Below are 72,089 nucleotides of genomic sequence, written 5' to 3' on the forward strand. Positions count from 1 at the left end.
GTATTCGTTTGTTTGGAACTCATACTTGCATTTTTTTCGTTTTATAGTTTTATGAAAAAATTGAATGACTAGAATCGATATTTAATTAAAAAGGTTTTAATATAAAGACATTACTAGTTTGGCCTGTAACAGCCTTCTTCAGGTGACATTATAAAAGAAAAAAAGAAAAAAACACTAAACATTGAGGGTTAAAAGACTATGAACAACATAGACAATCTTTATACATAATTAGCATGCAAACGTTGTAGTTGTATTTGAAGCTGTTCTTTCATTTGTTGCATTGTTGGGAGGGTGCGTGTTTGCTGCATCACGTGAACGCCAGTACATGATTACAGCTGAATGACTATCTGGGAGGTTGTAGCTTAAGTTGTTATTTAGATGAACAGGATTGAAGATGATTTCTCTCGATTCCACAATTTTTCTCTCTATTTCGTCGCTGCAAGTCCCATCCTTTCCCTCCTCATAAGCTTGGATTAATTTCCACCTTGGGACATAGAGCCCGTTCTCTTCTTGATGATCCAAATGAACTGCTTACAGAAATAAACCATCTGAAAACTTCTTTCGAAGTTAATGGATATTCCAAGAAATCATTAACAAATTCCTTCTTAATCCTCCTAGACATCACTCAGAAGAAACAAATAGATTCAAAAGCAATATATCTATTCCTTACATAAGTACTGTTTCACATAAATTAGCAAAAGTTCTAAAAAAATACAATATCAGAACCTTGTTCACTCCACTTCCAAAGATCCGTTCCTTAATTAGCCACCCAAAACCTTGTCATCATCAACTCAAATACCCTGGCGTATATAAAATATTATGTGACTGCGATATTCCTTATTTCGGGCAAACAGACAAATCTGTCGAAATGAGTATGGAAGAACACATGAGTAACATTACTTACAAGAGACAGCGAGCGAGTGCATTATCAAGTCATATCCTTTTCTCGGCTAATCCTAATGATGATAACCAAAGTCACAAAGTCTGCTGGGAAAAATCTACAAACATCTTCCGTTGCAGTGACGAAATAGAGAGAAAAATTGTGGAATCGAGAGAAATCATCTTCAATCCTGATCATCTAAATAACAACTTAAGCTACAACCTCCCAGATAGTCATTCAGCTGTAATCATGTACTGGCGTTCACGTGATGCAGCAAGCACGCACTCTCCCAACAATGCAACAAATGAAAGAACAGCTTCAAATACAACTACAACGTTTTCATGCTAATTATGTATAAAGATTGTCTATGTTGTTCATAGTCTTTTAACCGTCAATGTTTAGTGTTTTTTTTTCTTTTTTTCTTTTATAATGTCACCTGAAGAAGGCTGTTACAGGCCGAAACTAGTAGTGTGTTTATATTAAAACGTTTTTAATTAAATCTCGGTTCTAGTCATTCAATTTTTTCATAAAACTATGTATGTTAACCGAGTCAATGATCATTCTGTCATATATATATAGATATATGTATATTACAAAGAAAATTAGTTATTGATGTTATTTTTATGTCATATTTTATGTTTAATAAAATATATTTGTTGACTAATATTTATTGATTGTCTTCTAATGCAAGTTTTTTTTTTTTGTAAATTATAAGAAATTACTGAAAAACGGTATTTACGAGAAACTTTTCCGAATTTGCAGCAATCGTTAAGTCGGAAAATTTGTAATCCCTTGAAGAGCCATTATTTTCTGGCGAGTTCCTTCTTGAGCGAAACACGCGCAGTATGAATGGCATTGACCCATTTCCCATAACCAGGGAAACACACACACACACACACACACACACACACACACACACACACACACACACACACACACACACACACACACACACACACACACACACACACACACACACACACACACACACACACACTGTTATGAATGTAAATCGCCACCAAACAGACACGAACTGATCCTTTGCCACATATCTGTTCTCACGCGCACATTAATATTATTCAAAAACAGTATTTAACACTAAGCTGAAAAAAAAAAGCAAGATACATACTTTGACGAGCGGCACCTTGCCTGAAAAAAAATAAATAAAATAAAATATAAATAAATAAATAAATTTTTAAAATCTTTAATGTTGGTTTTTAATAATTCATTTCAAGCTGAAAGTATTATACAAAAGTGGTTATTGCAACTATAAAATATCATCATAAATAATTCATCATCTCAAGCAAAAATCAATTGGAATTAATTATATTTGATTAATCCTTCATTTTAATTACTACATTCATTACTGCATTTCAAGGGAGCCTATTTACACGCAAAACATCCTGCGATTCTCTCACTATTTGAAAGATAAGATATAGTTATTTTTTTCTCCTTCTTGTTCTTCTTATTATGTGTTTTTGTTGTGTATTCTGCCATGTATGTAAGGTGGAATTCGCAATAAATTTTCTTGCCCAAAGCGTACTTTTAGAAATTTAACAACTGAGTTTGTTAGTTGGAAGCATGGCTGCTTTCAGTAAAAAGATGAATATGCGAGAACTGTCACACTATAACAGCTAGTCTTCATTGACTTCTGCAATGATGACTATGGCAGGTTTGCCAAATCACATCAAAATACCATTCCTCAAAATTTCACAATCGCTCCAGAAAAAATAAAAAAAGTTCATATTTTTTATTTAAATCAAGATTTCAATGTTTTCCTGTTAGTTTTGTAATATGCAGTATATCCTGAATAAAGCCAGTGTCTCCCATTAGCAAATATGCGTACCACTGTTTAACATATAATTTTAATGTTTAACATATTAAAATATAATAATTTTAATCTCTAAAAAAATCATGATTGTAGTGCGCGATATGATTTCTCCGCATCATAATTCCACCACTGGCTTATGTGGTGTAATGTTTGTAGAAACCATGGAAGTTTCGTAAGCTGACCTGAGAGCTTTGCAGAATACAATCGTCGGCATCCCTGATTTGCTAAGCTTAGCTTGCACTACTTAACAGCTACCCAATCGTCCATATATTTTCCTTTAATTAGTGCACTTTTTAATCGTTTCACTGCCCTGACATCTGATTCGAATTGCTTGGTTCGCTCTTATTTTGTATTTTGGTAAGCTCTTAGGTCTAAGAAACGTTAAGTTTCGTAAGTTGACCTACGAACATTCGGCTTTGAATAATGATAGATCTATTACTCATTGTGCCTATATAATTTTACCTCGCCGAACTGAAGCCTTTTGGCTCTTTGCTTTATTAATTACTTTTACGCATCGACCGAGGGTTCACTTACGAAACATATACCTCTGATTTCGATCTTCTTAGTACTGAAAAAGAGTTTTTGCTCTCTTAATCAGTACTAATAACTTTTGGTTTCTCCCTTGAAAGAACGTTTGAGCATCCACAGATTGGTCCTTTCCGGGGTGGCCTCTATCGGGACGGTTTCTGTGAATGCCTTTTGCCTGGAATATGAGCGGTTCTCCTCGGTGGTAATGAGTCTGTTAATGAGCGAACCACTCCTGAGTTAAAAGATCATTCGTGGTACTTGTTGAGGTTAGAGTGACCTGGGGAATCACCTAGTTTATGGAGGAGCAGACCCTTTACTTATATAGTAGTCTCTAAAGAAAACCAATCAGTTCGAAACAGCTGTCAGTCCAGTGAAACCTTATCAAAAATGGCGAATATATAGACCCTTGTGCAGCGTCCTTGTCCTTTAAGTATTCCAAGCTAAGGCAACTCGGGGATGCCGAAGTTGTATTCTCGTAAGCTCTCAGGTCAACTTAATAAACTTTTCATAGTTTCTACAAACATTCGGATTTGAAATAATGTTGGATATAATATCTTGGATATAATTTACTCCAGTAATAAATTCCCACGTCACCAGATGAAAATTAACAATGAAAATTGATGAAAACAGCCAAGACATGCCAATTTAGCTATGGGGCACCTTTACAACTCTAGGACCGACTTCAGTTGTTTTCTTTAGCCATGTTTGTTTAGTATTAGTGCCTGCGTGCACATATCATTATTTGTGTGCACTGAAGATGATAATGTAACATTACCGAAATACAGAAATTATTAATTGAAGATTTTAATTAATATTCTATTATACATTGTCTTTCGCTAAAAATCTGACACTTTTGTAAGGTATATTTTGTATTTTTTTTAACCAAACTGGTTACAAAAATACAAAATAATAAACAAACTAGAGAAAAAAAAATCTAATTATAAAGTAAGGCTACTAAATGGTTCAAGTATAACAAATTTACATCAACAGAGGATTAATAACTACTTCGAAAAAATACAAGAAAACGAAGAAATTGAGAAAGGATGGAATAATATAAAAGAAATTACTGCATCAGCAGCATATGAAAGACTAGGAACACACAAAAAATATCATAAAAGTAAAAAAATTACAGATATGGAACAATGAAATAAAAACAATAATTGAAAATAAAAAGCTGGCTTTTAAAAGATGGTTAAGTAGCAAAAAACAAGAACATGAAATTGAATATAAAAAAGACAAGCAATAGCCAAAAGAGAAACGAGAAAGAGATACAGAGAAAGCTAGGAAAAATTTATAACATATCTTGAAAATGACATATACAAAATAAGACCCAGTGCGTCCAAAATAATAAAACACAGATATAATGCAGATATAAAAGAAAATGCCAATATAAATTGTGAAATAGATGTTAAAGAATTCTTGGATTACCTCACAGATCAAAAAATTACACCAATAACTTACAACAAAGGACTTTAAATGATATAATAACAAAGAAAGAATTAAAGGACAACCTAGGTAAAATAAAAAATGGCAAATCAGCAGGAGAAGATGGGATAAACGCCGAACCATATAAATTTGCTGAAAGAAATTTCAAGAGAGTATTAATTTTTTTTAAATAAAACTTACACAAATGGACAGTTACGAATATAATGGAATACAAGTATAGTAATACCTATATTTAAAAAAGGGAATAAAACTAAATCTGCTAATTACAGAGATATTAGTTTATTGAATACATGCTACAAAAATATACTATAATATTTTTAAGGAAAATTGAAAATATAAAGTGAAAACATGTTATTAGAATGTCAAAATGGATTTAGAAAAAGACGCTCTACAATGGATGCAGCTTTGTGTATAAAACTACTTATAGAAAAAAAAAGAAGAGAGTTTAATTTGGAAACTCATCTTTTGTTTATAGATTACAAAAAAGCATATCACAAATTAAAAAGATATATACCGTTGATATATTACAAAGAATAAATATACCTATTATTTTACTGCATGCAGTATTGAATATATACAAAAATAATGATATAAAATTAAATATAAATGAAACATTGTCTGAAACACAATCTATAAACCAAGGGGTAAGACAGGGATAGCTCTGTCTTCAACACTTTTCAATATTTTTATTAATGAAATATTAATACAGTGGAACACCTTAAACCATCCATGCATAGACATTTTCCGAAATAACAAAATAAATACTCTATTATTTGCAGATGAGTAGGTAATAATATCATAAGGAAAACACTTTTCAAGCAGAAATTATAATTTACACGTTATAGTAGAACAGTTTGGAATGAAAACAATCATAGATAAAACTGAAACAATTGTATTTTTTTTGGACAAACTCCAGTTATAAGTAAAATAGTTATTAATAATAAAATAATAATAAAGATAAATACTTTCAGTTATATTGGATGTGAAATATCATATGAAGGAGAAAAAGGCACGAAATTAAAAACTTCAAAATATTTACAGTTATAGGCCTGATAAGTAGAACACTCAACGCAAATATAGTACAAAAAGAAACACGCATGAAAATAGCCAATACTTTAGCAATGCCCACATTATTATATGGCAGTGAAATTTGGGCAATAAACAAACAAGATAAACAAAGAATAAAACAAGTGAAATGAGATTTTTGAGAACTCCAAAATACACACTATTGGACCAAAATATGAACTAAGATGTTTTAAAAGAACTAAAACAAAATCAATAGAAGAAAAAATAAACACTTCTAAACAAAAATGGATAAAACATGTAAACCGAATGGCCAACTCCTGATATCCTAAACAAATAATAGAATACAAACCAAATGGAAAGAGAAGGCCGGGTAGATCTCAAAAATACGTATATTAGATACCAGAACAGACTAAATGGTTTATATTCGTAAATGGCGTTATGCCAATGACGATGAAGAATGATTATTATTATTATTATTATAACTAGAGACCTCCGCGAATCGGTGACTGATCGCAGTCGTCACATATCACCTACACCAGCTATCACACTATTTCTGAGCTGCACTCACAACATTTCTATGAGAGAAAAATCAGCTCTCATTAGTTGCTTGACCACATTGCTTCTCATCTTTTATGCAGCTCCCACCCATGAAAGGTTTTTTTTTATATAAACCTATAGTACATTAGTACCATGGATAGCAAGAGCTTACGAGGCCTTCTGATCCCGTTCTTTATCCTCGAAAGAATGACAAATTCTATCTTTTTTTTTTCTTTCTTGTATGATCTTTAAGAAGTATGTAGGAGGTATCTGTGTTTTTTCTGTTTATCAGTGTTTTCAGTCCACAATTCTCAATCGGTCTTCATAATACGTATTTTACAATCCCCATATCATATGGGCATCATTGTATGTGCATCACACGACGGTGACCAGTATACCACATCTGAAAAATTCTGAAAAACATCTGATTGTCTTTCAAAAGTCAAAATAAACATAATCTAAACACATAAATCAAAGACATTTTCTAAAAATCTGTTTTGTCTTCTATTGAATTTATTACACATTATTATAACAAAAAGTAGAGACGATATCATCCCCCCCCCCAAAAAAAAACCAAACACTATTAAAACCACGAGAGTAGTCATTTAGGAACCTTACATACGCAAAATGGATTCAGCATTATTTCGAAGCCAAATGTTTTTAGAAACTATGAAAGTTTCGTACGTTGTCTTGAGAGCTTGGGCTGCCCTAGAGTCCATATATTCGCCTTTTATTAGTGCATTCTTATAAGGTTTTATGTCCTGGCATCTGCTTCGAAATGGTTGGTTTTCTTATTGAAAGTTTTCTTTGAAATAATGTTGGATCTACAATCCACTTTGCCAATGTAATTTTACATCACCAAAATGAAGCCTTGTGACTCTTTCTTTTAGTAATTTAGGAACACGTTCCATTATGTTTTGTATTCTTTGTTGCAACAACTCAATAATAATTTTATTATTGCGTTTTTGCAGCAAAGGGGATTAAACCGTTTGGTTTTATCCCCTTTTGTTTTGAGTACATCAAGTACTCAAAACAAAAAAAAATGTACTTTGTTTCCTTCTGAATTTGTATAGTCTGAACAACTAGAGAGGACAGAAAGACGGGGTGATTAATTGATTGAAAAGTTATTCACATTTGACTTTATTGGAGATTGAATGATTACTTGGGAACCTAAAAAAGTTTTGGGAGTGAAATCGCTGCTAGAAAAAGAAGTCGTAGGGTTGCCGATACTCTTTACTCACAAAATTAGTATATATGCTTAATAAGTGTATATTAATTTTGTTAATATTAATTATTGTTAATAAGCAAGGAGATTCTTTATGTAACTTACCAGGTCTGTGGACGTGGTTGTTAATGAGTACGCAGCTGAACTACAAGAAAGAAATTAGAAAAAAAATGAAAAAGGAAATTTTGAATATGTTAAATTTTGCATTTTATATATCAAACATTATCGTTAATATTACGTAAAACAATCATCTTGAAACACTATGAGAACCTATTCATGAAAATAATCATCGAAACATTTTTCCCACAGCTAGTTTTGGTATGGAAACATTTTTTAGAAAATGACTCATTGATGGAAAGTTAACTGAAAAAAATATAAAGGAATTTAATGAAAGGGAAACACTTAAAACAAACAAGGATAAAAAAAAAATCAGTGAACGCCTTTTTATTCCTGTATAAGGGGAGTAGGCGAGGCCATTTATCCCTATCTAACTTTGGGGACTGAGTGGGCAGTTCAATCTCCACTGGTGCCAATCAGAAATAGATGGCCCAAGGCTATCACTAATTAAGCAGTACACAGTGAAGAGAGACGGCACAAATGTGCCGCCATCTCATGGTCCCTAACCCTAACACAATATATTTAATGTCTGAAATAATGTGGGTTCTACGGTCGATTTTCTTGAGTTTACATGACGAAATACCCGAGTTTCCGGGAGGAAAAACCTGCTTGCCCGTGCCAGAGATCGACTAACTCGGGAACCGGTCGAAAAAAGGCTTAAAAAATTTCCTGTAGTCGCCGACTAGACTCGAAACCAAGTCTTCCTTCGTGCAGCCAAGCACCGTGGTATGCAAACGCCACATTCACTGAGCTACACAGACTTACAAACAAGGATTAATAGTGAAAAATAAATTCTTTGAAAAAACAATTCATGGAAGGAAATGTGCAGAAAATCTAAAAATCTACCTAAATCTAACTGAAAGAGCCATAGAAATATCGCTTTAATTCAATAGAAACAGCAAATCCTCAGATTATTTGACACCTCCAGGGAGTCCTAAGGCTCATCGAGGGAGGGCACCTACTCTACAACTCTCCGTCTCCACCACTCAACCACATCCACAAACTGCTTCATCTACTACCAACGCCACATTCTGTCCACCATCACCACTATTATTTTCACAGGTAATCACAAACATCCATGCCCATGGCAGGATATTCGAACATGCAACCTTTTGGCTGGAGAGCGGATACGCTAACCACTACCAACGAGACCGGCGAATTACTTCATGAAAAGGAGAAACTTTTTTGAAGCATCAACTGGCAACGAAAATACTATTCTACATCATTTTGATTAAATTGCTCAAATGCCATGTCAACTTTGAAATTCACATTCCTTTCTTAAATAGGATTTTTACAAAGGTTTTCTAGTTGTGCGCCTTGCATTCCTATTCATAATGAAAAACATAATAACCAACTAGTGTCATCCTCAGATAAGATTACATGTAAGCTTCAAGGATGAAAGCAAAAAAATTAGTTCTCATCCAAGATGTATCATATGTAACCAAATGCATGTAATGTACGTATCACATGAAAACCAATGTATGTATTATATGTAAACCAATGTACGTAAGGAAAATATCACATGCAAACAAATGTAAGTAATGTATGTATCATATGTAAACAAATGTATGTAATGTATATAATAATTGTAACAAATGTATGCAATGTAAAAAAAAAAATTCTATTAAAAGTAAATCATGAGATTACACCGTATGTTTGTGAAAATAAGGAAACATAATATTTAGATTGCATATATGTAAATACTACACCTTTTCAATTATATATATATATATATATATATATATAATTGAATGTATTTTTAACTTGGGTATAATTATGTTAAAGATACCAAGCAATTTTAAACCTGGTTTTACTCCATTTTTCCCAAGTAAGCAAACAGACGCAATGTCAAGTTTGCGCCTGCAATTGATGCAAGACTAGCTGATCCCACACTTAGTGCAAGACCAAGGCAACTCGTGGTAAAGGTGGAGCAAGCTCTGATCACTAATCTTAATATTTATCCTTAATGCCAATCACATCTCCAAGAAGGGATTAATGCCAAGAAGGCATTAAGGGTAAATATTAAGATTAGTGATCAGAGCTTGCTCCACCTTTACCACGAGTTGCCTTGGTCTTGCACTTTCATAAATGAAACCTTATCCCATTGTAAACTATAAATTACAATCCATAGTAACTATTATTAGCGCATTTTAGAATACAAAATAAGGAAAAAATTGTATGAAATTCACTTAAAAAAAAAAAATATATATATATATATATATATATATATATATATTAGGATAACCAAGCAATTTTATATGCTTGGTTATTTTAGCTCCCATATATATATATATATATATATATATATATATATATATATATATATATATATATATATATATATATAAAATATGTAAATATATGTAAATATGTGTGTATATGCAAATGCTTTGTAAGATGATAAATAAAAATGTTTTTAGAGAAAAAAAAATTATTATTACTATTCTACGAGTATCTCCATGGAATTAGAAGACCCATTGCAGAAGAGTCATTATTTCCACCTACGATCTAATCTATAATGGAATTAATACAAATTCATTTAAAGATCAAGATATTCGGTGGAGAGAGAGAGAGGGGTATGATTGTAACCAAACGTCTCCAGTATTTTAGAAAGCAAGAGCAACCACACTGAGAGCAAAGAAATAACTGTAGGGTAAATATTTAGCTTCCTTCTAGAAAGAAGTGGAATATTTCTGGTTTCAGAGTGAGGCTTTGTGAAGACTTTGATTCATTACAAAAGTCCTTTAAAATAGCTCTTATATGCAGAAAACAGGTCGAAATGTTTTCGGATACGAATGCAGTTGTATCCAATGGGTAAAACCATGCGCCTGTATTTTTGCTTAAATATTATCCTTATAGAAATGTAAACTGTTTCACTTATTGTGCAAAATTATTCTATTACGCAGAAAGAACGAAATAAATTAAAAACCACTACAGCAAGTTTAATTATTTGCAAAGTGAAATATTCAAACTTTACATGAAGAGTGGTGGATATACCACCAGAAGTTTCATAAACGTTTCAAAACAACAGAAATTTTTATTGTTTCGAAATTTTTGTATCTTGAAGAAAGAATTCTTATATTTTTCGTCCGTAGAAGAGAACAATGATTTCGTCAGTGGTCATGCACTTTCTGAAGGTTCAGTGTGATGAGTGCATTCTTAAAACTATTTTCAGTTCAATGAAGGCATGATGTCTCTCCCTTGTAAGGAGACCAACTATTATGACCCGAAATCCCCGACTGTGAAATGCCTTTCTGTCACATTCATATGCTCTCTCTATCGCTCACCCAATGTCATCAACCACGTTGAACATTTTGGGCCACATCTCCTATAAAGTTAATGCCCTTTGCTAGAACTTTCTTAACCGTGAGGTCATCGCACTCAGACATTTTAACATTCACAATGCCAACTGGCTTTATTTCTTTAACTGCGGAGATTCGGCAGGTCGAGTCATCTGTCATCAGAAATGACCACACGCAAATTGTTTACATGCCAACCAGAATACCAGATAATTACAATTACCGCTACTCACTGAAAACTATGGACCTCATCTTCACTTGAAGTTTTAATCGCTAACGAGCAATACTGCTTGTTCGGTAGAAGAACTCAACATAGCCATTCCAAAACAAGATTCGCTTGACATCAAAAGAACTCCAAGTGGGACGACCATCATAAGAAATCCAACGGGACTTCACTGCCGCATTTCGATGGTTGAATTATTGCTAGTGTAATGAGCTGATAATTGCTCATTACACGATAAATTTCCATCTCAATTACCCTTGTTCTTCAAGTTCATAGCTGGACTGTTAACATACCTTCGCAGTCCAACTCCTAAAACACAGAACAAGTTTTGCTCCTTCTCTTTCATTTGCAGTTGCAGTACTCTGGACTATCCCTCCCCTCCCATTCCCTTCACTGTGTTTTCCAAGGAATACATCGCACAAAACTTCAAATGTATGTGGAAACCTTTTCGCGTTTTTCAAATATCTTCCTATTAACTGTACTAATGTGCCATAGGGTGACTAACCAATATCTACTCGATGGGTATAATATAAAAAAGCAATAAAAAGAAAAACATTAGCATGGTGGGTGGGAAGGGGATACACATAAAAAATTGGACATAAATTTCCTTTCTATGTTACTATTACTTGCTACTAATTAAAGTACTTACTGGCATTCAGGACTGCATTTGCTGGGACAATTCCTCAAGCCGTTTTCTTGAGAATTCGTATCTGAAAGTTAGAGGGTGTTATTTCATTAGGTTTAATTACATCCCCGTATATAACAGATGCACTGTTAATATTTGTTTCTGTCTTGTATTAACTAGAAGCTCCTCTCCCACTAGTGAAGGCTTTGCCATCATTTCACTTATAGTTGCACGTATTAAAGGACAGTGGATAACACTGGGCAACACTTAATTAGATTGCTTTCGTAAAGGTTGAATGATACATACATGATATGAAATTCACAAAGCAGATTAAATAAAAAAAAATAGTCAGGTAAATTTGAAACTCATAATTATGCAGTATAAGAAAAATTGACTTAATAATAAAATGTACGCGGCATTTTAACAAAGAGATTCTTCTTATTATTATTCGGCCTTATCCTATGTGAACCATCATGGTGCTATAAAGGTGACAGTCCCAACGTGCTCTCTCTCTCACTCTGTCCAGGTATTTCTGTTTTGGGATCTCCTTAACAAGGGGAGAATAAAGAACTAGTCGATTTTCTAATGTGTCCAGGTGATTCAAGTAGCTTCAGTTAATTTTATTACCACATATAACCCTCTAATGCTATTTTAATATCTGATTTAGCCATGTGACCTAGCCACAGGTGATGTTTCCGACGTATTTTAGCAATGATATTTTGTTCTGTTCTAGCAATACAACGGATTTTCCTTCTAAGCTCATCATTTTTGTCGTATGTCTTGTATAATGTTTTCAACATTTTTTAGCGTTTCACTTCGAAAGCCAATATTCTGTTTTTCATCACCCTTTAGCAATGTCAAACTTTCACATCCGTATAGGACGATAAAGTTTAGAAAGGTATCGATGAGGTAGAGTCTTGTAGTTCGCTGTATTTTATTATCCTTCCAAAGTTAGTGTAACAACCTATGAAGGGCCCACAGTTGCTTTCGCAATGCCTACTTTAATATCATATTTAGGTGGCCATCTCTGCGTTGCACGCTTCCAAGTAGGTGAATTTTTGTACTTCTTTCAATTTTTGCCATTAGCTGAAATTTCATAGAGTTATTGCCTGGAGACATCGTTTCTTATTTATAAATGTTGATCTTTAATCCACAATCACTCAATGTCGTAGAAACTGTTATTTGTTGTGACTGATGTTCATGTTCTGGTATTAGGTCAATGTCATCGTGAATCTGAGATTATCGACTTTTATTCCACCAATTGTATTCCCAATTGTTCCATGGATAAGTTTATTATATATTCCAAATAAAGGTTAAAAAGGTATGCATCCTTGACGAACACCTCAAATCATTTATAAGGCTTCCTGTAGTTGGCATTGATTTCTATTAATATTTCTGAAGAACATTACAATTTTAATTAGGCATATAATTTTATATGTTCATTATATTTTCCTCTGGAAGTTTCTACATCCGTTGATTGTTTGAAATGATCATTATAAATACTAATATATTCACATAGGTATTACAACTTAGCTCTTTCGATATCATTGACCTTTAATTGTAAGTTTTTCTAATCCTCTTTAGAACGCTTGGAGCTATTGCAAGGGCTTAGCAACTGGAATTCAGATAGTCTGTCTATTGTGGAGGTGAAACGTACTTCCTTTCTGATAGCGTCTCCCTTCCCGCTATCCTTAGAGCGCTATCTGTTGCCGTATGTCCAGAAAGTTTCTTACCTATGTTAGAGAGCTCTATAGAGGTGGCCCCATCTCCATCACGACAAGGGCCTGTGTGACCACAATACCCACAGTGCTGGGTGTTCGTCAGAGCGACACTCTATCTCCTTTATTCTTCGGTTGCATAATAGATGTGTTTCTTCGCTCTCTTCCTAACCCTATTGGTTCCTCTTTAGGTCCCACTTTCTTCAATGCTATGACTCCTTGACCGGGCAGTTGACTTCTTTCATATTACAGGCCTAATATTGATGTTGAGAAATTCTGTTCATTTTGTCCCGTCAGGTCAAAACGAAAAGCTAAAGGTCGAGATTGTAGAGTTTTCCCTGTACGCAGGACCACTTCATGCTTTGACCATCCTGGAGGAATGGAGATACCTTGGTATTATGTTCACTCCAAAGGGGAGTGAACATAATACTTCCTTTAGAGGCGAGCTCCTCGTAAGCCTAGCAAAGGCTCTTCATTCTCTCCTATTATCTTCTACCTCTATTTTTACCATAAGCTGGTTCTTGGTAGGACGTGTCTCTCGGTACTGTCCCGAATGGATTGGACTGTTCGCATTGCCAGAAGATAATGATTACGATTACCCCCAGACATACCAGTATATTATATCCATGCTCGGGTGAAGGACGGCGGGCTCTGGGTCCCATCGCTAAAGGGGTAGATTCCACGGCCCCGCTTATCTAGAATAGGAAAACTTGCAGTTTCATCTTCTCCTATCTGTAGAGAGGCTTTTCATAGTATCCAAGAGGACGTTAGACGTGTGAAGGAGTGGATCGCGTATCAGGGCGCCCAGATTAATACAGCAAGAGTATAAGAGATGGGCTTATTTGCTTTACAGTTCTGTAGAGGGCGCCTCCGTAGTAGAGTCGCACTTGGTATCCCCACAACATCAGTGGATACGTGACAGGACTAGATAACTTCCAGGGTTTGAGTTTATTGTTTTAATAAGGACTGGAATAAATGCCTTGCCCACTAGGATCCGCACAGTGAAGACATTAGCTGTACGGCTGGCGCTGCCGTTACCGCGAGACTTTGTCTCACATTTTCAAATGCTGTTTGCGGACATGGTATCCGTGTGCAAAGACATGTGGCCTCCTTATTGGCTAACCGTTTTAAGAAAAAAGGTTGGGAGACTACAGTTGATCCACACTATAGAACAACTTCTGGTGTTAGAAAGCGAGATGTAGTAATGAGGAGACATGGAGGTGTTAGAGTGATTCAGGTAGTGGGTACTGGGCGCTCACTTACCTATTGCTATAAAAGAAAAGTTTAGTACTACGAGCGAAATGCTGACCTTGCCAGGCAAACAGAAGGGGAGTTTGGGGCATCTCCTCGTTTTACCAGCACCACCGTCTCTATGAACAGCGTGTGGAATGCTGCTAACTGTACAGACTTGTCTTTACTTGGTTTATCCAAGAGTAATGTTAAAGTTATTTCTTTGCGAACCCTGCAGGGTACACTGGTGGCCTGGCGTTGCCATCAGCGCATGACAAATAAGATACCAAGGACTGGCGTCGGGTGATATTCTTGTAATCTTTCTTTTATGTAAAGGCTTCGGCGTTCTTATGTCCTTTTGGACGTTATATAAGAGTTGTACTGCTCTATCAGTACGAAGTATAATTAAAATAGTCGGACCATTGTGGAGGTAAAACGTACTCCATTTCTGGAAACGAATTCTTTCCTTAGGCAAAATAAGCCACCTGGCTAGAAAAGTGTGCCTCAGACATTCCATATCGCGAACCCCTTTTACAATTTTAGGAAAAGCGTACCCCTTTCTACCTTTGGGAGAAGATATAATATTTCACTCAAAAACGCATACAGTTATGAAAGTATTTTTTAACATATGCGTAATAGCATTATAATAAATTACAAACATATGAAACAGTTTTTAAAATTATTAAGTTTTTTTAATAATAATAATAATAATAATAATAATAATAATAATAATAATAATAATAATAATAATAATAATAATTTTTTTTTGAATAATAATAATAATAATAATAATTTTTTATTATTATTATTTTTTTTTTTACATTTTATTATGTCTCAGTATAAGTTACATACAGTAATAATATTTACAGAATTACAATAAGGATTGTACAGAATTTTTTTTTTTTTTTTTTTTTTTTTATGTCTCAGATGAATTGCATACAGAGTTGCTGTAGTAATTATACGTATATAATATTTATAACGCATTACAAGTGTGTATAACAGATACTTACAAGTTAGTAATTTTCTTCCTCGAAGCTTAGCAGAGCTTATCTGAGGAAGATAGATGACAGAGGGTGGTGGTTTCATGGTTGTGTTCCTATAGTGGTCACGAGCCAGGTGTTGATTTTACTGTTTGTTGGTACGTGCTTGAAAGACTTCGACTGCTATTACAGTTTAACTTTTTTTTTTTTTTGTGCAAATAGGGTTGGATTTAGACATGGTATGTTTGTTTCTTTGTGTTCTTGTAGTGGTAGTTTTTTGAGAGGAGGGGTTGTCGTAGGTTTGTGTGTGTGTGTATGTGTGGTGGGGGAGTGAGAAACAGGAATTGCTCTAATTTTCATTCTCGCTATAATATTTATATAGTGCCTGTTTCAGCTCTCTGTATGTTCCTAGGTTTCTGTTGTCAAACGGCAGTTTGTTTATCATGTCAGGTACGTAGAAGTTTTGGGTGGCTTTGCCGTGATGATTGTTGTACTTATATGTTATGTAGTTTGTTTACTGTGGCATTGTTATTTGATATGTTGTTCTGGTTACTCTATATGTTGGGCTGTAGTAGTGTTTTAACATGACTGTGTAGTGGCGTAAGTGTTTCACCTTAAATATTTTGTGTTTTGTCCATGCTTCCTGATTAAGAGTGGGTTGTTCCCAGAATATCAGTTTTATCACTTTATCTTGCAACCATTGTAGCCTGTTAAGTCTGTAGTCTGCGCAGAATGCGTATGATGTGATTGCATATCTTAAAATGTTTTCACATAATGCTTTATAGATTAGTATTTTTATGTGGGTTAGGGCAATGTCTTTTAATCTGTATAGTTTGCTTGCTATTATCCTAAGCTTGGTATGTAGGTAGTTTGTATAGCTATTCCAAATTTGATCTGCATCGAAGTGAAGTCCAAGATAGCGTGTTGTTTTCACCTGTGTGATGGTTGTGATTTTAGGTTCTGCACTTTGTGTATAGGAAGATGGATGTTTGATAGTGAGATATTTAGTTTCTATGTGCACGGTTTGGGGGTTTTTGAATATCATTAGCTTTGTTTTTCCAGGGTTTATATATATGCCGTTTTCGGTTAACCAGCTAGTGATTTGATTTATGTCGTGTTGCATATTTTCGTAAGCGATTTTTGCAGTGTTGTGAATGGATACTATGGCAGTGTCATCTGCATACTGGAAGATTTTACTTTTTAGGGGGAGTTGGCTTATGCCGTGTGTGTATATGTTAAATAGAATGGGAGATAGGACAGCTCCTTGCGGTACTCCACAGGTTACATGTACCTCTTTGCTGTGTGCTGATCCTATACGTGTGATGTGCTTTCTGTTTTTCGTGTATGCTTTAAACCACTGGAGTAGACGACCTCCAATTCCGATATGGGTAAGTTTCGTTAACAAGGTTTTATGTGTTAGTGTGTCAAATGCTTTTGTTAGGTCAATGAATACCACTAATGTTATTCTGTTTTTATCCAATGCAGCGTTTATTAGATCTGTGAAATCTTCCAGGAGTGTTGCTGTTCCTTTATTTTTTTGAAATCCATATTGTGTTTTGGGTATGATTTGAAATTTTTCAACGTATGTGGAGAGTTTCTGATGTACAATGCGCTCCATGATTTGGTTGATTACAGGCAGCGTGGCGATAGGTCTGTAATTACTTATTATGTTTCTTTTTCCCTGTTTGTGTATGGGTGTGATTAATGCAGTCTTCAGTGTTTCAGGTATGTGTCCCGTTTCGAAGATTTTATTTAACAGTTTTTGTAAAACTGGAAGTCGGTCGGTTGAGTGTTTCTTGATGTCTTTTGGTCTGATTCCGTCTATCCCCGGTCCTTTGTTTGGATTAATTTGTTGAATTGCCAGTGATAGTTCTTCTTTTGTTACTGTAGGGAACCACATCGACTGGGTTGCTCGTGGACCTAGTGGAGAATGTTTGTATGTGTGAGGAAAGGTTGTTTCTTGTAGCTTTTGGACAGAGTTCACGAAGTGCTGATTAAAGTTGTTTGCCAACTGTTTGAGGGATTTGGGGTCGCAGGCAAAGCTGTGTTTTATTGTTTCTGTGGCAGTGGATCTGTGTATATTGTCCAGCATTTCAATAATCAGGTGCCAGGCTTCCTTTATGTCATTCTGTGCTGTGCTGTTGTTAATTTGTTGCTGTAATAATTTCTTTTTGCCGTTCGAATCTGGGTTGTTAGGAGATTCCGTTTTCTTTTGTATTCAGCTTTTAAAGCGATATTGTTCGGTGACTTCTTAAGTTGTTTCCATAGGGCATCTTTTCTTTGTATGTCTGTTAGTATGTTGTCTGTTATCCATGGATTTTGTTTCGTTTGGGAGCGTATTTTTATTTTTGTTAATGCTTTGTTGTATATTTTGTTAAATGCAAGTTTAAGATTATTATATACAGCTTCAGCAGAGTCTAAAGATGCTATCTGCATCCAGTCTGTTTTTCTGATTTCATCGTTCACTATTGCTTCGTTTACAATGCTATGATACTGTTTTGTAGTCTCAGTGATTTTTATGGGTTCTGGTTCAGTGTGAACTGCAATGCTGTGAAATAATGTCTGCTAGTTTGCATGTTATGACGGCTGCTGTGTGGCTGTTTGGAGGGGCCCTTATATTTATATGATCAATGCAGGTTGAGGTTGTTGTGTTTCCGAGTATCTCTTCTCGTGTATACGACTGTATGGATGGGGTTATGTTATATGCCGATAATAGGTCTAGGTATTGTTCTGTGTTGTTATTTATGTTCCTAGTGTTTATATTAATGTCTCCTATTATTATCAAGTATTCTGAGGTGCCTACTTTCGTGGCTGAAAGCCATCTGTTTAGTTCTTCTAGGAATTTTGTGGTGCTTAAGTTGAGTGGTCTGTATATTGCGTTTAATATCAGGGAGTTTTCTTGTTTGATGTTTTTAATTTCGATGCATATGTTTTCTGCGTGTTCTAATTTATATTTTATTTCTGTTACTTCTAGTTTATGTTTGGTAAATATTATTATACCACCGCCTCGTTTTGTTTTTCTGCAGTGTTTGTGTTGTTGGAAGTGTGGCATTTGGTAGGAGGATGCCTCTTCGTTTGTCGTAGATACTTCAGTCAGTATTAAAATGTCTATTTCGTCTATATCTTCCTTCAGATAAGCTTGCAGGGTCAGTCAGTATTTTTGAATGCTTCTGATGTTGATGTGGAGAATAGATAGTCCTTTTTTGGGGATTGTCAGTTGTTTCCATTCTGATATTGATTTCAGAATGTGGCAATTATCATGTTCCGGGGTGATTACGTCTGCTTGATGATGTGCATTCATGTTGGTTGGGGTGCTGGTCCTTCTTTACGAGTTGTCAATATTCCTTTCAATGTGACAGCCTGTTGAGGTCATCTACGGATTTTATTTCGATTGGTTTTGAGTCTTGTGTCTTTCTAAGGAATATTTTGCTGTCTCTTATCCATCTAAACTGGTAATTGTTTTCTGTTTTTACTTTCCTTGCTTGTTAGAATATTTTCTGATAGTCTGGAGTAAGGTATTCAGACAAGTATATTGGGGTGTTGTCGTGGTCTCCTTTTAGATCCTTTACTACTGGATTTTCAATCCTGCTAGCTTTTATAAGTGTAGTTTTTGTTAGGCTGTTGGTGAGTCGCACTACGACGGGAGAAGGACGGGTATTATTTTCTCTTTTCCTTTTTTGTGGTAACCGATGCACTGACTGGATGTCTCTTGGTTCAATGGGGGAGCCGATTTTTTGGCTTAGTTGTATTACAATGTCTCTTAGAGGTTCCGTAGCTGTTTTTGGGAGACCATTTATGAGGAGGTCATTTTTGTGCTGCTGTTGGTTTGAGAGCTCGTACTGTTGCTTTAGAGAGTTTAGTTCTTGCCGTAGGTCCGTTGTCTCTTTAATTAAATTATGCTGTCTTTCAGTTAGCTCTTTGACGCAGTTTTTAATTTCTCTAACGGTCTGTAACATATCTTCTATCGAGTTATTATTAAATTTAATAAATGCCTCGTATTGGTTAAATTTTTCTGTAATTTGTGCGGTATGTTTTTTAAATAGTTCTCCAACAAAATCGATTAAACAGTCTTTTAGGTTTTGTAATCTATTTTCAAGTAATGCATTTAAAGATGGCTCACCTGGGTTTCTGTTGTTGTTTTCTTTATTTTTAATTCCCTCTGTTGTTGATAGCTGTTTACTGCCTGCGGTTGTTTTCTGCGTTGGCTGTTTTCCGCCTGCGGTCGAAGGCGACGTTCCTTTGTTATCTCTGCAATGGGGACACTTCCACTCGTCACGATTCTTGTTTGATTTTCGCTGCCAGGTAGTCTCGGACAATCCTGAACATAAAAAATGCATGTTTCTTTGGCAGTTCCTACATGTTACGTGGTTTTCTTCCCCCGTTAGGTCTTCTTGGCATTTGTAGCACTTCATACTTGTTTGACCATCTTGCTGTATTTTCTAATATGGCGTCCTCCTTTGTTCCCTTCTCACGTAGTTGACCAACGTATACTTCGAACTTTGAATACTTATATTTTACTTATTACTTAACAGATACAGTTTTTACATCTATATGTTCGTCTTGAAGAACGGAGTTCACTGATGTACTTTAAATTTTAATCCACAAGAAAAGATCTACTTTGCAACTTAAAATATGGGAGCATCGAAATAGCGTGCTTGCGACTGCTTGCTGCTAAAGCGCCCTATAATAATAATAATAATAATAATAATAATAATAATAATAATAATAATAATAATAATAATAATAATAATAATAATAATATATATATTATTATTATTATTATTAATCCAAATTCGAAATTAATCCAAATACTGTTTGAAGAACACCTTTTTTGAAGAATGATACAGCATTTGGCATGACGTATTATACTATTCGAAAACACCTGCACCATTTTAGAAGTTATCACTCTTTGGAGCAAAATCTACGGATATCGGACTCTAAGGCTTTCCCAGGAAGACAGAGCTAATCTATAAGTCATCATACCTCCTGCCTGTTTCTGCTGTACGATATCATCGGTGTGGATACCGTCTCCCCCGAGATTCAACTTGTCCACTGGTTAAATTCCATGGTGAAGCCATTTCTAAAAATTTCATCTATCGGCTTGGGCAAGACGGAAGAATCTGAATTCACCACGAGAATCAATGTTTCATTGGCTTCGCTTATTGGATCACCATATCTACAACACTCTTCGAACAGCCTACAGTTGAAAACTGTATATTCGTGTGTTGTTCTAAGTCTGTTGTTCATGTCACTTGCTCATGTTGGTCTCCTGTAAAATATATTCTAAATTTCACTAGAGGACAGTGTGTTACTATAATATAGTATAATAACGCTGTATTAAAAAATAATAATAACTCCTAGGCACAGTGCAAAATATAATTATAAATATTTGATCAAACTCTTTTCACATGCAGTCAGTTTTCGCTTTTAAGTAGGCTAAAAGCAATGCAAGGTGAAAATATTTACTCCATCATCATGCGTATGAAGGATTTAGGCCTAGCATGGCTTGTTCCGGGCTTAGAAGTCATCGTTGAATCGTTTAAGAGGACGTCCTGGTTTTCTTTTTCCTAATAGCTTGTACTTTAAGGCTTGTTTTGGTAATCTTTCTGTTTTCATTCTTTGAACGTGTTCCATTTATTTATATTTATATTTTTTAAATTTTCTATTACTGGTTCTTGGTTTAATTCTTTCATTATTTCTTCGTTTCTTTTGTGATCAAATAGGGTATACTTTGCAGTTTTTCTCATAAACTTTATTTCTGCTGTTGTTAATCTTTGTTTGTCTTTTTGTTTTATTCTCCAGATTTCGCTTCCATACATTAAGAGTGGTAGGGCTAATGCATTGTAAACTTTTAGTCTGGTTTGTTTTTGAACTAGGTTTGGTTTAAATATAGAGTTAATTACTTCTGTTATCTTTAAATATTTCGCAATTTTTAAGTTTATATCTTTTTAATTTTCATATGTGATCATAAACCCTAGGTAGTTAAATGAATTCACCGGTTCTAAGATCTTGTTATCTATTACTATTTTAGTACTTGCTGGATGGATCTTGTCCTTTAAAGGCCATAGTTTTTGATTTTTCTGTTGATATTATCATACAATAATCTTTGGCTATCTCATGTAGATCTAAAATAGCTTTCTGCAAGTTATCTTCAGAATTTGTAATTATTATTTGGTCGTCAGCAAAAAGGAGAGTGTTTAAGTTCACTGTAGGAGAAAGTTTAATTCTTGATGTAAATTTTTATTTCATTTTATTATTAATTCATTGAAGTAGATATTAAAAAGAGTCGCTGAGAGGGGATATCCCTGTCGGACCCCTTGGTTTATCGCTTTCATATATGATAGCGCGTGATTTAATCTTATTTGTATTTGATTATTTTCATATATACTTGTGATAGCTTTTAGGATATTATTTGGTATTTTTCTTTCTTTTAATATGTTAAATAATATGTTTCTTTTAACTTTGTCCAATGCTTTTTCAAAGTCAATAAATGCAATATGTGTTTCTAAATTGTATTCTCTTCTTTTCTCTATTATTAATTTTAGGCAAAAGGCCGGGTATATACATGATCGTCCATTTCTAAATCCATTCTGTACTTCTAAAATAAAGTTTTCGGAATATTTCATAAGTTTGCTATTTAAGATTTGCTATTTAAGCAGGATCTTAAATAGCAAACTTACTATATATTTTTTCACAGGAATTTAGTATATTTTTACCTCTATAGTTTTTAGAGTCATCTCTATTACCTTTTTTAAAGATAGGAATCACAATTGCTTTTTTACATTCTATTGGGAGATACCAGTTGAATATATTTTTTTTTTAAATAATAAGAGTCTTTGAATCTTGTTCCTGCGTATTTATATAGTTTTTAATTCTAGCTTATCTTCTCCAGGTGATTTTCCGTTTCTCGTTTCATTCAGGCTGATTTCTAATTGTTCTTTAGTTATGTCCTTTTCATTTTCGCTAATTGTTTGCCAGTTGTCTTTTTTAAGATACTTATCTGCCCACAATTCTGTGTAGTAATTTAGAAATTCTTGTAATTTCACTTCGGTGTTTAATTTTATGTTTTCGTTGGTATCTGCATTTAAGTGTTTCAAAATCTTATATACATTGGGTCTTATTTTATATAAATCATCTTCTAAATTAGAGAATCATGGAATAAATTTGTTCCTATGTCTTTTTTGACTTCTCTTTTAGCCATGGCTCTTATTCTTTTATATTCTATTTCATCTTCTAATCTTTACTGCTTAACCATTTGTGATAGGCATATTTTTTCTTTTTTGATTATTTCTTTGATTTTATCATCCCAGATCTTCAGTTTTTTTCCTTTTATGGAATGTTTTGGTCTTTCCTAAGCTTTCATTTGCTGCTGCATTTAATATCGTTTTTATATTAAGCCATTCTATTTCTATTTCTTCATTTCGTTTTATTTTATACAGATATTGGTTAATTCTTTGTTCATATAGCCATTATACATTTGTGTCATTCATTGTCTAGTTTTATAAATAAATGTTTAAAATTTTCTTTCTGTTCTTGTTACTTGCAGCCATTTAGGTGGTAATCTTAATTTTAGTTTAACAAGGAAGTGGTCACTGCTTATTTCATTAATATATTTACTTTTTAAAAAAAACGTGGTTGATGAATATTTTTATAAACGTTTGCACACCAATTTGATTCAATAACAGAATCTATTGGAAAACATCTCGCGAAAAGTGTATTTCATAACAAATTACTAAATCCTGTTTTTTGTTATTTTAGTATAATGCAGAATTATTATGAATTAGTGACGTACTTACCATTGCAACTGGCTCGACTTATATTTCCTGCTCGGCATTCTTCCCTTGCACGAAACACTGGCTCCAAACACTGGGAGATGCAATTCTGAAAATTCAGCGTCAGTTATTTATTACAACTTACAAACAGTGAAGAAAATGAAAGACAAAAATTCTTTATTTGACTTGACATAATAAGTATCATTTGTTGTATTATCCTACATCTCCCCCATCTCCCGATTTTAAAGAACACAAGGGAACTTTTTTGGTTCTTCTTTTGTTCTTTTGTTCGTTCATAATTTGTGCAGTGATCGAGATTTCACTTTCACTATTCTGTTGTTGAATATATCATACATATCGTACAAAAAAAACTCAGTAATGTCTGAATGAATTATCTGGACATCACTGAAAGCCAGCATGATGAATATTTCTTCTCCCTTATGAACGTTTGGTTTCCAAATCGATAAAGTTTCCGATGTGATCGAAATTGACATCCATTCGCTTGGTATTCCTTCCTTAAAACACACGAATTCTACCCATAGTCTCGTAGTTTCACTGACTCACTTCGAAATGTATTTTTATCAAGGATTTGGTAGCTCGAAATGTCTTATATCGTGTTTCCTTTCTCTTTTAACGCTGCCTGGAGAGCTTGTACAATTTATTAGCGATTTTACGCATTCAGGAACTCATTCAGTTGCAATGAGTTCTCAATAGATTTTAAAAAGATTTCCTAATATCATTTTGATGTTCTAATTCAGAAGAGAATTATGGCATTGAAATGATATCTTCAAGTCCACCAAATGTAATAACAAGTTGTCAATTTGATATGTTTGCAAGACATTAATGAACGTTTACCTTTCTGGACAGCGGACCTTTCCCCTTCTTTCTATATTCTTCTGTGTAATTGACGCAGTTTGTCCTGTATGGACTGGGCAAAAGATTCTTTTCAGCCTGAAATGAAAAAAAAAAAAAAAACACGACTACACAAAACGTTCTTCAGTTTGTGTTATATTAATAGTAACAAAGTGTTGGTGATATTAAGGAAATGCTCTTTTCACAAGTTTGTTATGTACCTAGTACATAAGAGATGTTGGAAATTTTATTTTAAGATAGATTTTGCACTTTTTGCAATGTAGTGAAGAATAAAAGAATTTACTTTTGTTGGATAGATGGTGTATCTGAGATTTTGGTTTAGAATGATGCCCTCGATAAACGGGTTTGCCATGACGGGATCGTCATACATCACGAAGTGCACATAATTTGTAGAGTCCTTATTATCGTCATCATCGCCATCCACATGCAAGTCCAAAGAAATCACTAAAACGGGAAAATAACACAAAGAACAATTTTAGACAACTAGAGAGTTCTACGTGACACTACAACATTTTGTATGACCACACACAGAAAAAAATAGCAATAGATAGCTTCTTATTATTGGAAATAGCTTAATTTCTTTCCGACTCTAAACGGTATTCAATCATTTGTTTATAGACTATATGTGTCTTAAAGTCTGAAATTAAATACTCTAGAACTCTTCTAAATAGTTTTCTAAATGTCTCAGTGGTTTCATAGCTTCGTCAGTGTTGATCTCAGTGAGAGAGAGACTAAAAATCTTCGGCAAATTAATAGTAGCAATACTGATGAGCAAAACTTGTGTCAATCAGAAATTCCATTCATACTGAATATGAGGACGCCTTCTTAAATTTCAACATCCAATATAGTAGCGGAATGGGTGGGCTGACACCAGTCGATGAAAACCATCTGCCAACTACAGCGATTTACAAACTTGTGCCACATTGAAAGTCTAGTGTAAATCGGAAGGACAAAAAAGAAGAAAAAGAAGAAGAATTAAATATTAGTCTGAATGTGTTTTGAACAGTGCAGTTTATTTATCATAAGGTCATAATCGTTTCTCAATTATTATTATTATTGCATATAATGGTTTTTACCAAGGTTTTTAATATTTTACTTCTTTAGTCACAGAACTGACAGAACAGTTTCTGTTCCGACCGAAACAGTCAAGTCAGGTGGACCAATTGTTTTCATTTATTTTTATTCTCTCAAATACTTCCTTTATGAAGAATGAACCAGTTCGGGTTTTCGTTTTCTAGATCTTCTCTTACATGGTGTCTCGCCCTTTCTCGTGGTCTTTCTCTTGGTCGTCCCCCCCCCCCTCAAATTTCATTTCTTGCGTGTCCATCAATCACAGATCAAAGGTCACATTGAAAATTCAGTCAGAGGATAATTGCAATGTGGAAACGAACACTGACGTGTAATTATAAGGCATTCATTTTGGCTCTTTAAAGGCCTTGATACAACCGCTCTTGGACTACTGCGCGCAGATTTGGCCAGATGGGTTCCGAGGGGATAAAGCTGTAGAAAGGATGCAATAAACAGTGACAAAGATTATTTCAAGAATATGAGTGTAGATTATTAAAGAATTAAATTACTCAAATAAATTTGACTAATTTTATTCCTTATACGTGTATTTCTTGAGTAGACTGTAAGAATTGTATTAATATATTTATATTGGTGAATATATAAATAAAGTCTGTCTGTTAATTTTAGGACAGCCTTTTTCGTAGTCAATGAACTTCATTTGTTTCTTAGTTTGTTTGTTTTTTTTGTAAATTTTCCCTATTTTTAAATGTTAATTTTAGAGTAAAAATTGAGTTACTGCAAGATCTACCTTTTAGAATCCATTTTTTCTTCTAACAGTCTAATTCTAACCCAGTAGTTATTATGACTGTTTCCTCAATGTCTAGAGTAATCATTTGGGGGGGGGGATATTGAATAAAATCACTAGCAAGGGAGCATTGAAAATATCCTGTAGAAGGCACTCAGAAGTAATTGTCGATATTTAAAGTAGAAAAAACGTCAGAAACCTGAGACATGGAAAATTCACCGACTGCATGAGATTGGAACTAAATTGTGTAAATTATTTGAAAACGTAGTGTGGCATATTTTAACAGCACAAAGCAGAGGACTGGTCTCGAAATCTGAACTTCAGTGACTAACGAGGAGCTATCGTTTTAATTTATAAATATGAACGAATAAATAATTTACAACAATAACTGATTGTGATTACAGAGAAGTTTCATCAGTGAGTGATCCAAAATGATTTACGCATGAATACATGAGAAAAGCCTAGGAATTTTGTTAAAGAAAAATTATACTTAGGCGAACTTGTTCCATAGCATCTATAAGCTGTAGTTTGTGCATGTCATTTATCATTTTGTGAAAGGCAGTCTGTTACTAGAGAAAACCAGCGCTGTACGAGTAGAAAGAAACGAACAAGAAATAGGAAACTTCAAATGCATTTGTCACTAATAACAGTACAGAAGGAGTAAAACGTTTTAATCATTAGGCGCAAGTTCCTGTGTAGGTGACAAATTAAATATGGAAATATTTCATGAGTAATAATAACTACAATCGGGATAAGCATATGTGGTGTATTAAGAAAGCTGGTGAGATTTGAATTGAAAAAGAGAGAAATCAGGCAGAAGCGCCTTCAAAAGGGTTAATAAAAGAATGGATAATCTAATCTCACTGTTCTAATTGACGAAATAAATTAGGTGCGTAAACAGATGATATCATCTAGCAGAATGGAATTCTAAATAAAGATCAGGGAGGATCTTAACGTCACTCCTATTGAAGCGCTTGTAATTTCGAAAAAGAAAGATATTCAAGCAGGAATAGAAAACACAAGTCAGCAACATTGAGGCGATACTGAATAACGTTTACTAAATTACTATATAGTAATAGCAGGCTTAAGGATCTTCCTCAGCCATAGCGAGGTTAGCCGGTCTTGGGCGTGAACAGTAGGGTTTCTTCCGGCAGTTTATCTGGAGTTTTTCATCCCGTAAAGCAGGCAAACCGGCCCAGTGAACACACGCTTTGACAGACATGGGATACTACCTGGAATAAGGAGCAACCAACCTATTCCGCGGGATTATCGGTTATGGAAATTTACGCGGTAAAATGTGTAGGCCTGCGGGAAAGCGTAATATACGATGATGACGATTATGAGTAATACTAGAAACACGGCCAACAAGAACCAGATAACAGTACCTTTGCAGGTTTAGCATTTTAGATTCATTTTAAGTGAACTGTGTAGTACATATTGTAAGTTCTTTCTTTTGAGGGTTAGTTTTGTGGTTTTGAAACTACAGTGTTAATTTTGATGAGCTGCCATCTGTATGAGAAGTAATAATTGTAGATAACTGTACAAAAATGATTGTATATTAATTTAATATTCAGTGTAATTTGTAAGAAATAACAGATAATATTTCCACTTAAAAAAATTCCACGTTGCAAATTTACAGAAGTTTTATTACTGCAAGTGACATCATTAATAACTATTTGAGTTGACTATCAAAAAAAAAAAAATCAGCTAAAGCCTTTTTATTCCCGTATACGGGGAGTAGGCGAGGCCATTTAGCCCTATCTAATTTTTGGAGACTGAGTGGGCAGTTCAATCTCCACTGGTAATCAGAGATAGATGGCCCAAGGCTATCACTAATTAAGCGGTACACAGTGAAGAGAGACGGCTCAAATGTGCCACCATCTCGTGGTCCCTAACCCTAACACAATACATTTAATGTCTGAAATAATGTGGGTTCTACGGTCGATTTTCTTGCGTTTCTGGGAGAAAAACCCGCTTGCCGGTGCCAGAGATCGACTAACTCGGGAACCGGTCGAAAAAAGGCTTACAAAAATTTCCTCTAGTCGCCGACTAGACTCGAAACGAAGTCTTCCCTCGTGCGGTCAAGCGCCGTGGTGTGCAAACGCCACATCCACTGAGCTACACAGGATCTAGAGTTCTATCAATGTAACAGAATTCAATAAATAACTTATTAGTTTTCGCTATACTCCAGCATGGCTAATGAGTTTTTGAACTTTATTTTCACCTTTTTATTAATAGAATTTGCATAACATAAACGATTGCAAAGCATTGGCGGAAATAGGTTTATGAATTTCTTTGCTGCAAGGAAAAACAAATGAAAGTCGCATAATTATTCGACGTTAGTGATTAGTAGTTAATGGAATGAATAAGGAAAATAAAGACTAGAATAATATTTAGCATTTATAGTATTAATTTATATTACGAATAATGAAGGTGAACTATTATGAATAAATAAATGGCCCGTCGATTGTTTGTATTAATTCTACTATAGAGAATCATCCAGTTTAATAAGAAAAAATTAGTTATTTACATATGCAAAGTTAGTTTGGGAAAGTCATATCATTTAGAAACGATAGTCGAATGAAAATAGCTGTAATTAATGTTATCATGAGAAGAACAAAAACAAAGACAAAAAAAAAAACTTTGCGTAACAAATATGAACGAAGAAACTAATTACACGTTTGTAGCACTTTTGTTATGGTTATCTGTTAATAATTGTTTTTATTACTTCACATGTGTAACGCGCAATATATGGTTATTTTTCTGGAGTTGTCTTCGATTGTTTTCTTTTAAAAATTTTATGTTTTCAATTTTTTTTCCGAAGAATGAACTTCCTTGACAGCACCTGGAAGTGATTTCCAGTGACGGAGGAGAAGCATCTTTCAGCAGATCACCAGATTTCGTTACGTAACGAATATCAGAAAGTAAAAAATCGTAGCATAATCATACCTGTATCGTATTGCACTGTTTACAAGACACTTAACTCTTCCGCCGGGATCCGTGTGTTTGTCTATTATTAAGCTCTCTTGATTTCGGTTTCTGTCAGGCAATGTTTTCGAACAACTGGATCTCATCAGACAGAAAACAGAAACCTTCATAGGCCGAAAAGTGTATTTTCAATACCGAAGAAATGCCACATTAGAAAATTACATTTTATGTTTTTCATGTAAATTCTAGGCAATTATTTTTCTGAAAAGTATTACCAACATAAATTATAACTGTTAAAGGAAAAGGCTGGAAAGCTTCAATTTGGCGTATCAACATCACAGAAATAAAATATCATAAATACATCATTATTTTACAGCAGAGTGACTGATTTGAAACTTAGAAGTTTCAGAATTTAATGTGACACTTATGAGACAATGTTGGATTTCAATCGGTACTGTACTAATTAAATGACGATTATTTGTACCAGTGTTACAATCAGATGAACCCTAAATCAATACCAAGGTTACTCTGTTAATACTCTCAAAAGTTCTCAAATCAGTTTCGAAATATAAGTTTGAAATTCAGTTATTTGGCTATGAAATGCTTGCGAACTTCATTTGTATAATTTTATATACCAAAGAGAAGTCCTCTAGGAGGTTAACTCAGTTATAGATAATTGTTTTAATTAATATCTTCTTATAAAGAGGAATACTGTTCATTTTTCTTGCTGTAACTTACCTTCTGTCGTTTGAATGTGTGGCTGCTCTGTGTCCGAGGGAGGATTGAGGGCAATGCACTGTTGCTGCTTCCCCGAACTCATCTTGAAGGGATACGACGCTGTAGCAGGAACTGAAAAATATTTGAATAAAATGACTGTCATAGTGACAGAATTATACAAGGAATGATTAAACTCCTCTGCACTAGATTGAAATTTGAAAAAGGAAAATCACACTGCAAGGTACATTGAGTTATTTCATCCACCCTTCGGTGGATGAAATAACTTAGCTTTGCAGCTAACTATTTCGTTAGTTGAAAGAGGTCAATATACACTCAACTAGTCTTTGCTATGCAATTCTAAAATTGTTGAATAAAATCCTGACAGTAATCATTCACATACATAAACAAGGAAAAGAAACTGCTATAATTAAGTACAGACCAAACGCTTCATTGTTAATAACGAATTATGGAGTACATGGTATATCACAAATGTCTATATTTCTAAGGCCACATTTGAAAATAATATATCTATAATAAACTATTTTGGATTGTGGGAAATTATTATTATTATTATTATTATTATTATTATTTTTTTATTATTATTATGGATAAGAGACAGCAAAATATTCCTTAGAAAGACACAAGACTCAAAAATCCGTAGATGACCTCAACAGGCTGTCACATTGAAAGGAATATTGACAACTCGTAAAGAAAGACCAGCACCCCAACCAACATGAATGCACACCATCAAGCAGACGTAATCACCCCGGAACATGATAATTGCCACATTCTGAAATCAATATCAGAATGGAAACAACTGACAATCCCCAAAAAAGGACTATCTATTCTCCACATCAACAACAGAAGCATTCAAAAATACTGGCTGACCCTGCAAGCTTATCTGAAGGAAGATATAGACGAAATAGACATTTTAATACTGACTGAAGTATCTACGACAAACGAAGAGGCATCCTCCTACCAAATGCCACACCTCCAACAACACAACCCCCCCCCCCCCACCCCCCCCCCCCCCCACCCCCCCCCCCCCCCACCCCCCCCCCCCCCCACCCCCCCCCCCCCCCACCCCCCCCCCCCCCCACCCCCCCCCCCCCCCACCCCCCCCCCCCCCCACCCCCCCCCCCCCCCACCCCCCCCCCCCCCCACCCCCCCCCCCCCCCACCCCCCCCCCCCCCCACCCCCCCCCCCCCCCACCCCCCCCCCCCCCCACCCCCCCCCCCCCCCACCCCCCCCCCCCCCCACCCCCCCCCCCCCCCACCCCCCCCCCCCCCCACCCCCCCCCCCCCCCACCCCCCCCCCCCCCCACCCCCCCCCCCCCCCACCCCCCCCCCCCCCCACCCCCCCCCCCCCCCACCCCCCCCCCCCCCCACCCCCCCCCCCCCCCACCCCCCCCCCCCCCCACCCCCCCCCCCCCCCACCCCCCCCCCCCCCCACCCCCCCCCCCCCCCACCCCCCCCCCCCCCCACCCCCCCCCCCCCCCACCCCCCACAATCCTGCTAGCTTTTATAAGTGTAGTTTTTGTTAGGCTGTTGGTGAGTCGCACTACGACGGGAGAAGGACGGGTATTATTTTCTCTTTTCCTTTTTTGTGGTAACCGATGCACTGACTGGATGTCTCTTGGTTCAATGGGGGAGCCGATTTTTTGGCTTAGTTGTATTACAATGTCTCTTAGAGGTTCCGTAGCTGTTTTTGGGAGACCATTTATGAGGAGGTCATTTTTGTGCTGCTGTTGGTTTGAGAGCTCGTACTGTTGCTTTAGAGAGTTTAGTTCTTGCCGTAGGTCCGTTGTCTCTTTAATTAAATTATGCTGTCTTTCAGTTAGCTCTTTGACGCAGTTTTTAATTTCTCTAACGGTCTGTAACATATCTTCTATCGAGTTATTATTAAATTTAATAAATGCCTCGTATTGGTTAAATTTTTCTGTAATTTGTGCGGTATGTTTTTTAAATAGTTCTCCAACAAAATCGATTAAACAGTCTTTTAGGTTTTGTAATCTATTTTCAAGTAATGCATTTAAAGATGGCTCACCTGGGTTTCTGTTGTTGTTTTCTTTATTTTTAATTCCCTCTGTTGTTGATAGCTGTTTACTGCCTGCGGTTGTTTTCTGCGTTGGCTGTTTTCCGCCTGCGGTCGAAGGCGACGTTCCTTTGTTATCTCTGCAATGGGGACACTTCCACTCGTCACGATTCTTGTTTGATTTTCGCTGCCAGGTAGTCTCGGACAATCCTGAACATAAAAAATGCATGTTTCTTTGGCAGTTCCTACATGTTACGTGGTTTTCTTCCCCCGTTAGGTCTTCTTGGCATTTGTAGCACTTCATACTTGTTTGACCATCTTGCTGTATTTTCTAATATGGCGTCCTCCTTTGTTCCCTTCTCACGTAGTTGACCAACGTATACTTCGAACTTTGAATACTTATATTTTACTTATTACTTAACAGATACAGTTTTTACATCTATATGTTCGTCTTGAAGAACGGAGTTCACTGATGTACTTTAAATTTTAATCCACAAGAAAAGATCTACTTTGCAACTTAAAATATGGGAGCATCGAAATAGCGTGCTTGCGACTGCTTGCTGCTAAAGCGCCCTATAATAATAATAATAATAATAATAATAATAATAATAATAATAATAATAATAATAATAATAATAATAATAATAATAATATATATATTATTATTATTATTATTAATCCAAATTCGAAATTAATCCAAATACTGTTTGAAGAACACCTTTTTTGAAGAATGATACAGCATTTGGCATGACGTATTATACTATTCGAAAACACCTGCACCATTTTAGAAGTTATCACTCTTTGGAGCAAAATCTACGGATATCGGACTCTAAGGCTTTCCCAGGAAGACAGAGCTAATCTATAAGTCATCATACCTCCTGCCTGTTTCTGCTGTACGATATCATCGGTGTGGATACCGTCTCCCCCGAGATTCAACTTGTCCACTGGTTAAATTCCATGGTGAAGCCATTTCTAAAAATTTCATCTATCGGCTTGGGCAAGACGGAAGAATCTGAATTCACCACGAGAATCAATGTTTCATTGGCTTCGCTTATTGGATCACCATATCTACAACACTCTTCGAACAGCCTACAGTTGAAAACTGTATATTCGTGTGTTGTTCTAAGTCTGTTGTTCATGTCACTTGCTCATGTTGGTCTCCTGTAAAATATATTCTAAATTTCACTAGAGGACAGTGTGTTACTATAATATAGTATAATAACGCTGTATTAAAAAATAATAATAACTCCTAGGCACAGTGCAAAATATAATTATAAATATTTGATCAAACTCTTTTCACATGCAGTCAGTTTTCGCTTTTAAGTAGGCTAAAAGCAATGCAAGGTGAAAATATTTACTCCATCATCATGCGTATGAAGGATTTAGGCCTAGCATGGCTTGTTCCGGGCTTAGAAGTCATCGTTGAATCGTTTAAGAGGACGTCCTGGTTTTCTTTTTCCTAATAGCTTGTACTTTAAGGCTTGTTTTGGTAATCTTTCTGTTTTCATTCTTTGAACGTGTTCCATTTATTTATATTTATATTTTTTAAATTTTCTATTACTGGTTCTTGGTTTAATTCTTTCATTATTTCTTCGTTTCTTTTGTGATCAAATAGGGTATACTTTGCAGTTTTTCTCATAAACTTTATTTCTGCTGTTGTTAATCTTTGTTTGTCTTTTTGTTTTATTCTCCAGATTTCGCTTCCATACATTAAGAGTGGTAGGGCTAATGCATTGTAAACTTTTAGTCTGGTTTGTTTTTGAACTAGGTTTGGTTTAAATATAGAGTTAATTACTTCTGTTATCTTTAAATATTTCGCAATTTTTAAGTTTATATCTTTTTAATTTTCATATGTGATCATAAACCCTAGGTAGTTAAATGAATTCACCGGTTCTAAGATCTTGTTATCTATTACTATTTTAGTACTTGCTGGATGGATCTTGTCCTTTAAAGGCCATAGTTTTTGATTTTTCTGTTGATATTATCATACAATAATCTTTGGCTATCTCATGTAGATCTAAAATAGCTTTCTGCAAGTTATCTTCAGAATTTGTAATTATTATTTGGTCGTCAGCAAAAAGGAGAGTGTTTAAGTTCACTGTAGGAGAAAGTTTAATTCTTGATGTAAATTTTTATTTCATTTTATTATTAATTCATTGAAGTAGATATTAAAAAGAGTCGCTGAGAGGGGATATCCCTGTCGGACCCCTTGGTTTATCGCTTTCATATATGATAGCGCGTGATTTAATCTTATTTGTATTTGATTATTTTCATATATACTTGTGATAGCTTTTAGGATATTATTTGGTATTTTTCTTTCTTTTAATATGTTAAATAATATGTTTCTTTTAACTTTGTCCAATGCTTTTTCAAAGTCAATAAATGCAATATGTGTTTCTAAATTGTATTCTCTTCTTTTCTCTATTATTAATTTTAGGCAAAAGGCCGGGTATATACATGATCGTCCATTTCTAAATCCATTCTGTACTTCTAAAATAAAGTTTTCGGAATATTTCATAAGTTTGCTATTTAAGATTTGCTATTTAAGCAGGATCTTAAATAGCAAACTTACTATATATTTTTTCACAGGAATTTAGTATATTTTTACCTCTATAGTTTTTAGAGTCATCTCTATTACCTTTTTTAAAGATAGGAATCACAATTGCTTTTTTACATTCTATTGGGAGATACCAGTTGAATATATTTTTTTTTTAAATAATAAGAGTCTTTGAATCTTGTTCCTGCGTATTTATATAGTTTTTAATTCTAGCTTATCTTCTCCAGGTGATTTTCCGTTTCTCGTTTCATTCAGGCTGATTTCTAATTGTTCTTTAGTTATGTCCTTTTCATTTTCGCTAATTGTTTGCCAGTTGTCTTTTTTAAGATACTTATCTGCCCACAATTCTGTGTAGTAATTTAGAAATTCTTGTAATTTCACTTCGGTGTTTAATTTTATGTTTTCGTTGGTATCTGCATTTAAGTGTTTCAAAATCTTATATACATTGGGTCTTATTTTATATAAATCATCTTCTAAATTAGAGAATCATGGAATAAATTTGTTCCTATGTCTTTTTTGACTTCTCTTTTAGCCATGGCTCTTATTCTTTTATATTCTATTTCATCTTCTAATCTTTACTGCTTAACCATTTGTGATAGGCATATTTTTTCTTTTTTGATTATTTCTTTGATTTTATCATCCCAGATCTTCAGTTTTTTTCCTTTTATGGAATGTTTTGGTCTTTCCTAAGCTTTCATTTGCTGCTGCATTTAATATCGTTTTTATATTAAGCCATTCTATTTCTATTTCTTCATTTCGTTTTATTTTATACAGATATTGGTTAATTCTTTGTTCATATAGCCATTATACATTTGTGTCATTCATTGTCTAGTTTTATAAATAAATGTTTAAAATTTTCTTTCTGTTCTTGTTACTTGCAGCCATTTAGGTGGTAATCTTAATTTTAGTTTAACAAGGAAGTGGTCACTGCTTATTTCATTAATATATTTACTTTTTAAAAAAAACGTGGTTGATGAATATTTTTATAAACGTTTGCACACCAATTTGATTCAATAACAGAATCTATTGGAAAACATCTCGCGAAAAGTGTATTTCATAACAAATTACTAAATCCTGTTTTTTGTTATTTTAGTATAATGCAGAATTATTATGAATTAGTGACGTACTTACCATTGCAACTGGCTCGACTTATATTTCCTGCTCGGCATTCTTCCCTTGCACGAAACACTGGCTCCAAACACTGGGAGATGCAATTCTGAAAATTCAGCGTCAGTTATTTATTACAACTTACAAACAGTGAAGAAAATGAAAGACAAAAATTCTTTATTTGACTTGACATAATAAGTATCATTTGTTGTATTATCCTACATCTCCCCCATCTCCCGATTTTAAAGAACACAAGGGAACTTTTTTGGTTCTTCTTTTGTTCTTTTGTTCGTTCATAATTTGTGCAGTGATCGAGATTTCACTTTCACTATTCTGTTGTTGAATATATCATACATATCGTACAAAAAAAACTCAGTAATGTCTGAATGAATTATCTGGACATCACTGAAAGCCAGCATGATGAATATTTCTTCTCCCTTATGAACGTTTGGTTTCCAAATCGATAAAGTTTCCGATGTGATCGAAATTGACATCCATTCGCTTGGTATTCCTTCCTTAAAACACACGAATTCTACCCATAGTCTCGTAGTTTCACTGACTCACTTCGAAATGTATTTTTATCAAGGATTTGGTAGCTCGAAATGTCTTATATCGTGTTTCCTTTCTCTTTTAACGCTGCCTGGAGAGCTTGTACAATTTATTAGCGATTTTACGCATTCAGGAACTCATTCAGTTGCAATGAGTTCTCAATAGATTTTAAAAAGATTTCCTAATATCATTTTGATGTTCTAATTCAGAAGAGAATTATGGCATTGAAATGATATCTTCAAGTCCACCAAATGTAATAACAAGTTGTCAATTTGATATGTTTGCAAGACATTAATGAACGTTTACCTTTCTGGACAGCGGACCTTTCCCCTTCTTTCTATATTCTTCTGTGTAATTGACGCAGTTTGTCCTGTATGGACTGGGCAAAAGATTCTTTTCAGCCTGAAATGAAAAAAAAAAAAAAAACACGACTACACAAAACGTTCTTCAGTTTGTGTTATATTAATAGTAACAAAGTGTTGGTGATATTAAGGAAATGCTCTTTTCACAAGTTTGTTATGTACCTAGTACATAAGAGATGTTGGAAATTTTATTTTAAGATAGATTTTGCACTTTTTGCAATGTAGTGAAGAATAAAAGAATTTACTTTTGTTGGATAGATGGTGTATCTGAGATTTTGGTTTAGAATGATGCCCTCGATAAACGGGTTTGCCATGACGGGATCGTCATACATCACGAAGTGCACATAATTTGTAGAGTCCTTATTATCGTCATCATCGCCATCCACATGCAAGTCCAAAGAAATCACTAAAACGGGAAAATAACACAAAGAACAATTTTAGACAACTAGAGAGTTCTACGTGACACTACAACATTTTGTATGACCACACACAGAAAAAAATAGCAATAGATAGCTTCTTATTATTGGAAATAGCTTAATTTCTTTCCGACTCTAAACGGTATTCAATCATTTGTTTATAGACTATATGTGTCTTAAAGTCTGAAATTAAATACTCTAGAACTCTTCTAAATAGTTTTCTAAATGTCTCAGTGGTTTCATAGCTTCGTCAGTGTTGATCTCAGTGAGAGAGAGACTAAAAATCTTCGGCAAATTAATAGTAGCAATACTGATGAGCAAAACTTGTGTCAATCAGAAATTCCATTCATACTGAATATGAGGACGCCTTCTTAAATTTCAACATCCAATATAGTAGCGGAATGGGTGGGCTGACACCAGTCGATGAAAACCATCTGCCAACTACAGCGATTTACAAACTTGTGCCACATTGAAAGTCTAGTGTAAATCGGAAGGACAAAAAAGAAGAAAAAGAAGAAGAATTAAATATTAGTCTGAATGTGTTTTGAACAGTGCAGTTTATTTATCATAAGGTCATAATCGTTTCTCAATTATTATTATTATTGCATATAATGGTTTTTACCAAGGTTTTTAATATTTTACTTCTTTAGTCACAGAACTGACAGAACAGTTTCTGTTCCGACCGAAACAGTCAAGTCAGGTGGACCAATTGTTTTCATTTATTTTTATTCTCTCAAATACTTCCTTTATGAAGAATGAACCAGTTCGGGTTTTCGTTTTCTAGATCTTCTCTTACATGGTGTCTCGCCCTTTCTCGTGGTCTTTCTCTTGGTCGTCCCCCCCCCCCTCAAATTTCATTTCTTGCGTGTCCATCAATCACAGATCAAAGGTCACATTGAAAATTCAGTCAGAGGATAATTGCAATGTGGAAACGAACACTGACGTGTAATTATAAGGCATTCATTTTGGCTCTTTAAAGGCCTTGATACAACCGCTCTTGGACTACTGCGCGCAGATTTGGCCAGATGGGTTCCGAGGGGATAAAGCTGTAGAAAGGATGCAATAAACAGTGACAAAGATTATTTCAAGAATATGAGTGTAGATTATTAAAGAATTAAATTACTCAAATAAATTTGACTAATTTTATTCCTTATACGTGTATTTCTTGAGTAGACTGTAAGAATTGTATTAATATATTTATATTGGTGAATATATAAATAAAGTCTGTCTGTTAATTTTAGGACAGCCTTTTTCGTAGTCAATGAACTTCATTTGTTTCTTAGTTTGTTTGTTTTTTTGTAAATTTTCCCTATTTTTAAATGTTAATTTTAGAGTAAAAATTGAGTTACTGCAAGATCTACCTTTTAGAATCCATTTTTTCTTCTAACAGTCTAATTCTAACCCAGTAGTTATTATGACTGTTTCCTCAATGTCTAGAGTAATCATTTGGGGGGGGGGATATTGAATAAAATCACTAGCAAGGGAGCATTGAAAATATCCTGTAGAAGGCACTCAGAAGTAATTGTCGATATTTAAAGTAGAAAAAACGTCAGAAACCTGAGACATGGAAAATTCACCGACTGCATGAGATTGGAACTAAATTGTGTAAATTATTTGAAAACGTAGTGTGGCATATTTTAACAGCACAAAGCAGAGGACTGGTCTCGAAATCTGAACTTCAGTGACTAACGAGGAGCTATCGTTTTAATTTATAAATATGAACGAATAAATAATTTACAACAATAACTGATTGTGATTACAGAGAAGTTTCATCAGTGAGTGATCCAAAATGATTTACGCATGAATACATGAGAAAAGCCTAGGAATTTTGTTAAAGAAAAATTATACTTAGGCGAACTTGTTCCATAGCATCTATAAGCTGTAGTTTGTGCATGTCATTTATCATTTTGTGAAAGGCAGTCTGTTACTAGAGAAAACCAGCGCTGTACGAGTAGAAAGAAACGAACAAGAAATAGGAAACTTCAAATGCATTTGTCACTAATAACAGTACAGAAGGAGTAAAACGTTTTAATCATTAGGCGCAAGTTCCTGTGTAGGTGACAAATTAAATATGGAAATATTTCATGAGTAATAATAACTACAATCGGGATAAGCATATGTGGTGTATTAAGAAAGCTGGTGAGATTTGAATTGAAAAAGAGAGAAATCAGGCAGAAGCGCCTTCAAAAGGGTTAATAAAAGAATGGATAATCTAATCTCACTGTTCTAATTGACGAAATAAATTAGGTGCGTAAACAGATGATATCATCTAGCAGAATGGAATTCTAAATAAAGATCAGGGAGGATCTTAACGTCACTCCTATTGAAGCGCTTGTAATTTCGAAAAAGAAAGATATTCAAGCAGGAATAGAAAACACAAGTCAGCAACATTGAGGCGATACTGAATAACGTTTACTAAATTACTATATAGTAATAGCAGGCTTAAGGATCTTCCTCAGCCATAGCGAGGTTAGCCGGTCTTGGGCGTGAACAGTAGGGTTTCTTCCGGCAGTTTATCTGGAGTTTTTCATCCCGTAAAGCAGGCAAACCGGCCCAGTGAACACACGCTTTGACAGACATGGGATACTACCTGGAATAAGGAGCAACCAACCTATTCCGCGGGATTATCGGTTATGGAAATTTACGCGGTAAAATGTGTAGGCCTGCGGGAAAGCGTAATATACGATGATGACGATTATGAGTAATACTAGAAACACGGCCAACAAGAACCAGATAACAGTACCTTTGCAGGTTTAGCATTTTAGATTCATTTTAAGTGAACTGTGTAGTACATATTGTAAGTTCTTTCTTTTGAGGGTTAGTTTTGTGGTTTTGAAACTACAGTGTTAATTTTGATGAGCTGCCATCTGTATGAGAAGTAATAATTGTAGATAACTGTACAAAAATGATTGTATATTAATTTAATATTCAGTGTAATTTGTAAGAAATAACAGATAATATTTCCACTTAAAAAAATTCCACGTTGCAAATTTACAGAAGTTTTATTACTGCAAGTGACATCATTAATAACTATTTGAGTTGACTATCAAAAAAAAAAAAAATCAGCTAAAGCCTTTTTATTCCCGTATACGGGGAGTAGGCGAGGCCATTTAGCCCTATCTAATTTTTGGAGACTGAGTGGGCAGTTCAATCTCCACTGGTAATCAGAGATAGATGGCCCAAGGCTATCACTAATTAAGCGGTACACAGTGAAGAGAGACGGCTCAAATGTGCCACCATCTCGTGGTCCCTAACCCTAACACAATACATTTAATGTCTGAAATAATGTGGGTTCTACGGTCGATTTTCTTGCGTTTCTGGGAGAAAAACCCGCTTGCCGGTGCCAGAGATCGACTAACTCGGGAACCGGTCGAAAAAAGGCTTACAAAAAAAATATCCTCTAGTCGCCGACTAGACTCGAAACGAAGTCTTCCCTCGTGCGGTCAAGCGCCGTGGTGTGCAAACGCCACATCCACTGAGCTACACAGGATCTAGAGTTCTATCAATGTAACAGAATTCAATAAATAACTTATTAGTTTTCGCTATACTCCAGCCTGGCTAATGAGTTTTTGAACTTTATTTTCACCTTTTTATTAATAGAATTTGCATAACATAAACGATGCAAAGCATTGGCGGAAATAGGTTTATGAATTTCTTTGCTGCAAGGAAAAACAAATGAAAGTCGCATAATTATTCTACGTTAGTGATTAGTAGTTAATGGAATGAATAAGGAAAATAAAGACTAGAATAATATTTAGCATTTATAGTATTAATTTATATTACGAATAATGAAGGTGAACTATTATGAATAAATAAATGGCCCGTCGATTGTTTGTATTAATTCTACTATAGAGAATCATCCAGTTTAATAAGAAAAAATTAGTTATTTACATATGCAAAGTTAGTTTGGGAAAGTCATATCATTTAGAAACGATAGTCGAATGAAAATAGCTGTAATTAATGTTATCATGAGAAGAACAAAAACAAAGACAAAAAAAAAAACTTTGCGTAACAAATATGAACGAAGAAACTAATTACACGTTTGTAGCACTTTTGTTATGGTTATCTGTTAATAATTGTTTTTATTACTTCACATGTGTAACGCGCAATATATGGTTATTTTTCTGGAGTTGTCTTCGATTGTTTTCTTTTAAAAATTTTATGTTTTCAATTTTTTTCCCGAAGAATGAACTTCCTTGACAGCACCTGGAAGTGATTTCCAGTGACGGAGGAGAAGCATCTTTCAGCAGATCACCAGATTTCGTTACGTAACGAATATCAGAAAGTAAAAAATCGTAGCATAATCATACCTGTATCGTATTGCACTGTTTACAAGACACTTAACTCTTCCGCCGGGATCCGTGTGTTTGTCTATTATTAAGCTCTCTTGATTTCGGTTTCTGTCAGGCAATGTTTTCGAACAACTGGATCTCATCAGACAGAAAACAGAAACCTTCATAGGCCGAAAAGTGTATTTTCAATACCGAAGAAATGCCACATTAGAAAATTACATTTTATGTTTTTCATGTAAATTCTAGGCAATTATTTTTCTGAAAAGTATTACCAACATAAATTATAACTGTTAAAGGAAAAGGCTGGAAAGCTTCAATTTGGCGTATCAACATCACAGAAATAAAATATCATAAATACATCATTATTTTACAGCAGAGTGACTGATTTGAAACTTAGAAGTTTCAGAATTTAATGTGACACTTATGAGACAATGTTGGATTTCAATCGGTACTGTACTAATTAAATGACGATTATTTGTACCAGTGTTACAATCAGATGAACCCTAAATCAATACCAAGGTTACTCTGTTAATACTCTCAAAAGTTCTCAAATCAGTTTCGAAATATAAGTTTGAAATTCAGTTATTTGGCTATGAAATGCTTGCGAACTTCATTTGTATAATTTTATATACCAAAGAGAAGTCCTCTAGGAGGTTAACTCAGTTATAGATAATTGTTTTAATTAATATCTTCTTATAAAGAGGAATACTGTTCATTTTTCTTGCTGTAACTTACCTTCTGTCGTTTGAATGTGTGGCTGCTCTGTGTCCGAGGGAGGATTGAGGGCAATGCACTGTTGCTGCTTCCCGAACTCATCTTGAAGGGATACGACGCTGTAGCAGGAACTGAAAAATATTTGAATAAAATGACTGTCATAGTGACAGAATTATACAAGGAATGATTAAACTCCTCTGCACTAGATTGAAATTTGAAAAAGGAAAATCACACTGCAAGGTACATTGAGTTATTTCATCCACCCTTCGGTGGATGAAATAACTTAGCTTTGCAGCTAACTATTTCGTTAGTTGAAAGAGGTCAATATACACTCAACTAGTCTTTGCTATGCAATTCTAAAATTGTTGAATAAAATCCTGACAGTAATCATTCACATACATAAACAAGGAAAAGAAACTGCTATAATTAAGTACAGACCAAACGCTTCATTGTTAATAACGAATTATGGAGTACATGGTATATCACAAATGTCTATATTTCTAAGGCCACATTTGAAAATAATATATCTATAATAAACTATTTTGGATTGTGGGAAATTATTATTATTATTATTATTATTATTATTATTATTATTATTATTATTATTATTATTATTATTATGGATAAGAGACAGCAAAATATTCCTTAGAAAGACACAAGACTCAAAAATCCGTAGATGACCTCAACAGGCTGTCACATTGAAAGGAATATTGACAACTCGTAAAGAAAGACCAGCACCCCAACCAACATGAATGCACACCATCAAGCAGACGTAATCACCCCGGAACATGATAATTGCCACATTCTGAAATCAATATCAGAATGGAAACAACTGACAATCCCCAAAAAAGGACTATCTATTCTCCACATCAACAACAGAAGCATTCAAAAATACTGGCTGACCCTGCAAGCTTATCTGAAGGAAGATATAGACGAAATAGACATTTTAATACTGACTGAAGTATCTACGACAAACGAAGAGGCATCCTCCTACCAAATGCCACACCTCCAACAACACAAACACTGCAGACAAACAAAACGAGGCGGTGGTATAATAATATTTACCAAACATAAACTAGAAGTAACAGAAATAAACTATAAATTAGAACACGCAGAAAACATATGCATCGAAATTAAAAACATCAAACAAGAAAACTCCCTGATATTAAACGCAATATACAGACCACCCAACTTAAGCACCACAAAATTCCTAGAAGAACTAAACAGATGGCTTTCAGCCACGAAAGTAGGCACTTCAAAATACTTGATAATAATAGGAGACATTAATATAAACATTAGGAACATAAATAACAACACAGAACAATACCTAAACCTATTATCGGCATATGACATAACCCCATCAATACAGTCCTATACACGAGAAGAGATACTCGGAAACACAACAACCTCAACCTGCATTGATCATATAAATATAACGGCCCCTCCAAACAGCCACACAGCAGCCGTCATAACATGCAAACTACAGACCATTACTTCACAGCATTGCAGTTACACACTGAACCAGAACCCATAAAAATCACTGAGACTACAAAACAATATCATTGTAAACGAAGCAATAGTGAACGATGAAATCAGGTAAACAGACTGGATGCAGATAGCATTTTTAGACTCTGCTGAAGCTGTATATAATAATCTTAAACTTGTATTTAACAAAATATACAACAAAGCATTAACAAAAATAAAAATACGCCCCCAAACGAAACAAAATCCATGGATAACTGACAACATACTAACAGACATACAAAGAAAAGATGCCCTATGGAAACAACCTAAGAAGTCACCGAACAATATCGCTTTAAAAGCTGAATACAAAAGAAAACGGAATCTCCTAACAACCCAGATTCGAACGACAAAAAGAAACTATTACAGCAACAAATTAGCAACAGCACAGAATGACATAAAGGAAACCTGGCACCTGATTAATGAAATGCTGGACAATATACACAGAACCACTGCCACAGAAACAATAAAACACAGCTTTGCCTGCGACCCCAAATCCCTCAAACAGTTGGCAAACAACTTTAATCAGCACTTTGTGAACTCTGTCCAAAAGCTACAAGAAACAACCTTTCCTCACACACACGAACATTCTCCACTAGGTCCACGAGCAACCCAGTCGATGTGGTTCCCGACAGTAAGAAAAGAAGAACTATCACTGGCAATTCAACAAATTAATCCTAACAAAGGACCGGGGGATAGACGGAATCAGACCAAGGCATCAAAAAACACTCAACCGACCTACTTCCAGTTATACAAAAACTGTTAAATAAAATCTTCGAAACGGGACACATACCTGAAACACCGAAGACTGCATTAATCACACCCATACACAAACAGGGAAAAAGAAACATAATAAGTAATTACAGACCTATCGCCACGCTGCCTGTAATCAACCAAATCATTGAGCGCATTGTACATCAGAAACTCTCCACATACGTTGAAAAATTTCAAATCATACCCAAAATACAATATGGCTTTCAAAAAAATAAAGGAACAGCAGCACTCCTGGAAGATTTCACAGATCTAATAAACGCTGCATTGGATAAAAACAGAATAACATTAGTGGTATTCATTGACCTAACAAAAGCATTTGACACGCTAACATATAAAACCTTGTTAACGAAACTTACCCATATTGGAATTGGAGGTCGTCTACTCCAGTGGTTTAAAGCATACACGAAAAACAGAAAGCACATCACACGTATAGGATCAGCACACAGCAAAGAGGTACATGTAACCTGTGGAGTACTGCAAGGAGCTGTCCTATCTCCCATTCTATTTAACATATACACACACGACATAAGCCAACTCCCCCTAAAAAGTAAAATCTTCCAGTATGCAGACGACACTCCCATAGTATCCATTCACAACACTGCAAAAATCGCTTACAAAAATATGCAATACGACATGAATCAAATCACTAACTGGTTAACCGAAAACGGCATATATATAAACCCTGGAAAAACAAAGCTAATGATATTCAAAAACCCCCCAAACTCTGCTCATAGAAACTAAATATCTCACTATCCAACATTCATCCTCCTATACACAAAGCGTAGAACCTAAAATCACAACCATCACACAGGTGAAAACAGCACGCTGACTTAGACTTCACTTCGATGCTGATCAAAGTTGGAATAGCCATACAAACTACCTACATACCAAGCTTAGGATAATAGCAAGCAAACTATACAGATTAAAAGACATTGCCCCAACCCACATAAAAAATACTAATCTATAAAGCATTATGTGAAAACATTTTAGGATACGCAATCACATCATACGCATTCTGCGTATGATGTGATTGCGTATATTAAAATTTGACTATAGACTTAACAGGCTACAATGGTTGCAAGATAAAATGGTAAAACTGATATTCTGGGAACAACCCACTCTTATGCAGGAAGCATGGGCAAAACGCAAAATATTTAAGGTGAAACACTTATGCCACTACACAGTCATGTTAAAACACTACTACAGCCCAACATATCGAGTAACCAGCACAACATATCAAATAACAAGACCACAGTCAACAAACTACATAACACATAAGTACAACAATCAACACGGCAAAGCCACCCGAAACTTCTACGTACCTGACATGATAAACAAACTGCCGTTCGACAACAGAAACCTAGGAACATACAGAGAGCTGAAACAGGCACTGTATAAATATTATAGCGAGAATGAAAATGAGAGCAATTCATGTTTATCCCCCCCTACACACGCACACACACACACACATACACACACACACACACAAACCTATGACAAAGCCCCTCTCAAAAAAACATCACTACAATAACACAAAGAAACAAACACACCACGTCTAAATCCAACCCTATTTGCACAAAAAAAGAAGAAAAAAAAAGTTAAACTGTAATAGTAGTTGAAGTCTTCCAAGCACGTACCATCAGACAGTAAAATCAATACCTGGCTTGTGACCATTACAGGAACATAACCATGAAACCATCCCCATCTATCATCTATTATCTTCCTCAGATAAGCTCTGCTAAGCTTCGAGAAAGAAAATTATTAACTTGCGAGTATCTGTTAATCACAATTGTAACATGTTATAAATATTATATATATATATAATTATTACAGCATCTATGTATGCAATTTATCTCAGACATAAAAACAAAATAATAATAATAAGAATAAATAAAAAAAATAAAAAATAATAAATAAATAAATAACTTTTTATTGTTATTATTATTATTAGTAAGTATATTCTATATTCAAAAATTCTGTGTAATCTTTATTATAAATAAAATCACGCAATTTGTTAAAAAAAGTATTATTTAAAAAAACTTTATGTACGAGAAAGAATTTGTTATGCATAATTGTCTTCATAAAATGTATGTAATTTATCTGAGAAATGATAATAAATAAATAAATATATTATTAATAGTGGTTGGAGTTATAGTAGTTATAGTGATTAGTATTAATAATAGTGGAAGTAAGTGGGATTAACTTGCCTCACTCATCTACAAGTAATACTTATAAGCAAATGCAGAAATAAATTTGTATGTATAATCGCTCTTTCTCAAACTTTAAAAAAAATAAAAAATAAAATAAAAAATAAAAAATTATACAAAAAATTCTGAATAATCTTCATTGTTAATATTATAAGAACATGTGTTGTAAATACATAATATAAAGGCAAAAAAAAGTATTATTAAAAATTTTAGTTGAAATCCAATGTAGGAATTGGAGCACTTTGTGGTGAACTCTGTTAAAATTATAAAGTACAATGTCACACAAGATGTTTATTGTATGTATAAATGTTTTAGCAATCAATCAATAAATAAATACATTATTATTACAAAAAAAAAAATATATATATATATTATTATTATTATTATTATTATCTTCCCGAGGAAGAAAATTATTAACTTGCAAGTATCTGTTATTCGCAATTGTAATGTGTTATAAATATCATATATATGTATACTTATATGCTTCAACTCAGTTGTTGTGATACATTTTTAAAAATAGATTTAATGACTTAAAAATCGAGATTACTTATAAAGATTTTAATAAGATTAATACAACTAGTTTCGGCTTATAATAGCCTTCACCAGGTATGTATATATATATATATATATATATATATATATATATCATAAATGTCATGAATATATAATTGCATACATATATATATATATATATATATATATATATATATATATATATATATATATATGTATGCAATTTATCTGAGATATAATAAAATGTTTTTTTTTATTATTATTATAATAGTTGGTTCCGCTTCTGTTTTAAGTTGAAAATGTTCCCAGGTAACCCTACTTATCACGCCGAAGACAGTGATATAAAGTTTAACGAGATCGGCTAAGAAGAAACCAAATTTTGAAGGGTTGAAAAGTGAATAGAGAGGACCGTGGTCAACAGCGAGCGAAGAACAAAGGACGTCGCCATCTTTACAACACGCCATAACTGCCTAAGGGAAGAAAGGTGTCATGAAGTGCATCAAAAGCTTGGTGGATTTATCGTCCGACGGAAATCAAAAAGCTTGTATGAAATGCAGTAGGACTCTACACTTAAAATGTGCCTGCTTTTCAGAAACAACCTGCAACATAAATATAAATCCGATGTAACACGCGAGGAATGGAAGTGCGTACTTCGTAGGAAGTATAAAGAAACGCACCTAAAGCAGCCATCTACGATGCAGCCGATTATACCGGAGACAAAATCATAGGTACGAACTGAACAGACAAAAAGATGCAGGTGAGTCCTATAATTTCAACTCTTTAAATATATTAATAGGAAACGATCTGGAGACCATAAAAGCCAGCTTAGAGACCTTGTGAAAGAACTATTTAATAAACAGAACGAACAAATAACAAAAAAATCTAGCGAATATGAACATTTGGTAAATCATAATAATTTAGCAGTGATAGAAGTGTTGCAATCGGTAAAAGATATCAAAATGAGCATTAATGCACTAAATGACAGACAACACAATTTGATGAAAGAGACACCCGAACTCCGTCAAGAACTTCATTCTCTAAAACTACAATACAAACGCTTAAATCAGCAACAACATAAAGAAGACCTTCTCATAAACGGTCTTCCTGAAACTGCACCTACAAAAACCTCAGAGACGTGGTTTTAAAATTAGGCCATGCAATTGATATTCCCCTACAGCTTATCGACATTTAGACCGTAAATCCGATTCCTAGGAAGACCAAAAATCAAGGTTTGCCACGACCTGCACCAGTCATAATTCGTTTCATGAGCAAGCCACAAGAGACAATCTCATAAAAGCCAGCAGGCAGAAAAAACCAGTTGCCAAGGACTTGAACGCACAGCAAGAAATTATACCAATCTTCCTATCCGAATATTTAGCACCATTTAACCAGAACCTGTTGTACCAAGCAAGAAAAACCAAAATAGAAAAAAAATTACCAATTTTTGTGGATCAGAGATGCCAAGATATTCATAAGGAAGTCACAAACTTCAAAGCCGATACAAATTAAAAGCTCAGAAGACATAAAAAGGCTGCCACTGTGAAAAAAAAGCCTCCTAATTAGCTCATAAAGAAGCCCTCAATAAAAAAAGAATGTGAACCATAAAGACAGATGCCATAACACAGGATATATCGGCAATTTCACTTTGATCAGACTTTTCAGATCATTCATTTGATCTCCTAAACATTTGACTATTAGCAACCAAATCAATAATATATATATATATATATATATATATATATATAACGTTATTTACTTAACATTCTGTAATGAATACTTGTAGTAAACAGAAAATGTGATGTAATACTTCAGTTATATATTTAAATTTAAAATTATATATTTAATTTATATATTTAAATTTTAAAAAAATATATTATTATGTAAACTGCAACATAAGTAATATTGTTCAACTTGTATAATTGTGAGTTATTAAGTGTAAAGTATTACCATGATTATTATTAATGGTAATAATACACGCTTTTTATTCTTGTGTGAATGAGAAATTCTGCAAATGATAATGATATTACGTGTAATTATAAATTTTACTGAACCATTTGCAAGAAAAAGTTGCATTGTTGCCTTAATTTCAGTATATTCATGTAATTATTCGATAGATTATTATTATTATTATTAAACTATTATTATTAAACTATATATAAAGACTATTATTATTATTATTATTATTATTAAAAAATATTATTATTGTATGTATGTATGTATGTATGTAATTTATCTGAAATATAATAAAAAAATAATATTATATATCTTATATGTCATATAATATATGATATATATTATTATATCATTATATGAAGCAATTAGTGCTGAACCTTGCTAAGTAATATACTGAATGTTACTCAAGATGATAATTGTATGTATGTAAATATTTGAGAGATCAATATAAAAAATAATAAATTATACAGGAAAAACAACCTGTACGAATTTCATTGTAACAAAAAAAAATCACGCCTGTTGTAAATAGGTAATCTTATGCTGTAAATAATATGTAATCATATTAAATATTAATCATAATTTTAATTTTTAAAAAATTAAATTTTTTTTAAAGAAAAATATATAACAAGTATGTATCATATGTAAACAAATGTACGCAATGTTGTATCAGATGTAATAAAAAAATATTATTTAGAACAAAAAATTATTATTATTATTATTTAAAATGTATGCAGAAATTCGAAGAGGTGAATTGATTAGGGTCACCACTAAAATTATGTTCTAATGCATTCAGTTTGTTTTATAAAACTGAAACCTTTTATAAATACATTATGTTAAAAAGTTTGTAGATGTACCATTTTTATGATGCTTATGCGATTTATGGGCAAATTCCTCACTGCAGAATGGTTTCATCTGTTGAAATTTCTGCAACAGTTTATTGTTATAGTAATTATTCCAATATTTAAATTGTATTACTAATTTTATTAATCTCTTCTATTACTGCTATAGTTCTTCTTCTTCTTCCTAACATGGAATATAGGCCATGTGGCCTGTTCCGGTCTCATGCCATCTCTTTGTTGGTCTTCCGATTCTTCTTTTTCCACTTATTTTGTATCTGTATAATATTTTTGGTAGTCTGCTGTTGTCCATTCGATTTAAATGTTCTCGCCATTTTTGTTTATGCTGTCTTATGTAGTAATTAATCGGTTTGGTTGCTATAGTTGGTACTGATAACTGTAACACTTGCAAGCTTCATTCGAGGTGTGTTGTGTTTATGTTATCATCCTCATTCTTAATAAACTTCGAGCCTCGTTCAATATCGCCGACACTGTGTGGTTTTACAAGACCCGCAGTCAAATCCATTCCATACTTTTCGTTTACTCGGTCCTTTTGTAGTAAGTGCACAAATGTCCTTAATAAATATTGGGATTTAACTGCCACTCGACAGCATCTCAGTGTGGTTTAATATTTCTTTGCTTTGAATATTTTTTTACTGATAATTTAGCAAAATGGACAAACCGATATAAATTATTTCGATCCGACTGGTGAAATTGTCATGCTATTTGCATGAAAATAATAAGAGAGATTCACTTTGAAACATAATAAAATGGTATTCTGTGAGTGTCCAATTTTCGATCACGTTTCCTGACCATTTTTCGACTTAATAGTGTTTTGAATTTAAGATCATTATTATGAAAATTTCTCATATCATTTCGACGAGCAATATCAGGAAAAAGAAAAGTATTGAATATTTGTCTCTTTATATAGTTAAATATTTATATAATTCTAGGTTTCTATAAATTTCCTTAATTTATCTTAAATGGAAATTTCTGTAAATTTTTATTTAAGATAAATTTTATTAAATAAAATTTATCTTAAATGGAAAATCCTAAAAATGATCATGATTTTAGCAACATTATTTTATACTTCTCGGTGTAAAGCCCTTGAAATTCTTAATAGTTTCATTGGAGTTGAGTCATTTGTTGTAGTCTTTTCTCGAGAAAGTAACCGTATTTTCTTCTGCTATTGGACTTCTACATAGAAGAATGCAATATATACATAAAAAGCAAATAATAATTAATTTTCAACTTATTAGGAAGAAGAAAATAATTGCACGAGCAGCGACGTATGGTTAATATGTTTACTACGATCAGTGGCGCACTCAAGATTTAATCTTGTGGGGGGGGGGGGGAGTTGAGTAAACGATTTGAGAATACACACTGCGAGGATTGCATACGAGGTTTGTCTGAGCATCTGCAGTAATCGCCAATACATGATATCCATGATTTCTGGCCCGACTTGGGCAAACGAAGTAACGCCCGAGCACTACTTCGTTCGCCTTGCGTTCACAGCGGCCGTGATTCCCGAGAGCCAGAGGGTATTCTTACATGTGACAGCTAATTCATAAGTAGCATGAAATAGAAGACACGACTCAACATAATTTTTAAAAAAAATTAATTTTGGCGGAGCCAGGGTCCATTGGCCCCCTCCCTGGGTGCACCAATGACTACGATCGTATAAGAAACACTGAACTTACCCATTTGAAGCAGCACTGTTATTGCAATGAAGGACGGTTGGTTCGTTGGTCGTGTACATCTCTTCCTCTTGTCGAGACAACGTAACCCTTTTTTTAAGTTTCTAAGAACAGGAAAGAAACATAAAATGCATGATGTCCGACATTTCTTAAAGACAATAATATATATATAAAAAAACTCTGAAGTAAATTCCATTCTGACGAAATCGATAAAATTGCTTCGATGACAATACTCGTATCGTAAATGATTCATATTGCCTAATTAGACCAATATCACCGTTTCTTTGATCTAGAAATGCTGAAGCAAGGAGATTGTGATTAAATCACTCAGTTTGATATAGGCAAATCAATAGATAAAAGACACTTCAGAGAAACTTAGTTAAATATGTTAAATTATTGAATCGTGTATTAGGTTTCTTGTATTTTAAACAAGAAAATAAAAAACAACTACGTCGATAATAACCAGAAAATATATTTAAATGACTTTATGAATGGGTGGTGGTTCTTCTAAGGCTGTCTATCAGAACTACCTGCTTCTCCTGCATTCCTATTTATGCATCCTCTAAGATTTAAAGATGCTTCTAAGGAAGGTGTTTCATTTAATGTGCTTATTGCCATGGTGTTAATTTCCCTTCCGTTTGTGTAGCGTTAGAAGTGTCACTAAGAACAGCAGTTAAACACTTTATTGTTCCAGGTACGAAGTTTTCTCCAATAAGCTACTACATTATAGTTTTACCTCAAGCTAAGTTTAACGAATAACTAATTTCTTAAAATGTCGTCATTGTTTAAAATAAAACATCAATAATGAAATTTTGTATTCTGCAGTAAAGAAATATAAAAAACTGATAATGCTGTACATGGCATTTCTAACAGAGCTGCAGTTCTGCTGTAATCAGCACCTTGGATTTGCATATGTTCAAATCGGGGAAGTTATCTTATTTATCGATGAAAATGGTGAGGATGACAAATTACTACTTTGCTAATTAAAATTCGGCTTTCAGTACTACGGAGAGCAAGAAAAGCATATTTCTTTCAATATGGTTCAACTTGTAAATAATTATTACGTACACTAAAAGGTACACAATTTTTATATATTAGTAATATATATTATATTTCTAATATAGTCTAATATTTATAATTTGTTGTTAAAACAAGACAAAATAATAGAAACTTCTGTTTTTTTTTTAATACACAACGGCGTTAGGTGGTAGATTAGTTTACAAAAAATAGCCACATTAGTTAACAATTGCAGTAGACGAAGAATGTATTCTGGCATAAATTAATTTAAAGTTAATATGTAAATATCTTTATTTATACGTAATACAGAAATTCTGCATGGGAAATTACATAGCTTGCCACATGGCACTGATACGAAGCAGAATAATGTCCAAAGCATCAATGTTTAAGGAATTCGACCAGAGGAAGACTTTGTGCAGTGCAATGTTGTGAAATTTACGCATTATTTAAAGCAAATGGATTTTGGTTAGAAAGCAATATTGGTGGGATAAGATTATGCGCCCAAGAGTCAGAAGTGTGGGTTAGGTTGAGAGATTGAAATGGTTGACGGAACAGAAAATATGTGTGAAAATACGTCGGACAGTGTAAGGAAAGTCAGGAATGAAATAGAGATTAAATGACACGATTGATAGACAGAGAGAGAGAGAGAGAGAGAGAGAGAGATTACATGTTGTCATCGAAAAAGTAGTAATGTGCTGGATGTAAAGATTAAAGAATTGGCCGTAATAAGGGAAATAGCATGTTTACAGGAAGTGATTAAAATGTGAACTGCAGCGAATGCAGAAACTGGAGAGTGGTTCAGCCGAGAGAAGAAAAAAGGAAGGGTGAGAAAAAGGAACGGAATGCTTGGAGCAGAGAGAAGGAACAATTAAGGAAATGGTCTTGAATTAACGACGATTCTGACATGAGAAGTGTGAATGGGATCTTGCTTTCTTGGTGCAAAAATTAACGATGGTAGCGAGGCTATCAACGTAAAAGTGTATTGTTTTGTAGTGTTATTGTTTTGCATTTTGGCTGGAACGAATTACTTGAAAGGAAAAAAGTATGACACGAAGAAGGATTTAAAAGATTTACTGAAAGTTGCACAAGAAGAGAGAGAGAGAGAGTGAGAGAAGATTGTGAGTCTGTTCCTATGGTATGACAGAGTTGAGCCGAGAAGGAGGGCCATAATAGCAAATGAATCGCTGCGTAGGTTATGCAGGAGGAATGATGTGAATTTATCGATGTGTTCCTAAGTTTGGCAGATGAAAGGACTTATACCCGAAAGATGGTTTCCATCTGAATGGATTTGGTGTCCAGTCTGGAAAAAATGTTATTAAATGAAGTGAATGTGCAATACACATGAAAACCAGAGCGTTTATGGGCGGAAGCTATTAAGCGAGAACAGGGATACCATTGAGGGAGCTGACTGTATGAATGTGCAAAAATACTTAAGTTATTATCACTTGTAACACACTAGAATGAGATATTTAGTATGAACTCTAAGGATAGAGATGGGCCACTTGGAACAAGGAGTTTCTGGTCAAAGGTTATTGGTATTAGTGAGATAAGGGTATATTGCTTTCAGGAAGGAGAACGAAAGAGAGAGAGAACGACCAAAGAATGGGAGGAGGAGTATTATTGATGATAGCTGATGAACCGAAAACAAATTGACTAGTATTTCAACTGCAGGCCAGTAAAAATAGCACATTTCTGGCCATCTGGTGTACGATCGTAATCAAGAAACCAAAATAGGTGTACAGGAGTTTGCTTTTGTAGACTAAGAGATGTAAAGGAAGATGAGGATATTATGTGCCGAAAAATAAGCTCAATGTGTGTGTGTGGGGGGGGGTAATTATTATGAGAGAATTCAACTATGGGAACATAGATTGGAAGGAGAAACGGCACATAGGAGGAAGGAAATGGAATTTATGCAGTTACTAAGGGATAATTATCTGCGACAGTATGGGATGATTATACTATGGATTTCAGACTGCTAAATCTAGTAATTGCACAAGAAAACCTAAAGTATCTTCAGTGAGAAATTTATAGGGAAAATTACCCTATTTTATGTCTTCTCGGTATAAATGGAAGTTTCCTTAACGGGAATGCAAGACAGCTAAAGCTGTCAAGAAGTACTATGTTCAGACTATTATGAAATATGGCCAAAACTTTGATCCCATGGTAAACAACACGAGGTGGAAAATGACGAGTAAAGAAATACTCAAGGATTAAATAGCCTTCAAAATTCTTAATGTTATGAGCAATCACCCTGAACTTTTGTGTTTAACTGTCCAAATTCTGCGCCCATATCACAACCGTCGAAACGTTTCTTCACAAGCAAACAGTTCATTAAGAAAACCTATGCAATGTTACCCACAGAATACAGGTTCCTCCGATAGAAAAGCAACAACGCAAAGAACTGGGCGATATAAACCATTGAAAGCCATGTTTTCAAGTTGAAATGAATTATGGAAATATTACTTTTTGGGTGAAAATTACATTTCTGAGAAAAAATATTTTACAATACTGGCGGTAATTTGGGGATTTCGCAAATGTGCTTTTTCTCAGTGTGATAAGTGAGCAAACACTGCCTGCAATACTAGCATTGCACACAATTTTTTATATGCTTATTCAAACATTCAATTGGATAAAGTACCTACCGCATTCTTTACATAAACGAGAATTTCGCCCATTACGTATGATCGACAGGGGCAGATATGAAAGTGAAGTTTAGAAGCATTACCAAATGTATTGTATGAAAGCATTGTTATGCAGCAGTAATCGCATTAAAACAAAGATGTCACGCTGCGAACGAAATGATAGTGATCATTTCTGTACAGCAAACATTTTTTCTTTTCTCGAGGAGGACCCCTAAATATTACTCTTAAATCCTTTCAAATTAAGTGGATATTGAATTCAACATTATTTTAAAGCCGAATATAGAAACTACAAGAGTTTCGTGACGAATATATAAACTATAAAAGTTTCGGCGGATCCAAGCGTAAGCAAACCTTTCATGAGAGGAGCAACTCGTAGTAAAGTTGGAGTAAGTCTGCTAACTATCCTTAGTATTTCCCATAAGGCAAAACACATGTCCTAGCAGACAAGTATGTTATACATTATGGGCGGATCACTACCCAAACCGATTTCGACCTTTGTATAGGTGAAGTGGGCGCTAAAAATTAGGCGATCTCGAAAGATCGCCCAAATCAGCATTGTTCCACTCAGTGATGGAACAATGGCTCATCTCGTCACCGAGAAGAACTCAGCATTGGCTCTAACCAGTGGCAGGCTCATCCCACCACCAAGCAGAGCCATAATCTCAGCGGTGGCCCCCACTCAGAGATAGGCAAAAACCTACGCCGAAGCAGAGTCTCTCGGAGCCAGACCCAAACCGGTTTCGAGCTTTTGTTGAATGTTCAAGTACAGGTCAAACTCCAAAAACTCAGTGTTGTTCCCTTTAGTAGCAGGCTGAAGCCGTTGGCTCTACACACTCGCATGCTCACCCGACCATCGAGCAGAGCCGCCCATTGGCTCATATCTCATCCTAGTGGTAACAGCAACAGCCGAGCCTCAGTTAAAACTTCATGGGCTATAGCATTGCCATTCATCACTCAAGCTTTCAACCGGTTTCGACCTTTGTATAGATGAAGTGAGCTCTAAAAAAGACGATCCGGAAAGATATCCCAACTCAGCGTTGTTGCACTTAGTGACAGGCTCACCCCGTCACAGAGAACTTCTCAGCATTGACTCTAGCGAGTGGCAGGATCACCTCCCCACCTAGCAGAGCCATAATCTCAGCGCTGGCCCCCACTCAGAGACAGGCAAAACCTACCTCCAAGCACAGCCTCACCGAGCCAGACGCAGACCGTTTTTTTCGACCTTTGTTGAGGTCTCGTCAGTGGAAACAAGACCGAGATGTAAATACTCATGTTGAAGTGATGCAGAACTGATTCTTTACCATACGAGTTGCTAAAAAACGTGTCACATCACAAAAGGCACCAAGAATTACTGAAATAAAGAGTAAAAAGGCTTCAGTTCTTCAGAAGAAAAATCTTCCATCTGAGAAGAAAACGTAACGAGTTGATAATCAGAGGAAATTTTTCTCTGGAAAGCTACTGCCTCAACAAGACAATATCTGCATAGCAAAATTCCAGCTAATTCCTGTAATTAAGCACCCGATTAGTTTGGTCGTTTTTTTTTACACGTAACTTAAGATAGGTTTTAATATCATCACGGTAGGACAAGAGACCAAACATAATGGAACCTGCCATGCAAATGTTATTATTAGCATTAATTTTAACAACACACTTTTCAAAAACTCATCTAAATTAATAATAGCTTGATTATCTGTCCTTTAACCACCAGGCGCATTGGAATTAATAGCAAAAATATCAAAGCGAAGATCATCTGCCAATAGAAATGCCCACTTGCTTTGCTCGATTGCTATAATACTGGGTCTACAGTCAGAGGGCCAACCTTCATAAACGGTAAATTTAAGTTTGTCTCTAGTGATCACCCACAGAAACGAACATGAGAGGATCTGCTGCGGGAACAAACAGAATCGACCATTTTGAAGAATTTCCCCTAAACAGAATAAACCATGATTGGATGGAAGGAGAGCAAGGTCGTTAAACCTAGCCAAACATTACGAATGATGGATCTGTAATTTCTCTATGGTCATATTGTTTGCAATATGACCATAGAGAGGGCTAGCAGTTTTGGGCGATGGAGAAACCTCACGCAAATGTTGAGGAGCTAGATCTCTACTCCCTTCAGAGGGGAGATTAGAATTTGAGGTGGTTCACGACTTCATCCAGCTTGCCCTAACACTATAAATCACAGTGCTTATTACAAAATGTCTTACTATATATTTCGGACTCCTCAGAATTAGGAAGCAGTCTGCTCGTGTTTCTTTTTTACGCATTCATCTGTATATCCCCTTTTCACTGGTGTTATGTCTTCAGCTGAAAGATTGAAGTCGTCGTTGATGTCCACATTTAGATTATCAGAACGTAAAAAATGGGTTATTGTATATTGCTGAATATCCTCTGTCCTCTCCTCAGAAAATGGAGATAAGTGTCCACATGAGGTTCCATTTCTGGCTGATGAGGGGGGGGGGGTGCTCGATCTCTTCTTTATTACCCTAAGAAATGGAAACAGACGAGAGAGCACTAACTAATAAAGTAACATACCCTTCCTCAGGTAGCCTAGTTTTGCTTCCGATTATTCTGGGTAGAGGGGTGACTGAGCTTTATGTAGGTAATTCCATAGGCCTAAATTTCCCCTCATTTTCCAGGAAATGGATTACAATCTGACGCTGTTACAAAATCAAGGAAAAAAGAAATGCATATTTTTAAAATTACGAATATACAAATTATATATATAGAAGAAAATCAATGGAATTAGAAGAAACCACTCTCTGTGAGAATATGCTCTGTTTTCCATCAGATAAATTGAATTTCGTTTTTTCTTCAATGAAACTCATTTTGAAAAGTAAGATGAAAATGAAAAATCTTTTGAATGAAAATGAAGGGTCTTTTTAAACAGTACTTTGCATCCTCCAGTTTAACTCTTTAGAACCATCCGATTTTCTCAAATCCCTCGGCACAAATGTTGGAATGTAAAGAACATAGGGTCATCCCATAGAAGCTCCTTCTACACCAGTATATTTGTATACAAGTATATTTGAGATTTATCAACATTATACCTGGACAGTTTCCCTTTATAAAATTCTAAAGGACTTTACTGAGCAAATGAAAATGAACCGGTTACAAAGTACGTTCAACTGTTTTCAGATTTATAATGATGTGATGAAAAAGTTATGTGAGTTAAAATTTTTAATGAGAGATACCATGCGTCAATAGTAATGTGGCCACTTCTGACCAGATCAAGATCAAGATAAGATAAGGAATCGTGATGTGTTGGTTGTTCAGATGATGACGTCATTGTGTGTGACAACATGGATATGGAATGTTTGGAATTTTTCTGGGGAACATCTGTGTGTGTGACTTCATGTTATTAGTTTGGTTCGCGTATGGAATCGTGGGTGATGGTTGGAGATAAGGAATCGTGTCGTGATTAGTAGGGCAGTTTAAACCAAATTAGGGTTGGGCGAATGGGGGAAGTGATGTCATCGTCGTGGATGTGTGTTGTTATCAGATGTACATAAGTGGCATAATTTGTTAGTTGTAAATAACTGACGTTATTGGTTTGAATGGAAAAGGAAGATACATATTAGTGGATAAGGATTCGTGTTGTGGTTGGTGGGACAATATGAACCAAATAGGGGTAGGGTGTATGGGGGAAGCGACGACAGTGTCGTGGATGTGTGCTGTTATCAGATGAAAATAAATGATGTAATTTGTTAGTTGTAAATAAGTGACGTAATTTGTTGGTTGTAAATAAGTGACGTTATTGTTTAGAATGGAAAAGGAAGAAAAATTAATGGATAAGGATGCGTGTGATTGGTGGGATACGCTGAACGAAACAGGGGTAGGGTGAATTGGGGAAGCGGTTTCAATGTCGTAGATGTGTGTGTTATGAGATGTAGATAAATAAATGGTTTGCGTATGTCATTATGGGTGATGGATAGTGATAAGATAAAGTTTGGAATGCTTGGAATTTCGCTTGGGGCCCTAATCTGTCAGGGACATCACATAGTGTGTTAGGTTCGCGCCTGCATTGTGGGTAATGCTTAGAGACAAGGAATCGTGACGTTAGGTGTTTCGAAATTTCTGGGGAACATATGTCTCTGTGAATCACATAGCTTTACTTGGCTATTGAAATGGGCCATGTTTAGAGATAAGATATCTTGGAATTTCCCAGAGTGACACACATCCGTGATTGTCTTCAAGTTTTGTCTTTGGTCGTATATAGATGGCAGTACTAATTTTCAAATATAATTTGGGGTATTTCTTTCCTGTTAAAGACCATGGGAATTCTTAGAGTAGAGTCGAGATGGCAGCAACGTTTAGACCTTTTCTGAATAATAAATTATATGCTGGTATCCCCACGAACACACATTTCCCCCCATAACTCATCCATATTTTATTCTATAATCATATTATAATTCATAACTCATCTGAATATTTTGATTTGTATAAAATTTAAGTTCTCAAAGTTCAATAAATAATAAAATAAATAAATTGTGTGTGAATTCACTATGATTTCAAAAGTAATCTTATTTAAATATGTATAACACATCACAAAGACACCATTGGTTCATTTAAATGTGCACATTTTATTTCACAGATATTATTTAGAATGTAATATGCAGAAATAGGAATTTACAGACATCACTACTGTCTGTGGTGTTTTTCGTTTCGTAAAATTTCTCTGATGAGACGTGCGATTGGCTGATATTGATACTGCTTCACATACTAGTATATGAATTTCACAGGTCATTAACAAAAATAGCAATACTAAAAACAAACAGTCGATATTTTCGCGATGGGTCTGGATTTTCACCTGCAACAAAAATTATTGTTAGTGATGGAAAAGTTAGCAGATTACTATAATCCTAATACAGTAGTTAGTTTTTGAAGTATCAAAGCTTTACAGAAACATACAAATTTGCCACATGAAACTGTGAAACGTTGATCAGCAACACAGCCTACTTATGTGAGACATAAACCCATTAGAAGAAAGTTTAAACGCAATCAAATCAAAGTTCCGACAGTTTTATACACTTTTCAATGTGATTTGGCAGATATATCATCCCATGCAAAAGAGAATGGGGGGGTGTCTTTTGTGTATTGATTTTTTTTCCCGATTTGCGTTGGTTCGAACACAGAAAACGAAATCAGCAGACGCTGTTGTTAATGCTTTCGATTCTATTTTTAAAGAAGAAGTTCCATATTACATAAACACAGATCAAGGAAAAGAGTTTTGCAACAAGAAAGTTAGTGCATTGTTTAAGAACCATAATATTCATTTCTACATAACCACGAGCGAATTGAAAGCACCTATTGCAGAAAGATTTATCAGAAAAGTGAAAACAAAGATCTACAAATGGATGACGTATAATAAAAGTAAAAGTTATACGAAAGTTTTGCCGACCGTTGTACATACTTATAACCTCACACCACACCGCACTACCGGTATGGCACATTCGCAAGTTAACCTACACAACGAGGATCGTGTTTGGAAATATTTGTATGGAACCCAAGAGGGAGATACCAAACCATAATTTCACGTAGGTGATAGCGTGGTTTTAAGTGATGATTACCACAAATTTAGAAAAGGGTTTTGGGGTAACTGGACACGAGAACTTCAATATTGCTCAGGTTATTAATAGAAACCCTGTTATATATAGAGTTTGCGGTCGGGACGGACAAATAATGGAGGGAACTTTCGATGAACCTCAATTGCAAAAGGCTGATATATACCCAATGAACTTCCGGAAGACGTGTATCTAATTGAACAAGTACTTAAACAGCGCAAACAGAAAGGAAAGCTTCAGTATTTTGTCAGTAAGTGGCTCGATTATTCCTCATCGTATAATTATTGGGTTCGTAGCGAAAATGTTTTACCTAACCCTTCCCAGCAACTCCAGTATGAAAATGTTTCCTACAAACACGCAAACGGAATTTCAAGGAATTATCACACGAGATCAGACTTAAAGGTATATGAGAAGTTGCTCTTGTCTAAATTCATCTTCCGGGAGAATTGAATAACATTGATTCTGGATACGATGAGTTTCATATGATACGTGGAGTTGGAAGAGGAGGAGTCATCACTGTCGACAACAACAACAACAATATCACAGGAAATAATGATTTCGAAATGCTTAAAGAAGGATTTTACAAAGTGTACAAGATTCCCCATGGCAGTTACAATTCACCCTCTGAACTTCTTCAAGCAGTGTTTGATGTGAGTTCTGTGATTACTGTAAAAAATACCCGAAACAACACCATTTCTCTGATAGTCCTAAAAGATTATAATCTTCTGTTTCCCAAGGAGGCCTCAGGGTTGGGCCTTCTACTGGGTTTTAATCAGATTGGTGTTAAAGTAAAAGGTGCAATCACAGGGAAATATCCAGTTGACATAAAGAGGGGTGTAGCCGCATAATTTGTTTATTTTGATTTAATCCAAGAACAGATAGTTGGTGATACATGTGCACCATTGTTACGAGTTGTTCAGTGCAGCACCAAGTGTTCCTTCGTTTTTGCTCAACCGGATTATTATCCATTAAGAAAACAATCATTTCAGGCAATTAGCATTGAAATTTGTTACGACATCGGCGAATTGTTTCACCTTCGTGGCGGCAAGACAATAGTTAAATTACAGTTCCGACAAGTGAAGGATCACAGATTATCTCAGATATTACACACTGCAGGCAGGTGGGGCTAAAGTATTTACGGGGCCCCAGTACAGCGTGGGTACGGATTAGGTAACATTTTCAGAAGTGCCTTCTCCTTTTTAAGTCCACATTTTAACCCAGGAGCTCAATTTGTCGGTCGTCAAGCCTTAAAAGCCGGTCAGCATATGATAGGAGATGTATTTGAAGGGGTTCCTGTACGTTGAGCATTTATAAACAGAGCATCAGAAGCTGGGAAAACAATTGCTGAAAAAGCTCAGAGCCGGTTACTTCAGAGAGGACAAGCAAATAATAAGAAGAAAATGAGTAAAAAAGCACAACAGAGATGACATCTTTTGCTAAGGATATGACGAAATAGTTGTATTTTTTTCCTCCACCCTCGTGTCAACTTGTATGTGGAAAGAAGTTCTTATATCACCTACAGCCAGTATCCAGTACTGACAGCGGAGGTCCCGTTGAATTTTGCATACCAGGTACATCTGAATAATACTTGGATTTGGGAAAAGCATACCTATGCGTTCGTGTGCGCATCACTGACAATGCTGGTAAGCCTATCGAAGAATCTTCAGTTGGTGTCGAGAACAATTTTTTTTCCATTTCCTGTTCAGTAAAATTGACTTTTTTCTCCAAGATAAACTAATGAATGTGGCATCAGACACGTATCCTTATAGCGCTTATATTGAAAGCCTGCTAAATTATGACAGAGATGCGAAAAACAGTCATCTAATGAGCTATTTGTTAAAGATGATGTGGCTAATGTTAGTGATATGTTTACCAAAAGTGAAAGTGGAATGCGTAGACGACAAGCTCAAATTAACTAATCAAATAGTGTCGAGGTGCTTGGCCAATACATGCTGACACATGAATCAAGACCCATACTTGATCAACAACGTTTCTGTTCGTGTTCGTTTCGTTCACAGATCTCCCGAATTTTTTTTACTGACTGCAAATGCTGATGCTAAGACGAAAGTGCAAATTGAAGAGGCTACATGTTTTGTCTGCAGAGTCAAAATAAATTCAAAGATTCAACTGGCTAACCTGTCTGTGTCACATAAGTCAAACATGGTATACCCATCAATCGAGTGCAAGTGTCTTATTTTTTGATTCCCAAGTGTATGTCAGATGTCACACGAGACAATCTGTATCTAGGTGAAATACCATCTAGATTAATTATTGGACTGGTCTCTAGTGATGGATTTAATGGCACTTTTAACAGAAATCCATTTAATTTTCCTCATTTCAATCTGAATTTTCTTGTGGTGACAGCTGACGGTATTCAGTATCCCTCACAACCTTTGACTGCGAACTTCAAAGAAAGGCATTATAGCAGATGTTACATGTCACTGTTCACATCGCTAGGCAAATGGAACAAAGAATGTGCTGATGACATTTTTATGAGGAATACATAAAGGGAAACGTTCTCTATGGATTTGACTTATCGCCAGATCAAAATGCCATTGCCCCATGTCAGCGTGTTAAGAAGAGGAAGTGTGTGACTAGAAGTCAAATTTGCTCAACCTCTTCCTGAAAACATCACAGTGGTTCTTTATGCAGAATTTGAGTATACGTTATCCATAACAAAGAATCGTTCTGTGTTACTGAACTGAACGCTTAGTAAGCATACTAGAGTTAGACCCCACCACAAGAAAAGTGGCTTTAGGAGTTTGTGCTCTTGATGAATTGCCACAACATTCGATCAGACAATAACAGTCGATGTTCGTTGTGAACACAGATCCAATGATTTTTGCCAGAACGACATTGGCAAGCTATCTAGTATATCAAAGACAAACCCGGAGAATTTTTCGATAGTTTCGGTTGCCCACCCGAAAGCAATATTGTTAACTTTCTGAATATCAACAGTAATATATGGAATTATAATAGTGTACCTGTACAAACTAAGGAATCTCTCGTGTGTGGTGTGCATTCTGTATATTTTTTAATATTGATAATTTTAAATTTTGCATAGAAAGACCACTGTCGTGGTCTTTCTATGCAAAATATTATTAGCAAATGTTATTCTAGTGATTTGTGGTTAAATGATATTGTAGCAACTTATGCTGTTACAGATCATTTACTGAAAATAAAAAAATAATTAAAGAAAAAAAATTGTTTTTCACTTACAATTTTTTCCACACCAAAGCCTTATTCCAATGCAACTTTCGGGGAGATAAAAAGATGAAATTGGTATTGGTTCTTCGAGCTGTCCTGTGGGCGGGGAGTGGACTGGATGCATTTTCCTCACTGGGAACTGGCTGATATTGATGGCTAACAGGAAATGGTCTGTGTATTCAACTTCCTCAGTGTAGGTTCCAGATATGACAGCCTATGTTCCTGTTGCTCTCCTTCTGAGTGAACCAATTCGTTTTTCAAACCTAAATACTTCTGCATAATACTTAAGTATGCTTTTACTTTTTCATCTGGATGTTTTTAAAATGGCACTCATCTCATCGTCTCGTGTGTACAGTTCACGCTCTTCTGGTTATTGGAGGAGCATAGATTTTTTAAACATATGATTCATTTTCTAATCAGTGAACTAAATAAAGGAACAACGATACTGCCTAAAAACGGGAACAGTGCTTGTTCCCGTTTTTAGGCAGTACAATGCCCGTGATGTAAAACCAGTTTTCTTCTAGTAATGAAGGGAAGCGATTTGTTGCTTAGTGCTCTTATAATTTTTTTTTCCTTCATAGGCATAACTTCTGGTTGTTTTTTTAGTGGCATATTTCCTGATAAAACATTTTTGCAGATTTCACAGAGCATGGTGATTTGGCTGTAGGTACAGTGTTTTAGAGCATCATTTGCCTGTTTGAGAGAGGAATGGGATAAGTACTTGATGAGATATTCATATCGTTTGAGTCTATCAGCCATTCAGGAATAAACACTGTTTTGGGTTCTTCTCCTGGCCAAATCCGTGATCTTAAGAGTAAAATATCAGGTGTTTCTTGTCTTAAGTCTAAAACTGATTATGAGTGGAGTTCCCATGTCGCATCTTTATAAATCTGAACTAATACGATCGTATGTCCTAGAAATACTTGGGAAGCTAAATGAGAAAATTGTAAAGAGTCTCGTGGACTTTTAAATGCAATAACATAATGGCTATTGAGAGAAATTGTCAGAAAGTGTGTTCCTTCACAGAATAAATTTTGTGTCAGTAGAATGATGCTGAGCTTACGGTGATGTGAACCTTTTATGAAAACATCAGCTATTTCCATGCTGTCCTTAGCCTAGTGAACCAAATCATTGATTATGAGTAAATTTCTCCCATTAGAATCAAATTCAGGTAACTTCAAACTTCACGAATTCTATGTTGGTAAATTTTTTAAATTTATCCTGATTTTTACTGAAACAGTAAACGATTCGTTATAATGGTGGTTTGATTAATTTTTTACAATGTTCTATGAGAGACAATATAAAGGTTGTTTTTCCTGACTGAATAGCTCCCGAAATGATGCATATAAATGGATGAATGAACATACCAAAAATGATAACATAATCAGACTGTGATTATGTTTATATAATCAGAGATCATGTAAAATGCGATACATACTTGTTGTTTTAATATCAAAAAAATCTCCCCATCAAGATTTTTTTTTATCACAGTCACCATATAATCATTCCAAGATTAGTTTTTCCTTTTAAATTCTAAGAAAAAAAACGCTATTGTGGAACGATAGTAACAATAACAGTAATGTGAAAACTGCACAAGAGAAGGGCGACATCGTAGATTATCGTGTTGGGAAACAGTTATGGATTTTTACCTAACAGTTAGAATGTCGTTTAGTTTTCTGTCCCATGGATGGCATCTTTTGCTTATGGGGTATGTTAGTGTAAGAAATTATCCTTTAAAATACCCATAGGGAAAAGTGCATGTGTCTGTTGACACTATGTGCTTCGCAAAAGTGTAAGGGTATCCAAATATTTTTGTTACGGTGGTCGTAACATCTGAGGTCATAGAGAGAAATGGTGCTGTCAATACATTCATTAAACGGCACAGGAATTTTGATGTTTAATGGCTCACCCCTTAATGCTGCTATCACAGATTCCAGATTAATATCAGTGGCTGCCCGCGAATTTAAAGTAATGCCTTTTCATTTGGTCACGACCTTACCCCCTCCCTGCTTTCTGTAGAAATAAAGATTTGGGGCTGTGGTAAAAAATTCAACTATAATCACCGTTGAGTTCGTCACCTATCTTCCCAAGGTGGATGGTGAGTAATCTCCCTGTTTTTCACTGAAAATGACAGAATCGGTATCTGTATACAAAAGCCGTCTTTGCAAAGGTTCTATGACCTCATATAACTTTATCCTACCGTAGGCAGCTCCAAATGAAGAGATGACAGCATTCCCTTTCCTATTTTCAGGCTCAGTGCCTTCAATAGGAGAGAAGACAACCATCATCTGCTCTTCTGGAACTAGCCTGCATCGTGAATAATTTTACTCATCTAAAAAAGTTCTATGAGGTCTTCATAAGGGGAAATCACCTGGATCTGAGTTCTTAACATTCTCATACCAAGCCTTCCCCATAGGGAATTCAAACAAATCTTAGCAAGTGAATGTTTACCAGGATTTTTACTAATATGTTCACTATTTAACATGACAACTTCCCTTAGCAAAAATTCATCCAGATAAGCTTGCCGGTTCTTACCTTCAGGCCATCCAGATGCTTCTTGTTTCAGCTTCAGAAAGGTATCAATGAAGTGAGCAAAGAAGTTTACTTCAACTTTAAATTTGTGAGAAAATTGCCACAACTCGGAAAGTTCTAAAACTTCATAACTGCGTGCACGGTCTAAATCTAATTCTGGAGTATTCGAAAAACCTGTAAACGATCGGTCCGTATGAGAGCACAATGAGGCCATTTCGGAAGCACACATTCTACACAGGGGAAGATCAATATTTTGTTCGCTGTGAAGGGCAAAACCGCTAAAAATAGTTCGGCAGGTGCTTCTGCTTTTGCATGGCAAATACCAAAGCATACCTCAGGAGAATAGTCGAAATTATTGAGAATAACATCGGGATGCTGCATAGGAAATACCTGGTATTTCATCACCCATGGATAAAGGCTATTGAAGTCCAAATAGCAGATACCTTCCCTTTCTGAATGAGTTTTGTGATATATTTTGTAGCAGTCAGTTCTGCCACCATGCAGAGCACTACTAGGTAAAATGAGATCTGCAATATTAAGAGCAGCAATAAAGTTTTTTAAGGCTGTATTTTCAGAAATTTCTATATTAAATTGAGATTTCCAAATTGAGATCACATCGAATCCGAGGCTTCGAAAATAGTTTTCGCGATCCTTTATTTGCTCAAAAAGGGTGATCATGTATGTGTTTTTGCATGGTTGGAAAGTATTTGGTCTATAACATTCCTGACATCCATGGTCTAAACAGACGCAGAATTCATATAAAAGTTTTCCACATTTCCCATCTACAAAATAAGGTCCAATGCAGAATCCCCCCTACAGAACCTGCATGTTTTATGGTTATGTTGTTCTTGGCATTTTACGCAAGCCAAAGCCTTTCGACTTTGCATATTTGCTCCCCCCCCGTAACCCTGAGAACGAAGTATTGCCAAAGTGTTAGGTTTCAAAACATTCTGGAGAAATACTCTCAAGCATACTCCTGCAATTGTAATGTTATGGAGAAAGGGATCACTCTGGGTAAGCTGTATGTAGAGAGTCCAAAAAGTATTGCAAATGTCACGCAAAAAAAAGTGCGTCATCCTTCATATAAGCAAATAGTTCTGCTTTAAGACAATATTCAGTGTCTAGCCAATTTTTGTACCAGCTCTCAAACTCTGTACGAGTTTCTTTGTTCATAAATTCCGGCTCGAAATATGATTTTTCAGGGATGACTCGGTGATAATCCAATGAATCAGATGTGTGAAACTTAGGAGGAAAGAAACCCTTACGAACTTATGGGAGATCAAACATGGCCGGTAGTTTCCTTAGAAGGACGCTAATGTATTAATAACCATCAAGAAATACGATGTTTAATGGGTCATAATAGATAGTAAGTATCTTCAATCCATCAAAGAATACACGGGATTGGAAATTTTTTTGCAAAAAGATATTCCAAAATAAAATACCTGTCAAAATCACAAAAATTGTGAGCAATCACACGAACATTTCTCGAATTTTGGTTTGAGAGTCCAGTGGAGCCTGTCATCTTGTCCCCGTTTCATGATATTCTTGACAGAAAACAACTCATCTAGAAACTGAACCACACAGTTTTCACCCCAGAACTCACTTTCGTGACTACCAAAATGAGCTCTGTATAATACTGGAACATGCCAATGATGTTTAGCACTAGTTTCTGTGTCAACATAGTCATAGAAACCTGCTTATTTCAGATGTCCGATTTTTGCACAAAACACATCTGTGTTAGGTGTACTAATTTGCAGTGGTGGCAGTAATTTCATGTGGACAGATGTGGCTTTTATCTGTAGAGAAAATAGTCAAACACTGTCCACAACGATGGAATTTTGAACAAATATTGAGCAAATTCAGACATTTGTTACTATAGAAAAATCTATTTCATGGCTCACACAAAAGAAGGCACTGCACTCTATGATTGGAGATTATGCAGCAGCAGCATATGCACACATTTTTACATCTATGCATTTGCAAATTGATTAGTTTTTTGAATGTTTTATGCAACTGGGGCAATAATAGCTATTCCCAAACAGAGCTGACACACTATGCACAAAATTGTAATGAGAGTTGCAGTATAAAAGACAGACCTGTTTATTTGCATTTGGTCCCTGAAACATCACAGAAAATTCAGCAGCTGCTGAAAGAATTATGATTTGATATTCCAGAGTCAAATGCTTTTGAAAGCGACCTGCTGCTGGAATACCACAAGAGGTTAGTGGAACCCCTACCGTTTTGTGGAGAGTTAAAGCTCTCTTCGTATGTAGCTTTGTAAAATCTAATTGCAATTGTCTGCATGTTTGTGCATCATCACTATGTGAAGAAACACCCAGAACAAGTGTGCGGGCCTTGTAAAGATTGTCTTTGTTGTGAATTTCCACAATAGCTTTTTTATTTTCAGTGTTCATCTTTTTACATTGATTTTTCTACCACCACTAATATTGTTACTTATATTGATAAGTACAAGAACGATAACAAAATCATTTGCCAAAAGAAATTCACGATTTCATTGGGTTACAACACAAAATGCATCAACTATCCTTTGGATAGTTAATTCAGAAAGTAACATGAATGGTAAGTTAATATTGCTTTCTAAACTGGATGCACTAATACCCAACGAAACGTGAGAAAAAGTTCCAAAACTTTATAAATGTTGAATGATCTCATTAAGCATATCTCAAAACATTCCAAAAAATGACTCTGGTGGGAGGAGTTCAGAGTCATAAAATCTAATTTGGTATTCCATTTGATGAGTTTGATATTTGATAGAGTTACGTGATTGGCCCACCAAAACAGTATAAAAATCCTCATAGAGTGGGGGGTCAGTATAAAAGTAGAGAGTTCAGTTTCACATACAGAATCAGAATGCGAAAAGTCAAGGGGGTCACGACTTCCCCAGCCACACCACTGAGTGTTACATGAGGATGAACCCTATGTCGTGTACTTTGTTTATTTTCTCCTCTATATGTATTTGTCAAATCAACCTCTACAAAAATGGGGGGATGATGGAATATATCCCTGTCACCTTCAACAAAATGAATAATTGATGATTGCTACTAAAAAAAATACTTTCTAGATTTCAGAAATGTTTTTTAGAAAATAAATAAATAAATAAATGTTACTCATCATAAAGTGTTTTTGCAATTTCGACACTACGCGATGCTTTCACTAACACAATTTTATTAAACATTCACCCTCAATATCTTTCCCCAATTGCTAACAAGCAAAAAAAAATAAATTAAAAAAAAAAGAAAAAAAATATATATAGGGGTGCTTAAGGGTAAAAGCTGTATAACTGAGAGGAGAACTCCACATAGCCTTTAAAGGAATGCGAAGAAACGACCAGGGCTTCCAGGGCTTCTGACCTAATGTCCAATCCTCACCTTCTAATGGTGCACCCTGTTGGGTATCTCTTGGATACTGAACGAACGAGGATGGGCTGGCAATTTGGGATTTAGCCGACCAAATTGTATTCTTATTGGTTAAACCAAAATAAAAAATGATGGTACAACATGACAAAATTTCATGCCGGCTGGGGCGTTGCCCTGTTGTTTTCACCAGGGAACCAGGGTGAACAGCGAAACATCAGCTACTGGAACAAATCTGAACACAAACCCCAACTCAACATCACCAGAGTTAAAGATCAGTACTATCAATGTAAGAAGCCTGAATGGCAAAGAAGTGGAACTAGCTGAGGAATTAGATAAGTATCAGATCGACATAATAGGGGTGACTAAAACAAAAAATACTAAAACTGTTGAGATCTTTCTGAGCAATAAATACAAAATGTTATATTCAGGCAATGACAATCAAGGAAAAGGAGTAGCCATAGTATTCAACACAAAATACGAGGCTAATCTTCTTGAATGGCAGTCAGTCTGAAGCAACTGACACAATGAAAAAGGAAAAGTTAGTCCTTCTTGGGGATCTAAATAGCAGAGTAGGAAAAGATTGGACATACAAAAATATTTTGGGAAAATTTGGAGAAAAGCGCAAAGCTAATAATAATAGCAAATATCTGTTGGATTTCTGCTCAGGACATGGGCTGGTTATTACTATCACCATGTTCCAACATAAAAATGTGCACAAATTCACATGGAGAGAAGAGGCTAGGAATGAGAAAAGTCTCATTGACTATGTTATTGTTGATAGTGATGTTTTCTCCCTGGTGCAGGACACCAGAGTGTACAGAGGATTTGAAATTGGAAGTGATCACTATTTATTCTTGAGCAGGATAAAATTGAATTCCATATCGAAAAGAATAACATGTAAGAAAGTTTTAAAGCGAATAAAAGTTGAGCAGCTCTCAGATGTGAACTGTAGACTAAAATACGCGAAGATTGTTGAAGAAAAAATGAAAGAGTTTGAGAACAGGAATCAAACCTTGGAGATTCAGTGGCAAACTCTAAAGAAAGCAGTGATTGATTCTGCCAAAGAGGGATGTGGTGAGGTTGTCTGCAAGGATAAAAAAATCAGAACTCCCTGGTGGATACAGGAAGTTAAAGAGGCAGTGAAAGAAAAGAAGAAAGCATATCAAAATTTCCTGTTAAATAAGTCAGCTTGTGCTCTTAGAGAATATAGAGACAAATGCAAGAATGCTAAACACTGTGTAAAACTATCTAAACAAAAGTCATGGGAGGACTTTGGTAAGAACATAGAAAATAAATATCAAGAAGGTGGCAAAATATTCAGGAGGTTGTTGAAGAAGCTTAGGAATGGAGGAAAGAGTGTAAAAGGAGTTAGAGATGATAAAGGTGACATGAAAACTGGAGAAAAAGATATCCTTGAAGTATGGAGTAATTACTTTGAAAAACTGCTAAATGAAACAAGCAGTGCTGACAGCACACTGGTAAAAATCACTGACCAGGCATGCAGGCAGGAATGCATATCCATACTTGAAGTAGAAAAAGCCATCAAAGGCTTGAAATGTGGAAAGGCAGCTGGAGTTGATAATATTCGACCAGAAATGCAGTATGGTGGTATAAGTGTCTTACAGTGGCTGCACTTCATAGTTCAGAAAGCCTGGACAGAGGGACGAATTCCCGATGAATGGAGTAGAACTCTCATAGTACCCATATATAAAAAGGGAAATAAAACTGAATGTGAGCAATACAGAGGTATTTCCCTACTGAGTGTTCCTGTCAAGATCTATGCATGTATACTTGAGAAACGGTTGAGAGGAATTGTGAAAGAAAAGCTTGGTGAAGAACAAGCTGGATTCAGGACAAACAGAGGCTGTCAGGATCAGATCTTCACTTTACAACAAATAGTCGAGAAAGCCTGGGAATATAACAAAGATCTGTATTTATATTTTGTTGATTTGGAAAAGGCATATGATAAGGTGTCAAGAGAGAAGCTATTCAATACGCTGCAGTTATATGGTGTCAATGGAGCATTATATCAAGCAATACTTTGTCTTTATTTGAGTTGTAAGTCAGCAGTTAGAATTGAAGGAAGTACAGGAAGATGGTTTAATGTTAAATCTGGTGTGAGACAAGGGTGTACATTATCCCCTCTGTTATTCATTATCTATATTGATTACATTATGAAGGAAAGTGGTATTAAACGTGATATCAAAATTAGAGATGTTAATGTCAGATCTTTGCTTTATGTGGATGATGTTATACTTCTAAATAAATCCGCTACAAGTCTGCAAGATTCTCTGAATAAATTGAATAGCTGTTGTAATAGATATGGTATGATGGTCAGCAATAAAAAGACAAAGACAATAAAAATAGGCAGAATCATTGAAAATGTTACCTGTGTTATGAATGGAGAATCTGTGGAACAAGTAAAACATTTCAGCTACTTAGGCACGATT

This window comes from Typopeltis vanoorti, chromosome 3 (assembly GCF_054136105.1).
Source record: "Typopeltis vanoorti isolate ZY-2024b chromosome 3, IOZ_Tvanoo_1.0, whole genome shotgun sequence".
NCBI classification, from domain to species: domain Eukaryota; kingdom Metazoa; phylum Arthropoda; class Arachnida; order Uropygi; family Thelyphonidae; genus Typopeltis; species Typopeltis vanoorti.